Source organism: Micromys minutus (assembly GCF_963924665.1).
Source record: "Micromys minutus genome assembly, chromosome: 14".
In the NCBI taxonomy this organism is placed as follows: Eukaryota; Metazoa; Chordata; class Mammalia; order Rodentia; family Muridae; genus Micromys; species Micromys minutus.
The window spans coordinates 3,097,077-3,169,165 of NC_137983.1; the positions used below are offsets into that span (position 1 = coordinate 3,097,077).

A 72,089-nucleotide genomic window follows, 5' to 3' on the forward strand; every position below is an offset into this window, starting at 1 on the left:
TCTATTCCTGCACAAAACATCATGACCAAGAAGCAAGATAGAAAGGAAAGAGTTTATTCAGCTTATGTTGCAGTAAATTTAAAAAAAAAAAAGTGGTAACCTTTTATCCTGCGCTAGTGCCAGCACCATTAAGGCCACATGGCACTTCGGGGTATCTGTATCTCAGCAGCTCCACAATACCCCCAAGTACTCTCAGATGCAGACAGACCAAGAGCTGCTCTCTCCCATCTGTCTCCCTGCCAACCGGGAACTTAGCTCATATTCTCCACAGCCCAGTAAAATCATGACTCAACAATCAATAACCTATCAAACAGATTTATAAGTTAAATTCTCAACACACAATACATCCACACAATAAGCTTGCAACCAGTTGACAAAGATATAAACCACCCACCTAGATAAGACAAATTGACCTATAGGAACCCTTGAAAACATTCATATCTACCTATCACCAATTAAGACCATCTGGGTCTAAATCCTCTTTCACTGGCTCCATGTTGATTCTCTTCTTGCTCCTCCTCCTTTCTCCTTTTAGACTTTTCCCACCTACCCTTCCTTCTCATCCAATGATAGACTCGACCCACCTTGTTGTATAATGATGTCATCCTACAAGCTTCCACATTGCTATTATCAACAAAGGAAGTCAGGACTGGAACTCACACAGGGCAGGAGCCTGGAGGTAGAAGCTGATGCAGAGGCCATGGAGGGATGCTGCACATTACTGACTTGCTTCCCCTTGCTTGCTCAGATTGCCTTCTTATAGAACTCAGGACTTTACAACTTGATCTTATGGAGGCATTTCCTCAAGAAAGGCTCCTTTCTCTGTGGTAACTCCAGCTTGTGTCAAGCTTACACACAAAACCAGCCAGTACAAATAGTGACAAAGGCTATCAGCAATAATTTAAACACACTAGACTATATGCCTTAAACACATTCAAAACCATCATTTCCTAGGCCAGCTAAGGACATCACATTTGCAGAGGATTTGATCATCATTCCATGTCTTTGAAAATACATAAATACATATATTTAAAGTTTTGGTCAGTTCATAGTTAGCCCACAAAAAAACTCTTAAAAAGTGTTCTTTATATTAGCGTAGGTAAGTAAATCTTTTTAGCAGAGTTTCTTTGAAACAAAGAACATCAGGAGAAGTAAATTCTGTTTTCGGTATCCAATAATGTTCTTTGTGACTAAGAAGACAGAAGACAGACCCAGAAGGCTTAGTTCCTCAGAGACTTGGGTAAAATCAGTGGAGTCTATTTTGCTGGGCTACATTTGGTTTACCTCTCTTTACCCTTTTCTCTTTTTGCCCTGGGTATTAAATCTATACTAACTGTGGGCACTGGCACCTCAGAATATCTTTGCTGGCAGTTGAGACCTTTCTGTCCATATTCCTGAGAACTGAGTTCAGAAATAGTCTAATGTTGATCCATGTTTGAAGTCAATTCTTCTGGAAAGTCAGGGACTTTGGGGGTTTGGTGCCATGGTGTTCTCACTTATTCTCCATGAGAAGGTCATTCAGCCTCCTTGTCTTCCTTTGGTTGAGTCTGTTCAAAGCAAATTCCATGTTTTCTCAAGGAGTCTAGCCCAGGAAGCCTATAGAAGTTCTCTCACTTGCTGAGATCTTGCAAACTTCTGACTTCTATGGACACGTGTCACTCCACAGTAGAGTTCTCATAGGCAAGGGGGCCACACATAATACTAATGGGGACACTGATGTATCTAAAGCTTCAGGATGGACCTTGTGGTTCACAGGCACATTCCAGTAAACTGAAGAGGTGCCATGCACATGCCAGAAATTTGTCTGAAGTAGATTGCTGAGCTGCTCTGTCTGTGTTTTGTTGTTGAAGTAATACCTGAGATTGGGCAGATCATAAGGACAGGCTCCTGGTTCTGATGAGGACGGTGCTGTGCTGAAACAGAAGTCAGAAGGGGACAGCGTGCTTGCAGGCAACAGGAGATATGGCCTTACTTCGAGACGAGTCACATGAGGGAACAAACCCACTCCCATGAGAAAGGCTTCACATCTCACCACCACTAAGACATTCCTATGAGTTCCAGAAGGGACAAACCACATTCTAAAAAGTAGCACCGAGTGCTAATTTGTTCCTTCCCTCTGCATAACTAGGTGATAAACAGCAACCAATGTATCTGATGGTTCACCTTGTCAACTTAACAGGATTTATTACCATGGAAACCGCTCTCTAGGCATATTGGGGAGAGATTTTTCTACATTAAGCTAATTGAGGTATAAAGACCTGTTGTAAATGTGGGCAGCACCGTGCCATGGTCTGGACGCGATGTGACCTCCTGTGTCTACCACCAAGTCTTCCTTGATGGACCGTGTACTGTGGAATGCAAGCCGAAGCCAAGCCTTCCTTCCAAAGTTGCTTTTCTTGGGTATTTTATCACAACAAAGAGACAAGTAACAAGGGGTGTCATAACCTGATCCTAGGAGCCACCACTGTGTTTATGATCTAAGCATAAAAAATGAAAATACCCTTTAGGGCAGGCACCACAGACTTGCATCTGTGATGTGTTCCCTAGGGCACGGTCCAGAAACTGGCTAGGTTTTTAAAGGAAGTGGATATTCATACCAGGTATTTCTCATCTCTAAGAAATTAGAGAGCATAGGGGACAACCCTCTTGTAACCTAGGATTTTAAGCCAGCATGGAATGTAGATTAACAAAACACACAATTAACACAAGTTAAAACTTTGCTTCTAAGGATATGTATGTAGCACATCTCAAATCCTCTCTCTCTGACAGCCATGGTCAGTGAATGATTGGGGGCCTGTGTCCAGCTCCCTGATTTGTTGTTTCATTTCGTTTTGTATTGTTTTGTTTTGAGGCAGTATTTCTCTGTGTAACCCTGGGTGTCCTGGACTTGTTTCTTAGATCAGGCTGGTCCCAGATTCCTGCCTCCGTCTCCCAAGTGCTGGAAGGAAAGGAATGCACCACGGTGTCTGGCCTTCTTTACCTTGCTCTAAAAGCTGTTGTTTCCATCTTGTAACAAACACAGATGGGTTGGGATTAGGATGAACATTCTAAAGCAGAGATCCAACCAATACTGCTTATCACTCCATCTGTGAGGCATTCAGGCAGGTGCTGGGGCAGATAACAAGTGTGTTCTACAGGGGAAGTAGCCAGAGACAGCCTAGGTCTCTAGAATTTAGCATGTTTATTTGTATTTAATTCTCTTAATGTAAGATGTGGGTCCTATAGCTCCAAAACTCAGATGGATGTTGGGGAATTTGTTTTTAGGATGCAATTTTAAAGCTTCCTGCTATTTTGGTTTATTATCTGTTATTCTAGTGGCTTGTAAATAGTTTCTGTCTGTTTAGGCAAACGTTTTGTTTATTTATTTTAGAATCTGCAGAATGCTGCGGCTTATTTCCCAAGAAAGATGGTTATGTGCTGAAGTGTTAAATATAATTTACAGTGCAAAGCAACCATGGGCAAAGGTCTTCTAGGAAGGACTTTGTAGACCTGAGGTGGTAATCGCCTGAGCTGTTATCCTACCCCGAACTGGGCGAAGGCCTAAGGGTTTGAAAGAAAGACACAACTCAATTATTCACGTTACCAGAAGTGTTTTACTCCGAACTCCAAGAATTTCCAGTATGACTGACTCCTGTCTTCCAGTATATACACTTCGAGGTAATTACAAAGGAGGTATGCAAATTCCCCAACTGCTGGGTGGAGGAGTCTCCCTCTAAGGTGAAGTCTGTAACCTGAGGTAACTGAAAACTGGAAGAAGAACAGGTGTGGTCTGGCTTGTGACTGGGCCGATTAGCATTACAAAGGAGGGCGTGTTGCTCTCCCAAAGTCAAGGCTTGCAAGTGGGCAGTTCAGCTAACCCGCAGCAGAAGGGAGTTGGTTATAATTTTCCCAACAAGGTGGGGACCTGGTTGTATTAGTAATGGTCTAGCAGTTCCTCTCCCACAGTGATTCTGCCCTGAGTCTTGATTGACATCTCTTAACTTATGCCGCCAAGTGACACGAAGTGAAATGGTGGAGACTTAGGTCAGAATTCTACTTGTTTTGCAAATGATACGAGAATTTTTCTTTCTCCAAACTAGGAAACAGTTAAATGGATTTCTTTTTAATTTTTAATATTTTTGACATTTCAAACCTGTTAATAATATATTTTAATCATATTCATGACCCATTTTTCCCCAAACCCTTTCTAGAACCATTCTCAATCCCAACTTCAGGTCCTCCTTTCTTTTTTTAAGCTACCCGGAGAGTTCAGTTTGTGTTTGCATATTCATGCCGGTGCGGGACTATCCACTAGAGCCTTGTCCACCTAAGAAAGCCTACATCCTTAAAGAAAAGTTGTTATTCCTCTTCCGGTAGCCACCAACTTTCAATCAACCTCGGTTAAAGGATGAGGCCTTGTGAACCTTCTCTCTCTAGGATTATTTTTTAGCCTTTGTGTTATTCACAAGGTTGGGCAATATTGGCAGCTCTCTTGAAATCTGACACATTAGCAATACTTCCTCTCACATTCTTAACCGTAGGTAATCCACAGAACAATAAATCAACCTTTGATTTATAGTACCTGCTGATATCTTTAGTGTAAATATTCCTACCAACATAATTGGAAAGTAATGTTCCACCCAAGGAAGGCTCAACATCCAAGACCGCACCCACAGAGACACAGAGATGGAGACGGAGAGGGATGCTATAGGCAAAAGGTATAATTCCAGTTATACTGGGGATGCCTTGTAATCCGGACAGTGACCCGAGTTCCCAAGGCGCACACCTTTTATACATTTTTGTGAAGTAGGATTAACACAGCATGAGTCGGTTACTGAGGTAGGACTAACACAGTCAGCTACTTCCCATTTGTGGTCAGTGTTGACCTTTCACACAATTGGAGACCCTTTGAGAGTGATACTGCTATCTGGCCATTTTGGAGGTATGGCAGAAAATGGGGTCCACAGGCATGTCCTCATCTGGCTCTGCTTTTTCCTTTCTCACAGTAATTACAGGCTTGACTCACCAGATTCTCCTTGTCCCTTAGGGCTCCACAGTACCAACCTGATGTCATTCATTAGACATGGAGTTGCCAAAAGATGTGGCAAATTATGCTTTTATGAAGTGTTTATAAACAACAGACACAGCCTTTCAGCCACTGATAATCACGAGACCTAATAGGCAAGAATTGAAATGTCTAGTCTATTTAATTACTTTTATTTAAAACATGATCTAATTAATTTCATATTCATATGGTTTGTTTGTTTGTTTGTTTTAGTTCTTCTGAGACAGGATTTCTCTGTGTCTCTGGCTTTCCTGGAGCTCATTCTGTAGAACAAGCTGGCTTTGAACTGAGAGACCCGCCTGCCTCTGGCTCCAGAGTGCTGGGAGAAAAGGCGTGTGCCACCATGCCCAGTTTATATATTAAGATTATATATTTTTTGGATCAATGGAATAGAATAGAAGATCCAGAAATGAGCCCTCATGTATATGGTCACCTGATTTTTGACAAAGGAGCCGTAAACATTCAATGGAAAAAGGACAGCCTATTCAACAAATGGTGCTGGTCCAACTGGCACTCAGCATGCAAAAGAATGAAAATAGACCCTTTCTTATCTCCTTGTACAAAGCTCAAGTGTAAGTGAATCAAAGATCTCCACATTAAACCAGATACACTGAAACTATTAGATGAGAAAGTAGGGAAAACCTTAGAACACATAGGCACAGGAGAAAATTTTCTGAACAAAACACCAATGGCTCAAGCTCTAAGGTCAAAGATTAACAAATGGGACTTAATGAGATTGCAAAGTTTCTGTAAGGCTAAGGACATTGTCAAGAAAACGAAACGGCAGCTAACAGAATGGGAAAAGATCTTTACCAACTCCACATCAGATAGAGGCCTAATATCTAAGGTATACAAAGAACTCAAAAAGCTAGACACCAGAGAATCAAATAACCCTATTAAAAAATGGGGTACAGAGCTAAACAAAACGTTCTCAGTTGAGGAATATCGAATGGCTGAGAAATATCTGAGGAAGTGCTCGACATCCTTAGCCATCAGGGAAATGCAAATCAAAACAACCCTGAGATTCCACCTCACACCAGTAAGATTGGCCAAGATCCAAAACTCAGATGACAACAGATGCTGGCGAGGTTGCATAGAAAGAGGAACACTTCTCCACTGTTGGTGGGGTTGCAAACTAATACAACCACTCTGGAAATCAGTCTGGCGATACTTCAGAAAAATTGGACATAATACTACCTGAAGACCCAGCTATTCCACTTCTGGGCATATACCCCAGAGACACCTTAGTACACAACAAAGATATATGCACCACAATGTTCATAGCGGCTCTATTTATAATAGCCAGAAGCTGGAAAGAACCCAGATGTCCTTCAGAAGATGAATGGATACAAAAATTGTGGTACATTTACACAATGGAATACTACTCAGCCACCAGAAACAATGACTTGACCAAATTCTTAAGAAAATGGCTGCATCTAGAGAATATCATTTTGAGTGAGATAACCCAGTCACAAAAGAACATACATAATATGCAGTCACTGATAGTGGGATGCTAACCCCAGAGGCTCGCACTGCCCCAGAAACAACTCACAGACTGTATAAAGTCCAAGAAATAAAGAAAACAAACCAAAACAAAACAAAAAAATCTTTACACAACAAGAAAACTTTGACTATTTCCATGTTACATTTTGTTTTACATGTACTTTTTGCTCATTGTTACTATTAAGTTTTCAATGCATACTATCAAACCTTTAAAAAAATCAAGTACTGACTAAAAAATATAGGGAAAAACCTTAGAACACATAGGCACAGGTGAAAATTTCCTGAACAGAACACCAATGGTTCGTGCTCTAAGGTCAAAGATTGACAAATGGGACTTAATGAGATTGCAAAGGTTCTGTAAGGTTAAGGACACTGTTAAGAAAACAAAATGGCAACTAACAGAGTGGGAAAAGATCTTTACCAACACCACATCTAATAGAGGTGTAATATCCAAAGTATACAAAGAACTCAAGAAGCTAGACACCAGAGAACCAAACAACCCTATTAAAAATGGGGTACAGTGCTCAACAAAAAGTTCTCAATTGAGGAATATCGTATGGCTGAGAAGCATCTAAGAAAGTGCTCGACATCATTAGCTATCAGGGAAATGCAAAACAAAACAACCCTGAGATTCCACCTCACACCAGTCAGATTGGACAAGATCAAAAATTCAGATGACAGCAGATTCTGGCAAGGATGTGGAGAAAGAGGAACAGTTCTCCACTGTTGGTGGGGCTGTAAACTGGTACAACAACTCTGGAAATCAGTCTGGTGATTCCTCAGAAAATTGGACATAATACTACCTGAAGACCCAGTTATTCTACTTCTGGGCTTATACTCCAGAGAAGCTCCAACATAAAACAAATACACATGTACCACAATGTTCATAGCAGCTCTATTTATAATAGCCAGAAGCTGGAAAGAACCCAGATGTCCTTCAGTAGATGAATGGATACAAAAATTGTGGTACATTTACACAATGGTACTCAGCTATCAGAAACAATGAATTTATGAAATTCTTAAGAAAATGGATGCATCTAGACAATATCATCCTGAGTGAGATAATTCAGTCACAAAAGAACAGACAGGATATGCAGTCACTGATAATTGGATACTAACCCCAGAAAGCTCTGAACATCCCAGAAACAACCCACAGACTATATGAAGTTCAAAAAAGAAAAAAGAAAAGAAAAAAACCATTATGCTTAATCCTTAAACACCAAGAAAACTTTGACTAATTCCAGGTTACATCCTGTTTTACATGTACTTTATGCTCATTGTAACTAGTAATATCTTAATGCACACTATTAAACCTTACAAAAAGCACAAGCACTGACAAAAATGCATTCGTATATTTTATGCAAAAATGCTTAAAATTTGTACATTTATCTTTGTTTTTTAAAATAAAGTTGTTCAAAAAAAAATAACATCAAGCTACTCAGCCTAACATATATGTCGAAAATCTAGGTCAGACCCCTACAGGTTCCCCAATCTCTCCAGTTCCCATGAGCCTTGGTGAGTTGATGGTGTGGTTATATTCTTGTGATGTGTCCCTGACCCTTCTGGTTCCTCCAATCCTTTCTCCTCCTCCTCTTACTCCCCCCACTTTGTCCTTCTCCACAGCACATCTCTGACTTCTGCCAAATGTTTGGCTGTGGCTCTCTGCATCTGTTCCCATCAGTTCTGGATAACGTCCCTCTGATCTCTCTGATGATGGCTCTGCTAGGCTCCGGTTGCAGCAGGTTCTGCAGGCAGGACAAGCTGTAGGTGGAAGGTCTTGTGGCTGGGGTGGTGTCCCAGTCTCTTCTTTCTTACTTCTGTTTTCCACTGTTTAATTATTTTTTTTAACCCCAGTTCAACTCACCCACCTTTTAAAAATAGACTTTCTGAGGGGTGGCACAACCTCTCAGTTCCTGTTTTTTTCCTTCCTTTTTAATACACATAGGAGAAAATGCTTCCTAATGTTGATAATATTCATTGTTGTTCTTGAGAAATTCACTCTAATGAGTTAACCAATGCATTTTAAGAACAGCCTCCAAGTCTTGTTTCTAAGAATGAGAACACAGGTCAGTTTCAGTTGCTCTCGCCCTGTGTAGAACATAGTGAAATAAATAGTTTATTTCTATGTATTAAAGAGTTCAAAAGTACTTATCATGATAGTTTATGATAATCATTATTTTATTTATTATTTTATTTATTTGTTCATTGAACAGAGATAGTAGTGAAAATGTAAATACATTTATTTTATACTCTTTGAGACTCCTTAAAATGTTTTACTTGTGTGTGTGTACATATAGGGCACTACTTGTGGGAGTCAGAGGACAACATATGGAAGCCAATTGTCTCTTGCTACCATGAGGGTCCCAGGATGGGGCTCAGTTTGTCTGGATCGGCAGCAGCTACCTTTATTCCCTGAGCCATCTTGCTTACTCAAGTCTCCTTCATAAAAAAGAGTAAGTGGGTGAAAAAGTCACTGCTATCAAATAAACTTGCTGCTCATCTGAGAGGGTCAGACAGGCAAACTTGAATCTCTTGAAACACAATCGTGGCAACCACACCAGCATGAAATAGCAGCAATTTTATTGTTCTAGTTTTCTGGGACCCTTTAACATTTTTAAGTCTTTCATTAGTAATTTACACGAGATCCCAGGTCAATAATTTCGTATAGTTTCAGCATGTGCAGCAATTTTGTATGAATTAACCAAAAACAGCACTCTGAGCAGATACATTGTCGAAAGGCATTATCTTCTGAGTATATGAAGCACAGGAAGATCTGTGTTAGGCCAGCTCTTCTGTCTGTCTCTGTGACTGTGCAAAGCTGCAAGAGGTACCATGACCCTAAGACAATACAGAATGGAGGGTACCTGGTTAACATCTGTCAACTTGAATGGATCCTCTCTTTACTTCCTTCACCACTCAGGGTGTCAGTATTGTTCATCACAGCCCACCACCAATCGGTTGCCTATGTCCAGAAGTGTCAAGGATTATTGACTGAGCATTTAAGCCAGCGAATCTTATAAATACTGGTTAGAGATGAAGTGGCCTAGTGGATAAAGGCCTCATGCAGCTGAGAGCATCATGTAAAAGCCAGCAGGCTGGGCAGAGGCAAGAGTTCCTTCCTCAATAAATAGAGAACTATTGGAGAAGACATCTGACGTTGACTATGGACCAACACATGCTCACACACACACACACACACACACACACACACACACACACACAAACTCAAACACACTTTCACCCTTGCACATACAAAGATACATATATACATACACATTCATATGCATGTATATGCAAAAGAATAAAAACCTTTCTGTTAACCATTTTCTGTCATTGTGATAAAGTATTCTAGAAAATCAGCTTCAAAGGGGACAGACTTTGTTTTGGCTTCTGGTTTGAGAGGTTTCAGTCTGCACTCGTGATTCTGCTGTTTCTAGGCCCGAGGTAAGGTCCAGTGTCATGGCGGGAGCATGGGATGAAACAGAGCTACTCACCTAATGGCGTTGGAAAGGCAAAGCAAAAACTTGTGTTTATAACAAAAATTTCTTTTCTAAACATATTGTCATGAGTCTATAAGTCAATTAACTTATTTATGAGGCTAGAGTACCTCTCAAAGCCCTCACTCTGAGTATAGCTGCTCTGTGAACCAAATCTTTAATATCTGAGCTTTGGGAAAGAGTTAAGATCCAAACCATAACAACTTTGCTGGAAAAATAGTGGCCCGCTGTGCTCTGTACCATGGCTACCAAATCTCTCTCTGCTTCTCAAAGTTTACTCGATCCAAGCCCAATATATGCTTCCCTAGGGGATGGGATGCAAGACCTAGCAGAAACAAACATACTTCTGGATCTTTTGCTCTAGAAGAAAACTTGGTTAATAGATTTTTGATAGGTAATCATCCTGAATCCCAGATATATTAAAATAGGCTTAAAGCTGACCAAGGATCTAATGAGGTACAAAAGTGAGCAGAGAGGCTTCATGGACAAACTGAAGTGAGTTCCCTGGCAGTGGCAGAGCTATTGGAATAGAAAGACTATCCTGACTTAGGGAGGACAGAAGAGAACTTGAAATGAGGAATTAGGGACTAGCATGTTGTAGGACATGTGTGGAAGATCCCGTGTAAAAGTAAGCTGGAACGTAAGATCACAGGAGACCAGGGGAAGAGATTCCAAGGCTGGGACATTTTTATGTCATCAGCATATATTCTAACTCTCTGTTGTGTAATGCATCCCATCAAGGTCTAGTTTAAAATAAAAAATTAAAGACCGGGTTTCAAGTACATATCCTCAAACTTGCCCTGTAACTGAGGATAACCTTGAACTTCTGGTCAACCTTGCTCTATCTCCCAGGCACTAGGACACATACATATGTTCCTGGTGTATGCAGCACTAGGGATCAAATCCAGGACCCCAAACTTTCTAGGCAAGAACTCTGACCAACTGAGCCACATCTTCAGCCAGATGAGGTGATTTATTATCTTTGCAACTACTGGAGGTTTTCTGGACTTAGCTAGGCAGTTTTCATTCAGAGTCCCTCCTGTAGAAGATCCAGGTGCCAGCTGGCATTGTAGCCTTCTGAATGCCCACCTGGCTAGAGGTCCAAGTTGGCTCAGACTAACAGATGGTGTCAGCTATTGCCTAGTAACTCTGCTATGGCAAAGCCTTTGCAACGCAAAGTTCAAGTGTTTCTGATTGCAATGAGTTAGTATACTAAGACAGCCACATGACATTTGCAGAGTGGCAGTGAAGACAAGCAGACACAGTCACTGCATTTCTAACAGCCCACAGGTCCAGTGCTGCTCAGATAGACATGCAGCTTACGGGTCCCCTGAAGTGTGGGTTAGGAATAACTTAGTGGTTATAACTTGAAACTCCAAAAGTATCTAATGAACAAAATAAAGTCCTTTTCCAGAATATTAGTGACTTAGTAGTTTCTAAAGGTCTAAAGAATTCAGTCTAGATTTTATAAGACCACGTTCAAATTAGTTTAAGGCAAGAAGGAATCAAAATATGCAGTAGGGCTGGTGGTGCAGTTCTGTGGTAAAATATGTACTTAGCATGTGCAAGGGAAAGTCAGCACATGCTAACACTTACTTGCAATCTCAATTCAAAGGACAGAGAGACAGGAGGAACATGAGTTTGAGAATAGACAGACTGGTCTATCCCAAAACCAAAATTTAAAAAAAAAATTTTTTAAATAAAAAAAGGAACATTGTGGAAAGGCAGATATTTTTTTAGCACCACGTACAAGACCTCACGTTTGATCAGCCTCACCAAGGGGGGCAATATAAGAGAAGAAAAAAAAAAAGTAGACAGCCAACAACACTTTTCAGGAGTGTGGGAGAAGGTGTGGTTATGGAATCAAACAGTCAAGCCTTGTGGGTCCTGGGAAGATGGCTGGACAAGAAGTTAGCGCAGGGTTCAGGCTTCTCCATCAGGCCTGGCAAAGGGGCACAAACTGGTTCATCTGGAAGCACACTGGCCATCCTGTGGAGTTCTGTGCAAAATGTACATCTCAAAAGAAACTCATCTGAAGCACAGGGAGTGTGAAGGTAGTCACTTTCTGCTGCTTCCTTTTCTTGCCACATCCTCCAGGCTTCTCGGGAAGAGTTCAACTGTCCCCTCAAGTGTTCCTACTGCTGAGTCATCTAGGCCAAGTGACATAGCTTATTTATCACTCACAGTGGAATGACTAGAGAGGCCTTTAGTAAGCTTGGCTACGACTTGGGACACAATGCCTTTTCTGTCCCTTCAGCTAGACCTATGTACATCTCAGGAAGATCCACCTTTTTTTAGCCCTTATGTGGAAGGACACTGGACTACAGGTCCTCAATGCTATAAAAACAAAACAAACAAACAAACAAAAAACCAAACCAAACCAAACCAAACAAACAAACAAAAAAAACCACCCAACAACTTGCAGTAACGCTACTGGAAGGGCAAGAGGAAGTGGGCCAACTATTAGTCACAGAATTCACAAACCACAAGAATTTCATAAGAGTTTGTGAGTGGAACCAATTTTCTGGATGTCAATGTTATTGAGAAGAAAGAAAATGAATTTAGTTTGTAACTCAATTGGCCATTCTTATCTGGTTAAAGAATGTCTTCAGAAACAATACATTCCTGTGGGAAAGTCTAGTATGAGTAGAAAAAACCAGCAACATGCGGACAATCTGTTGTGTAGCAATTCCCTTGGAAATGGGACATTCCATCCTGGAGGAGGGCTAGGACTAGATACGACTCAGGAAGTTCTAAAGAAAGGTTTCTTCAGATTCAGGAAGTATAACCTCACAAGTGTCAAGAACACCCTAAAACTTAGCAGAGTTGCATTGCTCCCCAATGTTAATAATATATGTAGTAAGGACTGAGGAGGGTGACTCCCCCAGTGGGTGGGCTGCCAGCAAGTGATCAGAGAGTACCAGGGCTGCAGCTTTGATGAATTGCTGCTTGTTTTAAAGTGCTTTTTCAGTGATGAGGTTCCTGTAGGCCCTCACTCAAACCTGGCAAGTAACCACCCTGAACTTAGTAATCTCACTAATTTGGTCTGTTGTCAGGTCCTGTCTGGAGTGAGCACACATTTGTCTACAACCCCTGCCCCCCAACAGTAGTCTATAACCACAACATGGTAGCTTTGGGTATGGTCTACTCTGACCCCTTGAGAGTATCCTACTTTACTCTAATAAATTCTAGTTTCTACAAGAAAGGAAAGGAAAGTATTGAAAATTAAACCCACCATGCAGATGATTCAATGTAAGAATACCTAACCTTCAAAGCATAACCTTCACTGATTCTTTCAAAATACAGCCTTGGGAATGTTTGACTTTCAAGGAATAAATTAGCAAGATAAAGCAAACTATGTATCTTTAATTTATGGCTGCATAAAAAGCTCAGCCCCCAAATGTGACAGGTGAAAACATTTATTCACAATCTCTGTGTGCTAAAAATCTGTGGGAATGGGTTAGGTTCTCACCTAAGGTTGTAACCAGGCTGTTGGTCACTAGCTTCTGCCCTTGGAGTTTGACAAATGTGAGGGAGCTAGCTCAAATTACTCAGATGCCCAGAGTTCCAGTTTTGGGCTCCGAATGGTCTGAGCTCCAGTTAGTGCCAAATGGTCCTCCCTAGAGTTTTACTCATGTGAATTCCTCCAGGTGAGTGCTCCAAGACAGAGTCAACATAAAAGATGGACCACAGTGAAAGTAAACCTCAGTAACCTTAGTTTTAGGAAGATGCTATAACTTATTCAGCATGCTTTTGGCCATATAGATCTATGAGGGAGAGACTACATGTACTCGGGTATTACTGCCAAGGGTCAGCATCATTGGAGCAACTCTGGAAACTGATTCCTGCCCTGTCTCCGCTGTATTGTGTATCTGCATACATGCGTAGTCTCCAGATGCAGTGTTCCATCTAGAGTAGTGTGAGATGGGAGATGTGATGAACCTATTGGTACCCAGAGTCTAGCACTAACTTACTGGGATGTCTGGACTGGATGCTGTCACAGAGCAGAGGAATTGAGATTACACTGATTCATTTAATTTTTTTAGATGCTCAGGCACACATCTAATGGGAAACTTACATTATTTCTATGTCTTAGTCAGCCTAAGAATAAATCTAATTTCCCTAGACTTTAAAAGGGCCAAATGATACAAAATGATGCCTTAGTATGATAAAATGTTCTCAATTTTATTGAAAGCAGATCCCATTTCTTCACACTGGTGAGTTTCTTTTCTTCGCTCAAAAGCCTATGGCATTGCGCCGTTTCATCAGCGTGAGACGGCTCAGTGAGACAATCAGTGATGGAGACGGGTACGACGTTAGCACCACAAATCTACACTGCGGAAAGCCACAACAGCCTCTCCAGTGTTTACAAGCTTTCTTACACATCCAGACATTATTTACAGCTAATAAATAAGATTTAAAGCCAAAGTGTCATTGAGATATGCATGCATGTATGGATATGCTGCAGTGACTAGCAATAATGGGGTTGCCGGTGACAAATTGTACATCAGTTGATTGTTAGCATTGACACCATGCCTGCCGAAACCAGTCACTTTTGTCCTATATTACACAGGCACAACCAACTTTCTCCTCGCAAGGGCTAGCATTCCAGCACGTCTGGCGCGGCTCCTCTGACATATGCCAATATTTCCCTTGGCTCTTTCCTTTCTGAATGACACTGAATGACAACTACACTTGTGGGGACTTTGCTTGTGGGTAGGTGTTCAGATACCCACACACTTCACAGTTTCTGTTCCCAGCAACAGCCTCTGAGATAGAACTTTTTTTAAAATCATTTTATATTAGTGAGTAGTAAAAGCAATCTGAAAATATGAGATCATTCATAAATAATTCTTCATTATTGATCTTTTTTTTAAAAGTAAAACAAAACATCAGCAACAAGCCTGGAACTTTCTATGGCTTTGCAGACTTTCTATGCTTTAATGACTCATCTTTTTCTACGCAACGGTTCACAAGCATCAAGAAGCACATCTACTAGGAATTTCAACTTTTACGTGATTAAAAAAAATGGTCCTGCTCTAAAACTTGTACTTTAGACAGTGGAGACTTTGAACCTGATCACATCTAAACCAGAAATTAATGTGATGTGTCAGAAGTTGACAGGTATGGCGGAGATGAGTCTACGAAATACTAATGACCGGACATTGAATGTATCCAAATGGATGAGAATGACTAAGAAAATCTAATAATAAAATGATGGTTATCAGGCTACCAGCACTCAGGAAGCTAAGGCAAGATGGTTGAGAGTTCAAGGCAAGCCTCAAGTACATAGTTTAGTTCTTGGTCAGGCCTGGTTACAGAGTGGGACAAGTGTGAATTTTTCTCAAGAAAGCAAAAATGAGAAGTAAAACCAACCAGGGCATGATTTCCCTTCAGCTCCATTTATGTGTCAAGCTCATTTCCAACATCTATCCAGAGAACAATGTTAAAATACATGACGAGATTTTAAAAGATCAAGGGATTAAGCCATAAAACTTCAAGTCTATTAAGAATTACTCGGTCTAGGTTTTGTGTCTCTGTTGACTTGTACTTTGTTGTAATGGGACTAAGGGTCAGGAGTTCATGAGCCATGTCCTTCATTGCTCTTACCAAGTCACATGTCCCTTCTTGCTTTTTTGGGGGTGGGGGTGGGGGATGGGGACTATATCCTAATAGTAAAACAACTAGTTACAAAGGCCTGGTGTTTTGAGTGCTAAAGAAATGAATCTGACTCATGCCACAAAAAGCATTGTCTACGTTAGACTTCAAGAAAACTTTGAAAACGTATCAGTTTAAAACCTCAGAGTTCTAATGAAGACAAGAGGCCCTTGCTTATTTTAGACCATGACCAAATGGGTCACATGAAGGAGTCTTATACTTATACTGTTGGGAACAAATGATTCCTCCTTAAGGGATACAGGACGCCATGCTTCCTTCTCCTTTTCGCTGTCTTCTGATGTTGGAAGACATGCTATTGAACATGAGATTCCTCACCTTTCGTTAGCCACCTTTTAATATTTGAGACCGTCTTCTATTTAACTAACAAGAGAGAGCCGGGATTGATACTCAGAAAAAACCCACTTTCAAACACCCAAACAGGGTATTTTTTTAAAAATAAAATTTACTTCATTTTCTTCAGTCTTCAAAGAACTCAGATGCTTTCTTCTCTTGTTGGTTTGTCCAGTGTCTGAGAAAAAAACAGAAGAAAGGATATTTACTCATCTGCTTTGTCTTTTACAAGTCTGATCCCTTCCCCAGCACTGTCATGAGGAAACAGTGTCCAGGTGACATTCAGAACAGAGCTTATGAGGTTCAGATAATAGATCTGGAAAAGTAGTAGCCTCCTAGGGCAGTAGACACACTTGGTGCACATACAGATAAGCCCTCATCCGAGCATTATCTTCAAGAAGACTGGGTCATGTGATGGCAAAAGTCACAAAGCTTTCCTATGGCTCTAAACATAATGAAAAGCCTGCTTCATTCCTTCCTTGTGAGCCTTCTGAAGAGTTAACAGGGGACATTAGACTGAGAGTCTGGGAGTGGAAAACCCCCAAAGAGCATCGTTTGATTCATAATCTTGAGTTTCAAGTGCATTTCAAGAAATGGCTTCCTTTCTATCTGTTCTTTAGAAATCCCATGAACAGACCGTAGACAGACTTCAGATAATTTCTTAGAAACAGGGTTACCAAGTACTTCATAAATAACAGAAGGTATTTCCTCAATTTGGGGGTTTATACTTATTAATGGGGTTCTTATTTTTATAGTCACATATCTACTTAAAGTTGCAGATGGGTGTGGGGGAAGGCAGGTGTGTATAAGTTGTGTATAAGTGTGCTTGTGTGCATATCTAAATTTTATACTGGGGTGCCCTGTTTCAACGAGGAGGTCAGTGTGAAGCTGTCTTGAATCTATGATTCAAAGAGGCAAAGTGCTTTTATGGCTTAGTGGAATTTCTCGCCTTAGTTAAGTGTTGTTTGCCAGTTTAATGCTGGTTAGCTACCTTCTACGGCAAGTTCCTCTTGGGCATTCACAGTGATGCTTGGGATCCATGTGGCATCTTATTTTTATCCGTTGCCATAATCCTATGTTTGTGTTGTGAAAACATACACATGCCATGTATGTATAGTGACAAAGGTTCTAAATAAAATTGCTAATGACACGTCAAATGTTACTGATAAGGCCTTATTGGTATTACTTTGCTTTCGTCCAGTTTTTCTCATCTCCCCATAGTAAGCACATATACCTTATATCTAAGTAGTCATTTTAAATGAGGTGATCATAATGGGTCAGTAATATTCTTTTTCTGAAGAGGCTACTTTTATTTGGTATTTCTGTTTGTACTCTAGAAAACAGGATAAAGCAAGAGCAAATGCTTTTTCTCCTGCCCGGTGACTCTGTGACCAGCCTCTGTCGTTGCTTCTGTTTCCTTGCCTTTGTGGTACTATCTCATATCTTCCTTTAATGTGTGTAACCTATTAGCACTTGGGGTCTGGCAGGGACTGAGGGGGAGGGATAAAAACAGCACATCCTGAGAGCTTGGGAAAGGAGATGGAAGGTCACATGCTTGGTCTCCACTTAGCACTGACGTGCTGGAAAGATTCTGCTACCAGCTGCCACTGGGGATTAGCCCCAGAGGTCATGCAGGACGAGCCAGCCGTTGTTTTGAGATAGAAGAACAGTTGCCTCTACTCTTAGTCCATGTTCTCCCCATATTTGGGCTTTCGACACAGTTTAGGTCTCTCCCGTGGGAGATCCATGTCCTGGAATCTGTGGCTATTAGAGAAAGAAGGTGACGATGTGGCTACAGCTGACATGAGATGCTTTCATGCCTGGATATGAACCCTGGGCTGAACCCCGGCCACAGTGGTCCCGATGGCATCTATGCAGCTAACAGACTTGCAGTAGTGGGAAAGGCAGACGTGAGGACAAGAAGTAAAAGCGAACTTGTCTGTTTGGGATGAAGGTCAGCACAGTGCAGAAGGAAAAGCAGCATTAAAAAAGGAAAAAAGGCCAAGCGAGCATAAGATAACAAAGAAGCGCTAAGAGAGAGATGCCCTAAAGGTGGCGACCAGAAAAGCTGCAGGGTAAAGAGATAGGCAGATGGCTCTTCATAGAGATGCTTAGAGAGCTGCGGTTCTCACCAGCCAGACTTCTTCAGAGACTTGTCATGGCATTTCACAAACACTGCGTAGTCCTTTCCCTTCTGCAGATGAGACACTTTCTCCCTAGCACAGAAGATGACCCTGTGGAAGAAAGTAGATGTGATCATGCCACATGGAACAATCAGAACAGCTGTTCAAAATGGGTCATATTAGCTAACTGTGGTGTGTGGTGATATTTTCAGTAGTTAAGATCACGTCTTACTCAGGTCTGACCAGTAGAGTCACAGAACCATCTCTTAGTATTGCTGTAGGAGAATTAGGGAGTCAGCTTTTAACTGCTTTGGGAACAAAGGCTATGTAGAATTTTTCTATCTATAGCATTTCTGAAAAGTTTTTGTATAAAAGTAAATTAATAATAATAACAACAATAATAATAACAACAATAATAATTTTTTCAATTCTGCTTTAAAGAGTTATTTCTATGAATGGTATGGTCACAAAATCTCTGGACTAGTATGTGGACATTTCAATTCTATGCAAATTATTTGTTCTATATTTCATAATGATTTTGTGCTTTCAGGAAATAGTCCTAGATGAACACACAGACTGCCTACTTTTGATCTCGGCTTTCCTTTCAAATAATTGGACCAGTTCAGGGCTCACATGTTCCTCACTTGAAACACAGAAATATTAGAGGCTGAGCATCTCCAACCCCAAAATCTAAGTTTCCAAACTCTCAGTCTTTTTGAACACCAAAATGATGGCACATGTGGGAACTTTCCCACCATGACCTCAGGGAATGGATGTTAGTCAAAATGCAGTCACTGCAAAGGTTCAGATTGCCTTCAGACTGTGTGTATAACAGACTGGGAAGTACACATCTCCTGCACAGCTCATCATATATGTGCAACTGTTCTAAGATCGAAAAAAAGAAAAAAAGTGAGTCCAAACATTTCCATTCCCAAGTGTGCAGGTGTGATTGGTACACAACAAGCCCCTCTGTGTGGCCATGAAAGAATATTCCCGAATCACTTCTGGAATAATTAACTAGGTCCCACAGGATTGAAAAGGAGACTTCCTAACATGCATGTTGAAGGCTCCCGAAAGGTTTCCCCAGGCACCGAGAGCCTGTGTAGGACAGGCGGGAGAACATTCAGACCCATTACTTTTTCTGAGTCTCTCCGGCTTTCACTCGGATCTTCTCGATGACAAAGCCAGGGCTGCTCCACCAGTCGGACCAGTTGAAGTAGGAGTCGCTCTTCCACCTCAGCTTCATCATCAGCAGCTCCCCGATGTCCACCTCCGTGTAGATCAAGAAGGAGTAGGTTTTATTCGTGGCGACCTCGGGCCTGAGTGAAAATGCCGTAAAGTTGGTTACTTCTGAAAATCAGCCTTTTCTCCTCCCGAAATGTAAATAGCTTTATTGTTTAGATATTTTAAAAATGTGAAACATGTCCAAGATGAATGTCAGCAGCATTTGGCTGCTCGAGACCCTGCGTCCCCTTTTCCTCCTCACACTACAAACCTGTACAGTTCTAAGGGAAAAGGTCATTAGGCGGTTTTCGGTTCCTGTGTTCATTTTTAATTTATACATGTGTTCCCCCAACTACCCAGTGTATATTCAGTTCTCTTCTCCACCTTTACCTCTTTTCAAGAACTCTAATTTTTAGAATCTGTATTGACTTTATTGACATGATGAATCATAACTCACATGGCCTTCGCCTCACCGTTAATTAACACTGTTTGTGGGATATATTCCATGATAATAATTATGCCACACTTGAATTTTTAAAAACATTCTATTGAGTCTTTCTTCAGGATATACTGTAAAAGAGACCTAGTCCTTGTACCCGTAGCTATGGAAAAGTATTTCCTTGCCGTCTTCCTTGCATGGGAAGTTTTTGCAATCAACGATGCAACCAGTAGGTGTGTGTTCTGATCAGTCACTTTCTAGTCACTGTGCATTTGAAAACGTGTTCATCTAACAGTTATTAAAAGGCATCACTAGTTTTCTCTAGTCAAAACTGAGTAAGACTTTGCCATGTGCATTTTAATTATCCTGTTTTCTCTATCTGTCTATCTATCTATCTATCTATCTATCTATCTATCTATCTATCTATCTATCATCTATCTATACTGACTTCCTGTTACAATTGTTCTTTGTTGTTGTTGTGTTTTTTTTTTTTTTTTTTTTTTTTTTTGGTGATACTGGGACCACATCCAAGTGATAGGTAATATCCATATCCCAGCCATATCCCTACTTCATAATGTTAACTCTTTTTTTGGGAACTTATCTACTTTATCATTGCTTCTTAAAAAAACAAAACAAAAGACCCGTATAGAGTAAACAAATATAAGAGCGATTAGAAAGCAGTGTTTCCTCATACAAAATGGTGGAAGAGCTCCATTTTTGAATTCTAATTTCTTTTCCTTCTTTTGGTATTTTGAAACAGAGTCTGTCACTCTACATAGACCATGCTGGCCTCGAACTCACAGAGATCTACCATGTCCAGATAAATTCTAATTTCTTTAAACTAGAATTTCTTTTCATGGGGAGGTCAGGAGTGTGTGTGAAGTTCTGTTTCCCAGATCAAGGGCTCTGGCAAAGAGCAAGGCTGTGACGGAGCCACAGTTTGGAAACAGGCCCAGGGATACTCACAGGGTGAAGGGAATGTTCTCACTCTCAGCCACTGTGCCGTACAGCGAAATCTCGAAGGCCTGGTTTATTTGCCTGTCATTCTCAGGTCCAGAAAAGTGAATCTTGACTTGGTAATGGAATACTGTAGGGGAGGACATTGGAACACAGCATTGATGGAGGCATCATTATTAGTCTCCATGGAAACATTATAGTCCCAAATGATTAAGCGATTCAGACTCACAGAACATGTGTTCTGAGCACCCAGACAAGAAGTGCACATGCTGCACCCTCTGAAGTGGCTTGGAAACAGTTTCTTGACGTGCTTTTCAGTGTGGCCATAGTGCACGGGAGCCCAACTTGTATCTGAATTGCCAACCTGGAAGGGATTACCAAACACACCCAGATGCTCTCCGTGACCTCCACTTACCTTGGCCACCTTATATTTCTACATCTATGCCAAACACATTTGGCATTTGCTACTGTGTTTCTGTTACTGTGTATGGCATTGTCCCCATTTCATGGGCACATTGTACCACCCCCACCCCATCTCATTCTGTTTCTTCACCATCCACACAGTGAGGCCTGTGGCACATGCAATACAGTGAATTCCTGTGAACCACCAGAAAAGCCCTGAGGTCTTTCTTACAGAGCCAGGTGCCAAATTGTCCTGACTTAGGAAATTTATCAGGAAGCAGGAACTTGAACTTCTGTACCTCCTTCCTGTTGTACCCACTTTCCTGCCAAAACCCTGCATCCAAACAGTTACTGTGACCAAGATGGGGATCATTCTGATGGTTATCTTCTGTAACCCAAGATTCCTATGTATATTTTTTATTACACTGATACCTATTAAGTGGGATTTCTCTCATGCTGAGACCCAACATCCTTAACTCTAATGGCAAAACGTGTGTAAAAAACTAGATTTTGATGTTATTTTGGATATTTATTTTCCTAAAAAAATTTTAGTACATTGCATTGTGATTTTTTGTGATAATCTATATTAAGTTTAGCTATTTGTCTTATTGTTGTGTGTGCGTATGTGTGTGCGTGTGTGTCCAGCTGGCCTCAAGCTCACTATGTCATTGAATATGTCCTTGAATTCCTGATCATCCTGCTTGTACCTCCCAAGGGCTGGGTACTACAGGCATGAACAACTATGCCAGCTTCATAGCTCATTTTACAATAGGAGTAAGTAGCTAGGTAAGCAAAACCAGAAAAACAAAACAACCAAAGCCCATGATTATTCAAACGTAAAGATAAATCATCTTGTGTCTAAGATAGTGCTGTAGGTTACCACAGGAAAGGCTGGTGCTAGAGATTGTCTGTGTGTCTCTAGTAAACCCAGACAGAAGCCTGTGTGACCCTGTGTAAGCTTCTCCCTGTTTTTAGAGTATGGCCTCTTCTGTCCCACACACCTGGTTCTAGAGTTAGAGAAAGTGAGAGTTCTCTCACAGCCTTTAAGATTTCTTTGACTATCATGTGCTCCAATATCTGGGCCATCTACTATTTTATCCCGGGAAGCTATATGATAAGTTCCCTTCCTTCAGGCTTCAACCGGGACTCTGCCAAAGGCAACCTGTCCAGAGTCGGTCTCTGACACCAGATGTATCTTACGATACAACGTTCTTTCCCCATGTGTGTCTTCTGTTCTTGCTCTAAGCTAGAGTCCAAGCCTTAGGGTCAAGTTTGAAATAAGGTCATGGCCAGATGGACATATAACTTGGCATTCTCGCTTCCTTAATGTGCTGGCTAGTTCTGTGTCAACTTGACACAAGCTACAGTCATCTGAGGGGAGGAAACATGTGTCCATATGATCAGGCTTCAGGCAAGTATGCAGAGTATTTTCTTAATTAGTGACTGATGGGGGAGGGCCCAGCCCATTGTGGGTGGTGTCACCTCTGGGCTGGTGGTCCTGGGTTCTACCATAAAGCAGGCTGAGTAAGCCATAAAGTGTAAGCAATTAAGCAGGACTCCTCCATGGCCTCAGTATCACCTCCTGCCTCCAGGTTCCTGTCCTGCTTGAGTTCCTGACCTGACTTCCTGTGATAATAAACAGTGATGTGAAAGTGTAAGCAGAATAAACTCTTTACTCCCCAAGTTTCTTTGGTCATACAATTTCACCTCAGCAATAGGAACCCCAACTAAGACTCCTGCAATATCTGAATATCGGTGGTTCTTGACTTCAGGTAAAGCAAATTTTTGAAGTGGCAAATGTTCTATGAAGTTCCAGAAAGTAATTTAGCCTTTGTGGACTATGTGGTCTTTGTGTCAGTTGCCTGAGCCTGCCTTTGAGGCAGTGTTAGATAATATGGAAATGAACGTGTCTGACCATGTTCTAATAAAATTTTATTTACAAAACAAGTGGTAGACTGAATTGGGCCTAAGGGCTAGAGTTTATAATCTGAGTGATGGTTTCAAATTAGCTTTATCACCGTACTAATGGCTTGTCACAGCTACAGAGAAAGCTGGATGCAAATTCAAGGCTGAGCACTGGGGTCCTGCTGGTGTGGGAATCAAGAGCTAGAAGAAGTGGACTCGTGAAACCCTTCTGTATTAACAGAGGCACAAGTGAAGTTTCAGGACTTAGTAACATCACTCCATTAACTATTCTAATAGACAGACGTGGCCCATGATTACAGAGATGGCGCGAACCGATTTCCTCTCCTTCCCACAGCTTCCGGTTTACCTTTGTAGGGCATCTGAGAGCGAGTCTTCAGGTACATCTTGCTGCTTCTCTTGGCTCTGACCTTGTTGATCTCATAGCCCACGTTGTTACAGCGATTCTTCCTGCAGCTCAGGCAGAGCCCTTTCTCAAAGGCCTCCTTGGAGTTGCACCTGTACGCCTTGCTGGGGTTCTCTTCATTCAGCAGGGAGTCAATGAAGAGATGAATGGAGCGCTCATGTGAACACTTCACTAGCTGGTCCACATCTGGGCAAAGACACATGAGAAATTGCAGTGACATGAGAAATTGCCTTGCACGAGCTTAGACAACACCTGAGGGAGAAGTTGATCCCCTCTAGCTTAACACAAACTTCCCTTTGCTGAAAATGTCTACCACTTCTAGGTGCTCCTAAAAGCACAGTTCTAGAAACCACACCATAAAAAGAATAATTGTTAAATTAGGACTTGAGAGGCCAGAGGACGAACTTGGTCCTTGCCTTCCTCCTTGTCAGACATAAGGTCTCTTCTTTGTATCCAGGTCAGCTGGCCTGCAAGATTCTAGGGACTTTCCTATCTGCCTCCCACCTCACTGTAGACTGTTTGGATTACAAACATCTGGCTTTTATGTGGGTTTTGTGATCTAAATTTAGCTCCTTACATGTGCACAGCAAGCAATGCTTTACCCACTGAGCCATCTTCTCTCCCCACAAGTGTGTATACTGAAACCACATGGTGTAAAGATGGTGAACCAGAAACAAGGTCGTTGAGACATAAGCCTCCAAATCCACATTTAAGTGACTTGTGGTTTACTCACCTCCAAGTCCTCTCTCTGCGATCACACGAATGGCTTCTCCAATGTTGCATCCTGGCTGGAAAGTGCCTCCATTGGGATAAATGTCAACATGCCCTACTGGTTTCTGGATCCCAATACTTCGACCAGGTGACCCCCTGGTAAATGTGTGTAAGACATCTACGAAATCTGCGTCATCAGGAGAAAGGCGACTGGGGGCTTCTGCATACTCAAAGTTAGGTCCAGCTGGATCCAGGCCTTGGAGGGAAAAGGAGACCATGGATTTTTCAAGTCTGCAGTAAGTTCAATCCTCAAATCTGCATCTGTTCTTGTGGGTGTAACTGGAAGTCTTTTAAATTCCCATCAGCTGATTGTCTTCGCAGTTGGATCTTTCTGTGACTAAAAGTCAAAAATGTAGGCATAGCTCTTCTAAAATGGAATCTCCCTCACTCTCTTGCTGTCTCTCTTCCCTCTCATCCAAGGCTAGCCTCAAACTCTTGATTCCCCTACCTAAAATTCCTCATTGCAGTGATTACAGATGTACGCCAGTGTAGCTCACATATCTGAGTTTCCCCCACCCTCCACCTTTCTCCAGATGCTCCTGTTACTAGGTTGGCTTTAAACACACACCATAGCTGTCGATGGCTTTGAACCTGCTGCCTTCACATTTCCAGCATTAGTATTCCAGGCATGCACCATCAGGTCTAACCTGCAGCTCTTAAATCTACAATTAGAGATGTAAACCAACAATTTCACACCTAATGGCCTAACACCCTCTTCCAGGTTGTTTCTGAGATTAAAGGTCTGGGACCTTTAATCACTGATGAATTCTTTTTTCCCTCTCTACACCAAACCATTTATAGCTACTTTGTAGATGACTGTCTTATTCCAAAGCTCTCTAGAATCAGTCCTTCTGGTGCTGTGTGAGAGGGAGACATCTGTGGAAGAGAGGAAGGTGAGAACTCTTTCTCAGAGGAACGTGTGGGTCCTGTGCTTAATGCTCCTGTGTGCTCCCGTGTGCTCCCGTGTGCTCCCGTGTGCTCCTATGTGCTCCTGTGTGCTCCTGTGTCCTCCTGTGTGCTCCTGTGTGCTCCTATATGCTCCCGTGTGCTCCCGTGTGCTCCCGTGTGCTCCTCTGTGCTCCTCTGTGCTCCTGTGTTCTCCTGTGTGCTCCTGTGTGCTCCCGTGTGTTCCCGTGTGCTCCTATGTGCTCCTGTGTGCTCCTATGTGCTCCTGTGTGCTCCTGTGTGCTCCTATGTGCTCCTGTGTGCTCTTGTGTGCTCCTGTGTGCTCCTGTGTGCTCCTGTGTGCTCCTGTGTGCTCCTGTGTGCTCCCGTGTGCTCCCGTGTGCTCCTGTGTGCTCCTGTCAACTCTTGTGTGTTCCTGTGTCCTCCTGTGTGCTCCTGTGTGCTCCTGTGTGCTCCTGTGTGCTCCTGTGTGCTCCCGTGTGTTCCCGTGTGCTCCTATGTGCTCCTGTGTGCTCCTATGTGCTCCTGTGTGCTCCTGTGTGCTCCTATGTGCTCCTGTGTGCTCTTGTGTGCTCCTGTGTGCTCCTGTGTGCTCCCGTGTGTTCCCGTGTGCTCCTATGTGCTCCTGTGTGCTCTTGTGTGCTCCTGTGTGCTCCTGTGTGCTCCTGTCTGTTCCTGTGCCTCAGCAGTAGATGGGAAGCTGGAGCTCAGACAGAGATGATGAATACTGGGCACGAGTCCCCAACACCATGCACATGGGTATCTGGTGGAAGCAGCTTGGATTCTCTTTCAGAATGATGGTCACATTGCTTCTTGTGATAAACGAATAAAACAAACTAACAAATGCCTCTTACCAGTAATTCGATTGACCTTCTTGTTGGTCAGACTTCCTGCCACGCCAGCAGCATGGGCTCCAAGGCTGTATCCTAAGAGGTGGACATTGTCCAGGGGGTAGTTAAATTCCTCCTGGGGGAGAAAAGAAAAGTCTTTGTGTAGCTCTTGGTCAAATATCAAAACTAAAAGTAGTAAAACTGAAAGTAAATGTTGGTTTTAAAAATTGGCACTACTGTACATGAATTATTGAAACTAGGAATTTTTTCCAAACATCTAAAATGTATTACCTATATATAAATATATACATACATAGAGAGTCTATAAATATATACTACATGGTAGATGTATATATACATATATATACACTATTTAAACAAACAAACAAAACAAACCTTCGACATCAACTTCCAGAGTGTGGTCCCCAAGAGAAGGAAGTGGGTAATAAGTTGTAGGCAAGTCCAATTCTATCTCTGTCCTATATGTCCTATATGTTCCCCCAACTGTCTTTCTGCCTCAAGTCATCTCTGTTCCACACCAGGAGTGTGACTACATGGGCGGGAACTGCGGTACGAGCCAAGCACTGCTAACTGCCTTGTTAGCGGCTGGGATTCTAAGGAGAGTCAACGCAGGATACAGATACAGATTCCAGCTGAAGGGAAAAGGTGCTGAACATGCTGTCTTTCCTCTGTCCTAAAAAGCAGGGCTTTTGTTTATGCTACCAACTTAGTTCTTAGTCCCAGCAGATCTGTTCACTGAAATATCAAAGGACACGGCAGGGCGGGCAGGGTGTATAAGCTTGTCGTTCTTACCTGTGGTGGTTTGGATATGCTTAGACCAGAAAGTGGCACTGTTAGGAGGTGTGGCCTGGTTGGAGTAGGTGTGGCCTTGTTGGAGGAAGTGTGTCACTGTGGGGGTGGGCAAAGAGAGCTTCCTCCTAGCTGCCTGAGGATGCCAGCCTCCTTTGGACTGCATTAGGATCAAGATGTAGAACTCCTGACTCTAGTTTCCCGTCTGCCTCCATGCTGCCATGCTTTCTGCCATAGTAATGACTGAATCTCTGTAAACTGTAAGCCAGCCCCAATGAAATGTTGTCTGCTATCAGACTTGCCTTGGTCATGGTGTCTCTTCACAGCAATAAAACCCAAGCTAAGACGTTGCCACAATGTAAAAATGCTCTTGTGAAAATTTAAACGGCTTCAGAAAACACCTTAGATCTCAGAGAACAGGCAATAAGATAAAACACAAATCAGCCACGTGTCTAGCTCTAAGCAGGAGTTTTGTCCTCCACACAGGTGGCTCCTTCTTCCAGTCTTACCTCCATCCAGTTGATGAACCTGGCCACATCGTTTCCCACCAGCTTGGTGTAGCCAGCAGACACTGGATAGTGTTGCTGGGCCCGATACAGCCAGTCAACTACGATGACATTGGAGTCAGGTTCTCTCTTGTACAGGGCGGCCACAAGTTTGGGCACCCAACTCTCATACATTCCTGTCACCTAAAAAGGACAATACAGGATTTCTTTTGATTATAATTTATTACAAACATGGCAAGCATCTACGTAAAATGAAAAAGACACCATGCATGGAAACCCATTGGCTCAGGCTGAAAATTCAAGCCTCAAGGCTCTGATTCTTTCCTAGCCCTTCCCCCTTCCAGGGCAAAGGTGAGCATACCAGGGAGAGTGCTGGCCCCAAGAACAGCAGACTAGACATTATCTTGATTTAAAAACTTAGGTTTTATCAATTAGTAAGATTTCAACAGTTTACACTATTTAAAAAAAAGATCAGGGACAATATATTAAACATTTATAGCCAAATTACACACTTTTTAGAAAGGAAATGCTGTTTAATTACTTTTAATTAAACTAGGAAATGTTTCCCAGCAGAATCAATTTAAAGACCAGGCCTGCTGGACATGTCTCTAATTTTGGCAACTTTGAAGAGCGATGCAAGAGTTGTTACAGAATGATTGCAAGATCGGCCTTAGGGATCTTAGGGAGACTGTCTCACAAAAGTGGGAAGAGGGCCGGGGCAGTGGACGGTGGCGAAGTGCTTGGCTTACATGTGCCCAGGCTGAGCACTAGAAACTGCATAATAGGAAAAAGAGATTTTTAAGAGGTGCGGATGCACTGCTTATAGAGAACGGTCTGCACAAGCAAACCATTTGCTAAGGTTGGTAGGCTCAGGTCGCATTGTAGCCACAGTAAAGGCTACCAACTGCAAAAACCAACAGAGCAAAGGGACCCTTGGATAACCCCAATCTACTGACTCCATCCGGAGTTTTACACTTAAACGATGAGTTCTTTTAGACTCCTGTTGTTGTTGTTGCTTATGCATTTATTAGACTTAAATACCCAAACATGAGCTTCGCTTCACTCCCTGCACTAGGCAAACTATACAACTTTTCACCTAGTTTCTGCGCCCTGTGTGGGGACAAGGCCAGCCTGAGATACAGATTATAGTTATACCTTTCCTGTTAATCAGTTCTGTAAACTAACGTCAGCCTTCCTGGGACGCCTGTAACCGAGAGCTGGCTCCGGATAGCTCAAAGCTCCCACACACATTTCCACTTGTGACCAGTCTGGTTCCGATCTCCTTGTGGGTCAACTCCGAACTATTATAAGCATGGGGAGAAGGCAAAGAAGAAACGCTACAAAGCAGATGTCAGCCCACCGAAGCCCCAGTTAAGCCTCCTTGCACAGGTCTCAGCCAGGATACTTCAAATTGGGGTTGAGAGCGTGTCCTTGAAGAAACAAACGGAACACATGCAGACTGTCCATTCTGGACTGGCTGCACTGACTCCCTTAGCAGCCCCAGTTCGAGATCAGAAGACTGTGTCATTTCTTCAGAACATAATGTTAATGGCACTGACTCCTCCCACCCCCCAGTGAAAAGCAGCAAGTGCAAAGCTCTAGTGGGAGTGGGCAGTTCTCCTGACGTGAAAGAAGAGTGTCCTGACTTCCCCGAGTCTGTGCCCTTGAGTGGCCTGGAAGCTTATCTCTGATAAGCTGTTTGTTCTAGGTTCTGTTGTACCTTTCTCTATATCAGTGTTTCCAAGTTAGGCAGTCTGGAAAAGGGCAGGTGACCAACTTACCTACACTGCTGGGGACTTGAATGAACTCAGCAGCAACTCATCCAGCCCTTCCCTTTTCTGATTCAACATAAGATATACGTGAAAAAGGGAACCGAGGAAGCTGCAGACTGTCCTCTGCTCAGAAAAGGTCTTTTCTGGATTTCTATTCTTCCAAGCCTGTGTCAGACAAGCTAATGACCCGGACTCCACCCTGCCGCCTGTAGCGGGTGTTTTGACTGAGCTCAGCCAGCGTTTGCTTAGATAAGCCAGGATCAGCTGGCTTTATTACGGCTTCCAGACACAGTGAGCCGTGAGATAGGGAAACACAGCAACCTTGCCCGAGGTTAGCACTCAAAACACCAAGATTTGTGAGGCACCTGAAGAGCACAGGTGCGTTTTGTGAGGCACCTGAAGAGCACAGGTGCGTTTTGTGAGGCACCTGAAGAGCACAGGTGCATTTTGTGAGGCAGTAGTACCAGAGGCCGAATCTGGCACTGCTTAGATACTGCATTTGTCATGTTATCTTCATAAGAGAAGGGTCTCCCAGCCCCGCTGCAACTTTCTAAGGCACCAAATTCTTTCAGGGGTTGAGATGTGTGAGGGTTGAGACCTGCACCTGCTTCCCATGCATAAGTGAGCATAAACTTCTTGGGAAGTATTAAGGGCCATACTATGTGCATCCAAACCGTCTCCAAATATCTCCAACATAAAGACATTTAGCATAACTGACAGACATAACGGACAGTTTCTGTTAGGGACTTAGACTTTCTTCATATGCTATCTACTAAATGACATCTTAAAAACAGAAACATCTGTATAGGTCCTGCTGTTGATTTATTAATAGAGATCATAAACAATTACAATAACAAAATCATTCAGTGTGTGGGAAGAGATGTCTGCATTGGATGTATATCGCTTTTACCTAAATCTTCTTATTGGAATGCTATCTCGGTGTTTGGAGTCTAGCCTCAGGTGAGATTGCTGTGTTTCCCTATCTCACGCTCACCTGGAAGCCGTAATAAAGCCAGCTGATCCTGGCTTATCTGAGCAATCGCTGGCTGTGTTCAGTCAAAACACCTGCTACAGCATTCAAAAGTTGCATCTAAACAGGAACATGATGCATCTTTAACCGTCTATTTTATATAAATCATCTCGATATATAGTGCAGCCTGCTCACAAGAAACAGAACTGTAAAAGCAAACCAAAACAGTCACATTACAGGGCCATGGAAAGCAACTATTTGGCATATTCAGGAGGGGCTATTTATGAATATTGTAAATATGCAGCTTTAACCACAGCTTTTACTCTTGTTCCTCTTCTTTTTATGTGTGTGCATGTGTGTGGGTGGGTACCTGTGGGACAACCTGAGGTTCCTCAGGAGCTGTCCACCTGGCTTTTTGAGATGGGATCAATCTCGATCAGAAATTGGCCAAATAGCTAGGTTGACTCACTAGTGAGCTCAACAGATCTCTGTCTGTGCCTCCCTGGGATTATAAGGTTATGTCCCTGCGCCCTGGTTTTTATTTATTTTTTAAATGCTGGAATAGAACTCAGGTCCTGTGCTTTCAAGACACTTGAACTACCTTCAGCCTTCTTCCATGACAGTTCTCTGGTAAGCTCCCGTAAGGCTGTACCTGGGGCAACCTGGAAGCAGGAGGGCCTTAGTGAAATCTAGATGAAGTCCTTTGTTTTACACTAGGTTAGTAAGCTGAGGCCTAGGGGTGACAAATGGTCTGATCACATCACAGGGTTGGACAGCAGCCAAAGAGGCACCTGACCAGCTTTTCTGCTCTGGCCTCCTCTTACTGTCACAGGTGACCTTCAGGAAAGAGCCTTTGCTGAACTAATACATGGAGGCATGAATGAATGAATGAACGAGCAAATCTTTTCCTGGTTCTGTGTATCAGGATCATGCCAGGTTTCTGCTGGCTTCCCAAAAAACAGTAACATGTCCTTATCTAGTGTTGGGTGGACCACCCTTTTTCTGCCTCCAGGAATGATCCAAAGGTAGCAGATAGATGTTGTGTTGAAACAAAGGTGGGCACCGGCCAGGGGAAGGACTCATGAACTTCTGAACCAAGATGGCCTCTATTCAAGCTTAGAGGAAGCGGTCAGAGAGAGAACAAATACAGACAGTGAGTTTCCAATAGCTGGGGCCTGGTTGACCCCACTCTTAGTTCCAGAAGCACTCTTACCGTCCATCCATGGATCACTACAAAGGTCTTGCTGCTGTGGTTGAAGTGACAGTTAGACACAGAGTCTGCAACTCCAGGAATGAGATGACAAGTGTCCTCAGCTGTGTCTTCAGGGGTCCTTAGGGCAAATTTACTTTCAATGTCTGAAAAGTCTCTTCCCCCTACAGGAAAGGAAATGGGAGGGATTTATTCAGGAGGGTTTTACTCAGGACTTACGGGTTGTAGGTTCACAAGCAGCTAATGCCAACCACACCCTTGATTTTTCTAAAGGAAATGGGTCTGTGCAGGTGTGAGGACCTGTGTCCAGAACAGCAGAACCCACAGAAATGCCAGATGGGCATGGCAACCTGCCTGAAATGGTATCCTCACAAGGCAGAGGTGGGAGCTTCTGAGCAAGTTGTAGTAGCAGTCATATTGGTGAGCTCTGGGTTTCATCCTAAGACTCTGCCTCAAAGAATAAGGTGAAAGGGCGATCAAGAAAGACAGCCTTCAACTTCAGACCTCCAACACACGTACCCAGGTCTACTTGCACACACGCAAACACCACGCACTACCGTATGCACGTGCACATAAGAGTATTTTTGAAAGAGGAAAGAGAAGAATGTGGGCTGCGGGAGAATGCCTGACAACGCACTGGTGACAGTGTAGGCAGAGATGGCCTTAACTATGACTTCAGCCATCTGACTGCCAGCCCTTGCTCTCAGTCCCCGTCCAGTTAGGGAGTATGTGGGTGTGCATTTAACTCACACACGTGAACTGCTATGTGGAAATTCCTTAATTTCATCATGGCGCAAGTGACTTGGCCAAGATGGGAAAGGCAGGGCAGACTAGTACCCAGGAATTCTGGTTCAAGTTCAAAGTGCACATAAATCTCATGTTGTGTGGCTCCTGCTACGTTTTGAGTTATTCTGCTTTTTAAAAATATATAATTGTTATATGTTTATCTAGGGTTTTCCTAAGAGAACACAATCAGACTCACTTGAAGGAAGGACTTTTCCACCTATTATCAGAATTTTAAAGAAGGAACACTGGGAAACATTCAGTGTCCTAACTGCAGCCTGTGCTGTCTCAAGCCATTTTGAGACAGTGGAGGGTTCGGTGACACCATGGTGTGTGTGAGCCACAGTCAGTACACTCTCTAGGTGGCTCTCCTCTTCCTTTTGTCCTTAGAATACTTCACACAAAGTTAGACCTTTAATATTTCAGCAAACCTTGGCTAGGCGGTGGTGGTGCACGCCTTTGATCCCAGCACTTGGAAGGCAGAGGCAGGCAGGTCTCTGTGGGTTTGAGGCCAGCCTGATCTACATAGTGAGGTTTACAACAACCAGGTCTACACAGAGAAACCATGTTTCAACAAACCAAAATAAATAAACAACAGTAAATATGACCGCAGGAGCTTGTTTTTCTTCTACACACTAAGTCTTCAACTGGATTAGGAGAGAAGGTAAACATAGATTTTGAAACTATTGACATATCTAAATGCCGATAAATTGTTATGATAACTTATAGAAATAAAACATTGGTAAGTTGTTAATACACTCAGATCTTTTTCAAGAAACAGACCACAGAAGAGCTAGGTCAGGGACAATTACTTAACTCCTGGTCAAGTTACAGACAAAGTCTATTTACTATATGAATATAGGGAGAATTGAAAGGTCTCTCTTTTCAAATTTCCAACTTAGATAATTAAGGCACCGCTCATGTCTCAATAGAAATACATTCCTTCTCTTAATAACTACAAATCGAAACCTCTAACTTCAAACTGCCATTCCGAAAGTCAAGTCAAGAAGGATGATAAGAAGGATTTGCTAAAAGCGAAAGCGCAGGCATTATAACTGAGCTCCTCCTGCAGTTATCTGAAGACTGGCAAGCCTTTTCCTTTTTAAAGATTATGTTTAATGCTGCGGTTGGTGTCTGAGTGATCCATTAGAAGCAGATTCAATCATGCATGTGCACACACACACACACACACACACACACACACACATGCACACTCTATAACACGTGTGGAGGTTGGACTAGGCTCTCCCCTTCCACTCTATGGGATCCGGGGATAAAACTCGGGTCGTCTGGCTTTCATACAGCCTTAATCTGCTAAACCATCCGCCAGCCTGACTGTCAGTCTGTTTCAGTCAGAGGAAGCGAGCGATCCAGCAGACAAGCTCCCATTTTTTTGCATTGCTGCGTCAGAAGATTACCTTGAACAGCTCCAGAAATGCCACTCTCTTGTGACCTCCTTTACTCTAGAATTTGGCAAGTTAGTGGCCCTGCTGACTTTGAAATGGCTGTGGGTATTCTCTGAAATTATTAAGGCTGACTTTGTAGGTTTCCATGAAAAAAAATCCAGTTTAACCTGGAGAACCATATCCAGGGTTCAGGTTAGATGCCACACAACCAGCTGTCTACGAACCCACTTGGTGGATGAGAAAAGAGACAGGAATTCATCTACCATCACATAGATCTGCACATGGAAGTCTCATTTTAGTTTTAATTTAAGTGTGCGTGTGCGTCTGTATGTGTGTGTGTGTGCGTGTGTGAAGTTTTCATATTAAAATGGTTCTGTTTAATGAGCTAGGCAATAGTCTCAATTTTATGTTAGCTATGAAATCACAGATCTTTCTGCTGCTTACTCTGTGCAGGAGGAATTTTTCATGTCGCTAGTTAGTGTCCGCTGCCTGTTAAGAATGTCTAAGTGTCCTAAAGATTTCCCAACTGCTGTGGTCCCTGAAGCAGTGACTGATAAGAGCGTGTAGAGACAGGTAAGATGACCCAGGCAAGCTTCCATAAGATTTCGTCATCAAGGTGCACTCTTGGTCGACTCAGAGTGTCAGGTGAGCGTGACTAATCTGAGGTGACTGTTGCTAAGGAAACAAAGAAATGTATCAGTGACTCTGCATTCATCCAACCATTCTGCCTTTTGCTATTTTCCTAGGAAAATTAAGTCCACATTGGAAAAAGAGAGAGGACAAGAGGGAGGAAAGAAAAAAGAGGAGAGGACTGAGGAAATGAGGGAGATGGGGAAGAATGGAGGAGAGGGACAGAGTATTCCCTTCAAAGGCTTCCATTCTGAATTTGACCCAAAACAGCAATAATACCCTGACAACTGTGACCACCCAGACAGGTCCTACTTACACATGGGGTGATGTGTAGGTAAATCAGGAGGTGATATTTCCCTTTACTGTGTAATCATTATTCCTACGGATCCAAAAAGACAGCTCAAATGCAGCGCATAACAAAGAAAGCAATCTACCCTGCTAACGATAACAGTCATAGAAATGAAATTGGGCTTAGCGAGATCACCGTGGGGAGGGTGGGGTAGGACAGAGGGCACTGTACTGCTGTCAGAAAAAGCAGCTGAAGTAACAGGTGACAAGATGATAAGATGAAGGCCATCAGTGAAGGAGCACCAAGTGTCAGTTACCGTCACAATTCGCTTTTCTCAGATGAGCCACACACACATCGCAATGCAGCCTTGGTAGTGATAATGCACAACCAGGCTGTGGCCAGAGGAAGAGGGGACAGGACCCCGTGAAATCTGACAGAGTATCAGCCGAGTATCACAGTCTCCTCTACAACACAGCAGTAAAGGGAAGCTGTGCTAAAATACCCTGTCAAACACTCTGAACACCCCCCTCCTGCGACTCTTCCCCCACTTGTCCCCCCACAGCTTTCAGTGCTGCCATTAATCAATCACTCCCTTGTCAAGCTCGGTTCCAACGTCAACGCCCTGTTATTGAACTCTGATATTAACCTGCAGGTGAGTGGTGAGCAGGAACAGGACCCCATGCAGCCGGACCCTCTCTAAGCTCTCTCTGCTTTCCTGCCTGGGGCCAGGAGAGGCTGCAGGAGCTCCAGGAAGAAGCCCTGGGCAGCGCCTCTCAAACTCAAACTCACACACTGTTCTTGGAAAAAAAAAAACTGTGAACAAGGAAACTGGGAGCCCAGAGGGGAACTGGCTTCACTCCAAGCCTTGCCTTTCTCACCCAGTCTTACCTCTAGGTGAATTCATTTGTGGGACAAAGGGCTCAGCCTGCTGTGGTAGAAACCCACTCTGAAGTGCGGGTAGAGAGAACGGAAAGATGACATCTGCTTAGGAATAATATTCCCCAATACAGTTTATTGATAGGAAAACCGGGTGTTGGCTAAAATCCAAACTTACTATGTTTTTACTTAGGTGTCCCTTTAAATCAAAGTATGAGGGGCGGCGGTGGGTGGGGGGAGAGCTGGGTACTTTGAGTCGTGCCAACTTTCCTAACGCTAGAGCTCATGCAGCTAAACCCAGAAGGGTGACACTAAGTAGCTGAGAAGCTGGTTCCAGAACTTCTAAAGGAACCTTTAGCAAAACCTGAAAGCGTGGATGACCTTTTCTACGGAGGTTTACGGTAAAAGTCGTCTTACACTGTGGTGTACTTTCTGAAATATGAACTGAAAGTTTGCTCCTATTTTCTTAACCAGAGTTGCAAACCATGGAGAAAGACAACCTGCCACTGGAGAGTCAGAATCTCCGGTGTCCTCAGAACACCAGAGATTCTTATCTTTCGTGTGGGTCTGCCACGATGGATTCTCTCTCCTTTCATGACAAGGCATTTACAACTATACGCACAAATAAAAGCGAGATTTCAGCTGCAGTCTTAGATTCCACTAAGGCTGCGGACGTACCACCTTAGAGCACCTCCAGGGGACACCACCCTCATGGCGAGTCCACCAGCAGCAACACAAGGAAGCTCCAGCCTCCTTTTATGACTGGGTTCAGTCACTTTTTGAGTCTGTGTTCTGTTAGGCTCAATCAAGGTTCAAGTTACAAGGCTTCTCAATTGTGGGCAGGTCTCGACTTCAAGGCCATAAAGCGACTTGCTACCGACCCTAGTCGTCTTCTCTAGGCAGAGAGAGCAGGCGGAGCCGTGGAGTTGACCAATTTTGAGACCGCAGTGGTGAAAGCGATCTCCCTTCTGCTCTAGAAAAGCCCATGTGCTCTCAGCTAGCTGAGCGCCTCGCTTAGGGCGCTCTCCCAGGACAGCAAGGATAGGATACAGTGCTGAACTGGCAACCTCCAAGCCACAGGCTGGTGGCTGAGCCTCGTTTTCTGGAAGGTAGGCTCTTCGCTGGGCTTTCTTGAATAGTGAGCTAAGCCGAGCCCAAGGGGCGCTAGCAGGACGCGGGTTCCCAGGACTCTGTGCCATGCGTTCCCCGGCACCACCGCGCATTCCCATTCTCACAGTGCCCTATGCAGTTGGAGTGCGCGTTATGCGTCCTCCCACCCGCAACCCCGATGGGGGCACACACGGTTCACTCTTCCGGCCTCCGGAGGGGTCTGACCCGCAGTTCCAGCAAAGTTAGGGTCACCTTGGCCCGCGTGCCTTGCATTCAGCACCCCCATTCCCTATGGGGAGGTTACTACCGGTCACTACAGCTTCTCTCCACCTCTGCATACCACCCCAGTCCCACGCGTCACATCCCCTGCCCCCGCCGTTCCCTACGATGGCCCGCAGCGGAGGAGAGCAGGGGATGGAGCGGGAACTCCGGAGAAAGGAAAAAAAAAAAAAAAAAAAAAAAGCGGGAACCGGAGTCGCCGCAGCGTGATGGGAGGCAGTGTCTCTTCTTTCTTCTCCTGGATTTCACTCCAGCCACCCTTCCCGGGAACCTCTTTGGCTACTGCGCCTGGGAGTCCCAGTGCACGTCCTTTCCAACTTTCTCCCTCCCATCTTCAGATGGAGAAAAAACGGTCCGGTCCGGGTCTGCAGGTGGAGGGGAGTTGGCGCGAAAAACTTACCGTTTGCTGCGGCCACCCCTCCGCGGAAGGCGGTCAAACTCTGGAGCCAAATTCCCAGGGCCACCAGGAGCAGGGCTTTGCTCTCCATCTCCGCGCGCGCCCTTCTGCTGGAACTGCGCGGCGCAGGCAGTCAGGCGAGCGCGGATGCAATGGGTTGATCCGGAGGCGCCGGAGGACTGGAGCGCGGTGGAGCGCTGCAGGGCAAGTCAACCTTTCAAGGGGAGGGCAGAACAGCTACAAGGGGCAGAATTCCTTGGAGGAGGAGGAATGGAGTCTGACACTGTTTCCAGTGCACAGCTGTTTAAGTGACTCGAAATATGCAAATAAGCCTCATCACCTATTGGCTATAAAATCATAAGTTGGGGGGAGGACTCTAAATTCACTTCCAAATATTTGAGCACACTGTAACGAGGCTCAACGGTGCCAGCAAGAAGAAGGGAAAAGGGCAAGAGGGAAAGCTTTTTGTCGTTAGGACTCCAGTTTGCCTACCCAGAGGAACACGATCCCCAGGGACCCCCGTAGAGTTAGGGAGGAGGGGTTTAGGCTGATTTATGCTAAGTAGTCTATGGTCAGTTTTCTGAGGGGAAGAAGTTTTGCTCTTTTTATTGTTGGCAATATGGATCTCCTTCTGTGGTAGAAGACCCACTTGCTTTAACTAGTTTCTAATTTTTGCCTTATGTAAATTGTACTTGATCCTCTGATTCAGAAAGAATAACTCAAGAATAACATCTATTTTCAAAGGCAGAAAGTCCTGGTCAAATATTGTAAGCTATCGTGGATTTTCAGTGGGGGAAGCCATGCCAAGCGACAATTCCAAACCTACAAAGACAGTACATAGATCAGTGATGTTCCAGGGAGAGAGGATATGGGGCGCTGGAAGTGTGGGGGCAGGGTGAGGAGCGTGCTAGAAATATTCCAAGTCCTGTTACGCTTCTCATTGTACAACTATGTAGATGCATTAATATCAGATTGTACTCTGCAAGGGTGAGTACTGAGCTCTCGCAAAGTGGATTAGCACATGTCTGTAGAAAAGCAAGAAAAATAAAATCACGTTATATACTGTGTTCATTCATCTGCAAGTAAGTTTTTAAATGAAGGTGTTGATTAGCTAGAGAAAACAACACACATTAAATTCCCCATCTTAATGCCGAGAAACCACCTTAAAAATCAGTTCTCCTTATTGACATTAATATTTTTAACATGGTCCCCTCTACACACACACACACACACACACACACACACACACACACACACACACACACACTTGTGGGTTAAGGGGATCAAAGACTATATCGTCTACAATAGCCCCACTTTTTGCATTTCTCACAACTATCAAATAAAAGCCACACATGCTGTTCTGTAGATGGATTCTGGTCCGGTGCCTCACCATCTCATCTTGCACTGAAATCTTTAAACAGTGCATCATCCACACTCATTACTGGCTCCGAAGCATGTGACGAGTCTTGAAAGCTGGCAAGAGCGAAACCCCACTGAACAACTTTAGAAATGGCAGAGATACTCCAGGGCACATCACTAGAACATGGCCAGCCTCCAAGAGAAGTACATGGGAAGCTCTAATTTTAAAACGCGTGACAGAGGCATAAAAGACATGAGAACAGAAGTGCAGAAATACTCAGTATTTTGTCTAGAATAGTCACACGGCCTTGTTTCAAGCACAAAAGTCATTTGATCAGACTTCAAACCGACCTGCACTGCTACCTGTAACTTTCAGAGAACTTCAAGATTTTAAGAGATTAATAAAGGGGCAAAGGGACATCTGACACAATGCCTTTTAAAAGTGACTCCCCGGTTAACCAATCATAGAAAGCACTCATGAGCTGGGAGATATATACGTATGGTTTGTTGTTGCCGCTGTTATACATGAACCTGATTTATAGGTATTGTCACTTTGCATGACCAACAAGGCACAGAGATTTCCAAGAAGAACTAACACAGAATTCAGCCTAGTAGGAAGAGCAGACGGGCTGGCTGCTCTCCAGGGGACAAGTGGTGGGCAGGTGGGTGTGGCGGCCACACTAGGTCATGATTGGTTGTGCTGGCCTTGGTCAGGTGCCCCAGTTCTCCCTGCAGACACTCACATGAGCTCCAGGTCAGGATTCTGTGTGCTTTGACAAGTCTGATGCTCAAACTTCCACGAGCTTATTTGACCATGGGTAGCTTGAGGCTTGGCTTTTTCTAAAGTTGACTTTTTCTTTGTAACAGACTAAAAAAGATGTTACATTTGAACAAGCTGAGCATTTTTTAATGTTAACAAAATAGTACCCTTAGGGTAGGGATCTTTGACATCTGCTATGGTTAAAAGCATATATAAAAAAGTACAAAGTATAGCTTAATATATATAGCTTACAAAACAATGAAGTTCCAGATGTTAAGTGATAGGTTATTCTCCACCACTGAAATGAACCAGTTCAAGCCAGATTATAGTATATTAAAGGCATATTTTGGGGGAAGCTGCTCTAAGGTAAGTTCACTGGCCCCAAGGACTGAGGCCAGGGAGTTGCCATGGGAAGAGGTGGAGGAGGGGCAGGGAGAAAGAGAAAAGGGGCTTGCACCAGAGAGAGAGGGAGAAAGGAGGGGAGAGGAAGGGAAAGAGAGAGAAAGGGGGCTGGGGAAGAGGGAGAAAGGGAGAGAGAGGAGAAAGGGAGAGAGAGTGTGTAAGAAAGACAGGGAGAGGGAGAGAGTCGGAGGGAAGGAGAGGGAGAGATAAAAGTCTATAGGGAAGAGCCTCTGGGGAAGGGCAGCCCAGCCCCTGGACTGGAATGTTCAGGGGTGGGGGAAGGGTGTACCAGGTAGGGGCTGAGGGATGCTGGGAGAACCTGGAGGCCAGGTCTGTTTTGATCTGTAAAATGTGCACCTCAGTCCCTGAGTGTGTGGGAGGGAATCCAAAACCAAACAGTAAGGAAACACTGTCCTTCTGACTGTCTCAGCTGTCATGGTTTTGATTGACCGCTTGCTATTTGCACATTGGGCAGTTTTCATCCTCTCGTGATCTAATGATTTTATCTGTGACAGAACTGAATAGTACTCCGTGCTGCAGATGGGAGAAAATGAAAATCCCCAAAGATTCAACAGTATCCCGAAGTCACAAAGTCTACCTCTTGTATTTTGGTGGTTTCAGGAGAAAAAGGTAATGTGCTAATTTTTAATATTTTAATTGCAAGCTAAAAAGCAAAGCAGACTTTTCTGTACATGCATATTTGGGGTCAGATGTTATTCTCTGTTTTCCTTGCTAAAACAAAAATATGTTGAAACGTCTAAATAAAGTTGAAAGACTGTTGTTCTAGGACGGAGCTGATAACTAGAGAACACACTGAATACAAGAACAGCATGCCTAATGCAAATCTAAAACTACAAACTCACAAATGTAAAAGTATGTTAGGGCTGGAAAGATGACTTTGTGATGGCCAAGAGCACTGACTGCTCTTCTGGAGAACCTGTGCTTGATTCTCAAAACCCACATAGTGGCCTGCACCATCTCCAACTGGAATTTCAGGGGAACTGATGCCCCCTTCTGGCCTCCCACAGAACCCAAAATATGATGTACTCGCCTGTAACACCTGAAACACATTTAAAAAAAAAGTTTTTAGGTCCATTTAAAGTAAGTCTAAGTAAAAAAAAAAAAAAAAAAAAAAAAAAAAAAAAAAAAAATCCAGATAAAGGGCTTTTCTCTTATTACCTACCCATGTCCCAGGGTTCAGGTGCAGTAGTGAGGGACAAAGGGACAAAGTGGAGAATGGTGGCTAAGAGTATGCTGGTGACAATGGAGCTCTTTTCTGGGTGGCCATAGGTAGAAGTTTTGGCCTCTGGCTCCCACCTTATCCAGCTGCTACACAGTTGAAGAATCCCCAAAAAATGTAACTCAGACAGAAGACAGTTTCTTCTGGCAAAGCTGAGCTTTGACTGATAGATGTCAGGGATACAAATGAACAGGGCATGTAGCCAGTTTTCTCCACCCTTCCCCTCCCCCACCATGGTTGTGCCAAGTGCGGTGGAGTGAGGGATTGCTTCAGACTGTGCAGTAATGATGTAAAACGACCTGGAAACATCCCAGGGACTTTGTTTTTCCCAAGTTATCCATAGTCACACAGTCCCTGCTTCCTAAAGCAACAACCAGCCAACAATGAAAGCAACTGGTGGGCAAGGAAGGGTATCTGCCCAATTCTGTCTGAGTAAGGTTAAGAGGAAGAGAAGTCACGTTTTAAAAAGAACAAACTTTCCCAAAGCCATTGTGTTTGCAGTGGTACTGCTAACCAAGGCTGTGTGGTAGGGAAAGGAAGCAGACCGTTGCGGAGAGGGGCGCAGCCTTTCCTATGAGACAGCCCATAAGAACTAGAAAGGATGTCCTGTCAGCAACACTGTTCCGATACCATCTTCATTTATAACTAGATTTCTTCCCCTTTCTAAAATAAACAACAAACAAACAAAACAAAAAACAAAAACTTAAGACTACGCAGTTAATAACGTGAATACAGGAAGCCTCAAAAGTGTTCCCCTGGGATGTCACAGTTAGAGACATCAGACCCTACCTCAAAGTCCAAGCTTGGCGCCCCCTGCTGACTTTACGGTTATACTACCAGATCTGGAAAATGAGCTTTTTTGGTCTTGATTATTCTAGAAGTTTAATTTAGCAGAAATGGATTTCATTACGGAGTTTTAGTACAATTATGCTACTGTACTCCCCGCTGCTCAACCCCATCTTCCGTGCACCCTTGCCTCTGATTGGTCTCAATAGCCCCTCAAACTGTGCCCTCCCGCTTTTATGTCTCATGCATTCTATTACTGTCTCTTTTTCTTCCTCCCTTCTAATGAACCCCCTTCTAGATTAATGATACATGCGCACATGTGTAAGCGCACACACACACATTTAAGGCTAGGTTCTGCATATGAAGCAAAACATGACATTTGTCTTTTTGAATCTGGCTTATTTTGCTTAACATAGTGATTTCCAGTTCTGTCCATTTTCCTGCAAGTGTCATGAGTTTGTTGTTTATTATGAATGAGATTCTGATACACACACTCACATATATACACTATAGATGTACATGTAGGTGTGACATATACATTGCATTTGAAATTTTTACAAAACACAGTATGTAGAATGACCACTAAAGACTTCTTAGGAACAGAGGATTTCACTGGCGTAGCTCAAAGTGCAAAGTTTTTATCTATGGGAAGGGCAAAGGGAACACATTAAATGGCACCCTGTTTTCTTTTCTTTTCTTTTTTTAAACATTTTGCCCTATGACTGAAGTGTGGGCATTATCATATCACAGATGCAATTACTTGAAGTCACTTAAGCCTCTCACTAAATCCTCTAATAAATAGGTAAAAGTCACCCCCAATCCCTGAAAACACAAGCATCCCCTAGTTTAGATCTAGGGTGTCTGATAGATTGTGCGACTGTCACCACGCAGTGTCCGTCAGGTCGCTGTGACAGTGAGGACTCAGGACTCTGTGGTGTGGCTCCAGCCTCCTCTGTGGTGAGCAGGGCCGTGTGTGTCTGTGGAGGAAAGTCTACTTCAGGTAAACTTCAGATATCCAAAAGCAGTGCTGGTCAGACGTCCTGCTGGGAGATATCTCACGGAACGTGTGCATTTAGGAGACTAGAGGGTGCTCTTAACGTCCTTGAAATAAGCCCGGGAGCTGACTTGGTGGGTCCTGTGCTTACTGCACAGGCCTTAGGGCATGTAAAACCCGAAACTCCTGTGCTTCAGAGAAGGAGAAGAGACAAAGAGGACCTGGGAGCTTGCTGGCCAGCCATTCTAGATAAACCTGAATTCCAGATTCAGTGAAGAACTAAATCAAAAAATAATAAGGAGGCGAGAAAAGAGAAAAATAGATCGTTGATCTGCATGTGCCGTTTGTTCCGTCGGCATGGGCAAGGGAATCTGAACACACATGTATATACACATGTGCACACGCCTTAATCTTTATATAATATTTAGTGTCAAGTGAAAGTAATAACCTGAAACACATGACCATAATAATTCAGTATTTGGTTTAACAAACTTGTTTCTCTCAACACCTGTAACTTTTTACAGCATGTGGGTGATATTTTTCACTGGATAAAAGGAGTCTAACTTTCCTACTGTACAACAGAAGGAGGAGTCAAATAATTATGGAGCTGGGTATGGTGGGCACACTGGCAATCCCAGCTACTCAGGGGTTCGAGATCAGTCTGGGAAACTTAGCAAGACCATTTTAAGACAAATTGATGGTTAAATGGCATTTAGTATATTCACAGAGAGCCATGTGATGGCTAGTTTTATGTTAACTTGACATGAGCCAGCATCATCGGTGAGGTTGGAGAAAATAACTAGAAGATCAGACAACACTCAGTCACATAGGGCAGTTTTTAAAATTAGTGATTGATGTGTGAAGGTCCAAGCCCATTGTGGGTGGTTCCATCCCTGGGCAGGTGGTCCTGGTTTCTAGAGCAAGCCATGGGGAACAAGCCAGGAAACAGCACTTATCCATGCCATGAATCCACTCTTGCCTCCAGACTCCTGCCCTGTTTTGAGTTCATACACTGACTTCCATCGGAGATAAACAGCAATGCAGAAGTGTGAGCTAAATAAACTCTTTCATCCCCGACTTCCTTTTGATCATGGTGTTTCATTACAGAAATAGTAACTCTAATTAAGACAATATACAATTGTTACCACCTATTACCCTTCCACCCAGAAGTCTTAGCCAACTCTGCCTATAGATTTGCCTGTATTAGACAGTTGATACACATAGGAGCACAGGATTATATCAATGTGAGTTTTGTAGCTGACTTCTTTTACTTAGCTAAATATTTTTAAGGTTCACCCACATTGAAACATACATCAATCCTTCATTCCTAAGGCAGTCTCTTCTTCTTCTTCTTCTTCTTCTTCTTCTTCTTCTTCTTCTTCTTCTTCTTCTTCTTCTTCTTCTTCTTCTTCTTCCTCCTCCTCCTCCCCCTCCTCCTCTTCCTCATCCTCCTCTTCTTCTTCTTCCTCCTCCTCCTCTTCCTTCTCCTCCTCCTCTTTTTCTTCTTCCTCTTTCTCCTCTTCTTCCTCCTCCTCCTTTCCTTTTCTTATTCCTCAACTTCTTCCTCTTCCTTTTCCTTTTCCTCTTCTTTTTCTTTCTCCTCCTCTTCTTCTCCCCCCTCCTCTTCTTCTTCTTCTTCTTTAAGATTTATTGATTTTATGTATGTATGAGTACACTGTAGCTGTCTTCAGACACACCAGAAAAGAACATCAGATCTCATTACAGATGGTTGTGAGCCACCATGTGGTTGCTGGGAACTGAACTCAAGACTTCTAAAAGAGCAGTCAGTGCTCTTAACCATGGAGATTCATGTTAAGTTGATACGTGATTGGACAATGGAGAGGTAGGTGGAGAAAAGGTAGGAAAATGGAAGAGGAACAGAAAAGGAGAAAAAGAGAAATCAAGATGGAGTCAGGGAGAGCAGACTTAGATCCTGGTGGCTGTAATCAGACATAGGTAGATATAAATATTTAAAGAGATTCTATAGGTCTTTATCTCATATGGAAAGGCAGTTTGTATCTTTGTCTATTGGATGTAATCTTATTGTGTAGAGGGTTTGTGAATTGAGATTCTATTATATAAACCAGCTTGAAAAGTTACCAGGCTTTGAAGTGATGTTTGTGACGGGCGGTGGAGGAAAGAAGACGCCGGGGCGGTAATTCCACCCAAGACGGAGGCAGCAGGGTAGGCGGAGTGAACTGCCTGAAAAGGGAATCGTGAGAGTGTGGACCAAGTGACAGAGTCCGTGTTCATGGCTTCATACTAAAAGCAGCACCCGAAAAGTGAGACCACAGGGGCTGATAAAGAGATAAGCCAGATTCTATTTAATATTTATTGCAACGTGGAACTCTCTCTCCCAGTCTGTTCTTATAACACCCCATTATTGTAAAAAAAAAAAAAAAAACCCAAAAAACAAAAACATACTACCTTTTGTTGACTTGTTTATAAGTTAAGGGCATCTGCGTTGTTTGGACTGTATAAATAACACTGCTTCTCATGTGCAGTGTGAGGAATACAGATGTAGTTCCCTTGTCACGAGGGCAGAGTCACGAGGACATAGGTAAGCAAGTTTAAGTTTAAGTATGTTTTCCCATAGAATTTACTGAAGCTCCTTCTGGGGGTGTGTTGTCCTCCGTGAGTGATTTCATAACACTGCAGCCTTCTGAGACACAGGCTCATCCAGGCTCCATGTACTTATTACCACAAGGTAGAACTGGGAAGAAGGGAGCTGACTTCTTTCTCTCAGCAGATGATTGGATAAAGCTAAGCATTTAAAAGATGAACATAGGAATATGGTGCAAGGTAGTTGTGGTTTTCCTATGCTTGGCTCTTGGGAAGTGGCACTATTAGGAGGTGTGGCCTTGTTGAAAGAGGTGTGGCATTGTTGGAGAAAGGAGGTCACTGTGGGGGCAGGCTTTGAGGGCTCCTAGTGCTCAAGCTCCACCCAGTGCAGAGGAGACCTTCCTGCTCAGTGCCCGAGGAAGCCAGTCTCCTGATGCCTTTGAATCAAGATGTAAACGTACACCAATCCTCTTACATACATACATACATACATCAATATCTCCTCACAGCAATGAAACCCTAACTAAAACATTAGTTAATTCGTCCTTACAATAATTTTATGCTGTAATTTCCTGGGCAGGACAGTTAAAATATAAGGCCAGAATAAAAAATAAACAAATAAAGATAAGCCAACTTCACTGCAGCTTTAAAGAATCTGAGGTAGAATGAAAATGGTGATGTGATCTGGCATTCATGTGTTCACTGCTGGTGTCTGTGCACACAGATAGAAACTATCAAGTCCGTGTTGTTTAGCATGTGTTTTTTAAGGTCTAATATGTTTTTATTGGCATATGTTCACTGTACATGTAATAGGTTTTATCATGACATTTTCATACATGTACAGCATTTGATATACTCAAACAGATACCACTTGCCATTCTTTGAATTGGTGTCTTAGTGCAGCATCGTTAGTGACTATCTTTTTAAGTGTTTAATGGATTTTTTGTTACCTTGGCAAAGCCAAGGCATTGTTTTGTCAAAGCTTATTTCTATATTCCACAGGACCAACTCCCCAAACTGTCCACTCATGTGGTGAAATATTTTAATGACAATTTCATGCACTGCCTCTGGTCAGGCTCTCTAACTGTGACGACACCAGCTTCATGCTCTGAGTTTAACTTTGCCTGCTGTTAATTCTCAGCCACCCAGGTGGCTATTCAGAATAATTCCCGAACACCCTGCTTTCTGATTCTGCATGCCCACTACCACATTTTCTTTCAGAACACATAAATGCCCATGTCCAAACTTATACACAGCTGTCCCAAGCCTGCCATACACATTGTCCCCTAGACCGATCCTTTGGACCACTCCATGCTGCAGAAGTTCATCTCAGTTGCCTGATTACTCAAGAGCAACGCAAGAGGGGCAGAATCTGCCAGGACCTTCAGCACACATGATTAAGGGTTTTCTCTAGAGGCCCTGAACCCAATTTGTTGGCTTAGCTGGGCAGGAGAAAACAGTCGGCCTTGTGAACCCTTGTGAACCCAGTCCTGCTAGAATGAGAAAGTCTTTTCCATTTTGGACTTGGGCTCCAGAAGCTTCTGTGAAAAATGAAAAAGCTCAACAGAAAAGACATTTGTTAGAAGTCCACAGGAAATCCTGTCCAAAATGAAGGAAGACTATGGAAGTTGGTGTTTGGGGCCTTGGCTCCATAGATGATACACCGGTATCTGCAGATATTCTAGGATAGAATGTTCCTTCAGCACGCTATGCCCTTATATGTAACGTCCTGGAGCTGGCTAGTGCTGGCTAGTGAAAGTTGGCTGTTAAGTCCACGGTCATTTTGCAAGCCAGGTTGACAGTATTAGTAGCCGCTGAGGGAGTATTTATACGATGCAAATCAACATGCATTGCAAACAAAGACTTTTGGCCCCTGCAGGGAATTGACTAAATATTTACTATTAAAACCACTTACTGTTACTTAGAAAAACATACATAGAAACTTGTAGTTCTCGATCATAATGATTTGTGTACCTAGGTGACATTTGGGTCCAGACACAATTGTCAAAATTGATGAAACAGGTATATTATGGTCTGAGTGCTTAATGTCCCCGGAGGCACAGGTGTTTGAACACTGGATCCCGAGTCAATGGTGCTGTTGTGAAAGCGCATAGAATCTTTAGGAAGGGGAAACTTCACTGGCAGATGTGTGCCAACGTCTTAGTGTTTCTTCTGCTGTGAAGAGGCACCATGGCCGCTCTAACTCTTGTAGAGGAAACATCGTCACTATCGTGGGAAGCGCGGCAGCATGCAGGGCAACATGGTAGTGGAGAAGTAGCTGAGACCTTACACCCAAATCAGAAGGGATCGGGAAGAGAGAGACACACACTGGGCCTGGCTTGAGCATCTGAAACCCAAAGCCTACCTACCCTCAGTGACACACATCCTCCAACAAGAACACACCTATTCCAAGGAGGCCACAGCTCCTACCAGTGGCACCTCTGAGCCTGTTGGGGGCCATTTTCCTTCACGACAGCACCGCGGGGCAGGCCTTAGCAGTCTTATACCGACTCCACTTCCTAGCGGCTCTCCACTTCCTCGTTGCAGCAGTGTGACCGACTGCCTAGCATTCTTGCCATAATGGACTTGTCCCCCCCAAACTACCAGTCAAAATAAATTGTTTCTCCCTAAAGTTGCTTCTTCTCAGTCATCTGGCCGCAGCATAGAGAAGAGAAGTGACTCCGTGGTGCTACTGAGGTGTCCTGGGTGTGGAGGACAGGCCACACTGCAGTGGGTATAATCAGCAGAGAATAGCAATTCTCCAGCCGGCCCTATCACGGTGCTGAGTCTGAGAAAGTTCGGGTGAAGATGAACCAAATGAGGTGCTTCATGACTCTACCTGTTCAGATTAAAGTAAATCCCTGGGGGAACTAGATAAGGTATCTTTTCTGTCTCTCCACTGAAAAAGTCTCAAAGGACACTTTGCAGCCGTTGCTAAAGTTCATACCATTGAAATTCCACGGGCAGGTCCTTCATACTTCAACTTTTGGCGACTCGTTAGCGTTGAGATCTGCAGCCCCGCGCAGCACTCTGTGCCACGGTTTGTATCGGGAAGCCCCTGACTCTGCTGCGGTGACCCACTGTTATCAGTCACCAGCTCTCAGTCACCTCATCTGCTCGCACAGATGCCTACGGACTTCAGAAGAGGGTGTGGTATCGCCCGGAGCTTCAGTCACAGGCACTTGTGAGCCACCCCACGTGAGTACAAGGAACTGAATCTGGGTCCTCTGTACAGTTACACGGTATGTAACTGCAGAGCCATCTCTCTACCTGCGACATACCACTCTTAGGCAACCGTTCATCGGCTCTCTGTTGTTGCATGTAATTTTATAAAACCATCCATGCTACAGTGGGCTACGCTGCGCTCTAGTAACGCGGTTTCCCCTCTCCCGTCAGGGGCTGCAAGCCTCTGTCTTCCCTGTGTTTTGGTTCGCCTGCCTCTGCACCGCTGTATCTTCCCAGTCACATATGTGGTTTTGTTTATTCGTAACATTATGTACAAATGGAATCTTACATATATGTTCTTTCGTGATCAGTTAGCGCATTTCAAGAGTCCATCTGCTGAATTCTTCTTCCTTCTTTATTGTTAAATAATACTCCATTATAAGGATATACTACCTTTCATCTAGTCATTTATCGGTTGATGAACAGGTAGATCCTCACCTGTTGCAGTAAATATAGGAAATGGATAGGCTTATTTCTTTAACGGCCCCGGCAGTCTCACTCCATGGGCGGCGTTTTTTGTTTGGAGCTGTGTGCACGGAGTCTGTCACTCGGTCCTTTAGCGGCCCCCTGTACACGATTCTCTTCCCAGGCAGTTCACTCCATCTGCCCTGCTGCCTCCGTCCTGGGTGGAATTACCTCCCGGCGTCTTCTTTCCTCCACTGCCCATCACAAACATCACTTCAAAGCCTGGTAACTTTTCAAACGGGTTTATATAGTAGATTCTCAATTCACAATCCCTCTACAAAGCAAGATTAGATCCAATAGACAAAGATACAAACCGCCTTTCCATAACAAATAAAATGACCTATAAAAACCCTTAAAATATTTACATCTACCTATGTCCGAGTACAGCCACCAGGATTGAAGTCTGCTTTGGCCGGCTCCATCTTGATTTTCTCTTTTCTAAATCCCTGTTCCTCTTCCGTTTTCCTACCTTTTCTCTGCCTACCTCTTCACTGTCCAATCATGCATCCACTTAACATAAATCTACACCCACCCGCAAACAGTACTTTTTTAGCTCCTGTGAATTAATACTACCAATGATCCAGCAGGCACATTTTTATTATTATTATTATTGATTGGTGGGTTTTTCCTTAGTGAAAAAGGCAAGCCTAAACTGAATCACTTGAGAAATTCCAGACTCTTTTCCAAAACAACTATTGGATTTCACCACATCCTTACCAACACTTTTGATTACCTGTCATTTTTATTATAAGTTTTCTAAGCAGTGAAAAGCAAAATCTCACTGTAGTTTTAGATTGCATTTCCTTGAAAACTGACATTACATTGCATGAGCATTATGTTAACTTTCTGGGGTCATCAAGATGGATCAGTGAGAAAGAGGACACTCTGCTCACATCTAACAGCCCAAGTTCAATCCGTAAACCCTACAGTGGCGGGAGAGAAACTCTCTTATATTTTTGGTTGTGAGCCTTTTTAACAGCTGGGTCATCTCTCTAGTCTGAGGACCAACTCTCAAAAGTTTCTTTGCCTCCACACACAAGCCTTGGCATACATGCTTCCTCCTAACACATGTACATGCACAGACATACATGAATACATACAAAATAAGTAAAATAAAAACATATACTCCTTGATTATTGAGATACTTTGATGCCTCAATTGAAATTCATCTGATCTGATCTGGGGCTGGAGAGATGTTCTTCCGGAGGTCCTGAGTTCAATTCTCAGCAACCACATGGTGGCTCACAACCATCTGTACTGGGATCTGATGCCCTCTGCTAGCCTTCGGATGTACATGCAACAGAGAACTCATCTAAAATAAATCTTAAAATAAAGTCCATGATATCATGAGTCTCCGTCTCTGTTTTCATTTCTCCATTTTCCCTTCTTTCATTTCTGAATGCTACTTACTTGTTTTATACTTAAGCATCTGCTTTGATTGCATATGTAACTTAGGAAAGTAGAAAGATAACAAAGATATCCCCCCACTCGGACGTGACATGGACAGAGGCTGTCTCTTTCCTTTGGTCTTTTGACTATCCATGCACATCTAGAACACATACCTTCACACCCAGGACCTTAAAGCCTGACAGCTTGTGGGAACCATCTCACCTCACTACAGTTCTCACTACAGTTCTCACTACAGTTCTCTGCCACGTTTCCAAAGGATGTATTTTATTTTTATGCATAGTTTCTTTCTTTTACATTTATTTATTTATTTATTTATTTATTTTATCTGTGCATATGTGCATGTGTGTGTGCAATATGTGTAAATGTAATGTGGATTCATGAATGCCATATGAAAGTTTTTTTCCTTCCACTACATGGCTTCTAGGGATTGATTGTGTCGTAGACTTGGTGGTGAGTGCCTGTACACACTGAGCTGTTGTCCTTTCTTTCTTCCTTCCTTCCTTCCTTCCTTCCTTCCTTCCTTCCTTCCTTCCTTCCTTCTTCTGCCTCCTGCTTTTATGACTTCTTCACTTGGGTTTAGTTGTGTTGCTTGCTTAAGTATGGGTGGAAAGCCATTTAAAGGAGCATGGACAACCATTGTTTTTTTCTGTACCCCAGAAGAAAATGCATTCCACAACTGCTACCTGCTAACAGTCTCAGGAAGTATGGGTCCGTGGTCACCTCCTGCACCCCAGTGGAGTGTGGGTGGCCCGGTCTTGTTCAGATCTTGTGCAGGTATGCATAGTTGCTGTGTGTGCGTGACCCAGAAGGTCTAGTTGACTTCAGGAGGGAGGGTTTTGTAGCACTGTTCAGATCCTCTGACTCCTGTACTCTTGCTATTTCACAGTACTCCCTGGTCTGGGCCTCAGAGGTGGTGATCCCCAGGGGGTTTTGTGTTAGAGACTTGCTCTTCCTTGATGTGGTGCAAACTTTGAGACTATGGTGAAAGGTGGTCAGATCAGTATCAGGGCTGTCCCCAGAAGAGATTAGTGCACCTAACCTCATGATAGCATGTCTTCTTCAACACTTCCTTCCTTGTGATGTTTTCCGCTGTAAGGGTTTGAATAAAGGACTTAGAGATAAAGATATCAGATCTTGACCTTTGTTTTCTGATACTATGGAGTAAATAAAACCCCTTTTCTCTTTTGTTGTAGCTGTAGAAAATGAACTCAACCAGAAAACTTACATCAATCTTGAGTTCTTTGCTCTAGCAATTTTTTAAATGTGGGTGCAGCTTTATAATTAGGTAATGAGCAGACACAGGAAGAATTTGAGGGTTGTATGTTAGAAATCTTAAATAGCTGCACACGGAGTCTTCCAGAAGCTTCTAACAGGGGCTCAAAACACAAGACTAGGAATTAAAATTGAAGGGAAAAATCACTAAATAAACTGATTTTATTATAAATTTGTTTATAAACAAATAATTATTTTAAAGAAAGAAACACAGACTAAATCTAAATTTTGTATACGATCATGAAAGATAAAGCTGGCGTGCTGAATCACTGGTAGAAGGAGCATCTAGCCATCGAAGCTCTCAGATGGCTGCTTGGTTACTTGTAACTGTGCTCAGTAGGCTTTGCGGACAGTGTCATCAAGCAGAAGGAAACTTAAAGAGAATACAGCAAAAATATTTAAAATATTCAAAGCCTATCCAGAAAAGGGCCAAAGCAAATGCAGAAAGAAATGAGTCTGGTCAGCAATCGTTTGCAGAAGAGATTACGCCAGAGAAAGAAAGCCAAGTCCTGATTACAAGAAAAATGGCAATGAAAGATGCCCTGATGACACCTTCGGAATTTGTGAGGCTCCCTCGCCCATAACAGCGTTTCACGGGCTGTCTTGCAAACTGTCCATGGGCTCCCTGCCTGGGTCCACTGGGATCCTGCTCTCTCTTGCCCAGCAAGGCACTCCAAGGCTGCTCTGGGGTGGCCAGTGTTATTTTGGCATCTATGAATGCTGATTCTGCAGGCAGACGACATGCAAGAGTTACAGGGTCATAGTGGTTGACACTGAGATTTCAAAAGAGAGCCTCCTGTGCCTGGAAGAAGTCTGCTTCAGGGGCAGAGTGATTCTTCACAAGGATGCCAACTGAAGCCACCACAATGTCAGGGTTACTTGTGAGTATCCAGGAAGGTAGAGCCTCCAGCTGTATATAATGTCAGTCTGTGAAAGCCACAGGCATTGGTGTACTAGTGAGAAATCTGTCACACAGACACAGTCAGCAGTCCTGGTGTGGGTTTTCCTGAGGCTGACAGGTCACTCTTACCTTGGTGTGTTTGCTGTTGTGTTGCTGTCTGGATTTATAGTGATTACAGTTCTCCCTCTTAAAACAGTAATGCTTGCCCTACCCTTGTCCCGCCTTTGCATTATAGAACCAAATTAAATACATTAAATAAGTAAAATACATAAATAACTTTTTAAAAAGAGGAAAAGAAAAAAAAAAAACAAAGACAAAAGTCTCACACCATAACCCAGGCTATCCTAAAACTTGCCACTGTGTAGCCCAGGTTGGCCTCAAACCCACAACAACCCTCTTGCTCAGCTTCCCAAGTGCTGGAATTACTGTGTGAGCCACACACACTGCTTCAGTTTTTTGGTTTTGATTCAACAGTCTCATGGGTAAAAGGAGTTTGCCTTGGGTTCCAATTGAGGCTTTGGCTCTTCATCTGGTTAAAGCTTTGGGGCTGGGAGTGAATGTTTCTTGTGTGTGACATGAAGATGGACATGGGGCTAGTGGAAGGTGCTTTGAAAACTGGGGATGCTGTCTTAGAAGAGATGGACATGTTGTCTCCCAGCCCTGGAAAGTAAGTTGCTCTAAAAAGACTAGCCTAACAACAGGCCCCCACCCTCCACCCTCTGTCTGTGGAGTTTCTATTTCATTCAAACCTACTATCTAGTCTGTCGTTTGACTGCCAGGGTTTTGTTTTTGTTTTGTCCCTTTTTAATCACTCTTTGAATGGGCATGCCATGGTTCAGTCCTTTCATCCTTCTAAGAAGACATCTTATCACAGAAATGACATGGGCTTTTAGTTTAGTTTCTTAAAAATCTGACATCACTGAATGTGCTTCCTGTGTTAGCAGGCTCTGTTGTTTTTGCTGCTACTGATGTGTATTACTGTTGCCTATTGATCATGCCATCTACAAAGAAAGATAAATGAATTTCTTCCTGTTTACTAGACAGTATTTTTCTTATCTTATTGCTATGGCTAGTCTTTCTAGTACGGTGTTGAACAGAAATAGTGAGAGTGAATGCTTTTACCTTGTACTGAGAGCCAAACTGCCCAGATTCTCTGATGTAGTTACAATATTAGCTGTGGATTCTGTATACACAGCCTGTGTTCTGGCAAGGAGAGTTCCTCCTATAGTTATTTTGTTTGGAGATCTTTTACTTTGAGTGATGTTGCATTTGCATCTACTGAGATGAGCATTCATTGTGCTAAGGTATCATGTTTATGGATTTGTAAATGTTGAACCATCCTAACACCCTAATAACCAGTCCAGATTAGCCATGGTTTATGATAGTTTTAATGTGCAGCTGGGTTCTGGTTTCAGTATTTTCTTGATTTCTGTATTTGTATTCACTAGTGATACTGACCACTGTATTTCTTGAGGTGTCATCCAAAAATCACTACCACACAACGAGTGCATGTATCTTTACTGATCACATCCTGGTCTGTTTCTGGTTTATTTGTTAACAAGGAAATACTTTTCCTCATGCTGACTTCTCTCTTTCTTCTCCCTCCCAAACAAATACACAGAACTCAGTCCACTAGAGGTTGGAGTGGCCCAACCAGAGCATCATTTTCCATCCTTTTCTCATTATCTTAATTATTTTTCTTATTGTGTCCTTTACAAACCTTTCTTCTAAAGCCACCTCCACCTGAGAGTGGTATTACTCTCAAGAATGCATGGTCCTCTACTGTCTCTTCTCAGCTGTCCCCTTCACTTCAGCCTCACCCCAACCCTTCCCTTAGACAACATCACTTCCACTTCGTGTCAGAGATACACGCTTAATTTTTTGTGTCTGTCTGCAGTGTAGGAACCACAGGAGAGAGAACCTAACAGTACTTGGCCTTCTTAGCCAAGCTTAGTTTACTAACCATAGCCATCACTCTTTCTTTGTCCTCTGTAATGGTTACAGACATGTTCACACAGGGCAAACACCAAGGAAGCCTCTGGCTGTATGTATTCAATGTGTGATTTTCAAACACAGTTATAGACCATCAACTAGAAAGTAACATTATACTTAAACATTGAGTTACATCTGCTTAGAACAATGAAAGGAGCTGGGATTTTTTTTAAGTTACTACAGTTGATTTTCCAGCTACTTGTCTAACTCAGTGAAGACAGGAGTGAATGTCATCCCCCAGTGAATGAGAAGGCGGAGTGACATAAGTGCCACTGGGCTCTTAGATGTGAGAGAGTAACTGGCATTCTAAGAGTGAAGGTGCTGTTGTATGTACCAGCTTCTGTGCCTTTGTGGCTCTGTCCCTCTTCCTTCCCTCTGTACTTCCAGCCTTGCTGATTGGCCATAGTGTTCTAGGAATGGTCCATGCTGCAGCTGTCAGTGTGTGGTCAGTGACCTGTGCTCTGCTTGCCTGAGACCAGAAGGCAGTTGTAAACCCCAGCAGGCGTGTGTGGGGACTGGGTCACATGGGCCAGAAGTGTTGGCTGGCCAACAGGACAGAGAAAGGGAAGGAAGCAGTGAGGTGCTCACTTCTCCTGCCCAATAATGGATGGGACTAATTTCAGATGCTCCTGAAAGCAGTGATTTTATATTTTCACGAGACATCCTTCAAGCACAAGCAAACGGCTATACCGAGGTTGCTCTTGGCACCCCCCATTCTTATTTCCCAGTCACTAGCATCCAAGTGATAACACTGAAGTTTTGTCGTACACATGGTTTTGGGGGCAAAGTCTTCAGGGAACGCATTGGCCCATCTCTGTAGGAATAAAAATTACTTTGATATTTATTCAACTAAAGAATTTCATTTTTACATTTCTCACTTCCAAAATGCTATCTATTGCAGAAGAAAGTTTTTAAAAAGTCACACTCAAATAATTTTTCTGACATATTTGTACTGTGAAACCTATTAAAAAGTAGTGTTTGTGAAGAGGTATTAAATCTTATTTTTCCTTACAAGGGCAGTTCTCTGCCTTTTTATATAAAATAAAAAAGGAAAAGAATATAATGTCAACACAGTTATATCTCCAAACTTTGTTCTTTCAGTGGCTTTTTTGAACATTGAAGAGGAAACGCCATGTTGGATGATAGCCAAGACAAACAAGCTTCTGCCAGTTTAGGCATAGATTTAATTAAAACATCCCATTTTCTATTTGTAGTGTGTGTGTGTGTGTGTATGTGTGTGTGTGTGTGTGTGTGTGTGTGTGTGTGTGAGAGAGAGAGAGAGAGAGAGAGAGAGAGAGAGAGAGAGAGAGAGAGAGAGAGAGAGAATATCATTAGAACATAGTATCGACAAATTCCCAGGACTGGATTTAAGCCAAGTTTTTAATAGATAAAGTCAATACTATGAGGCTGGTTGTGAAATGCAGATTCAAGGTATCAAGGATCTTTTACGTCAGTGAAGTACCCCGAGGTGAGTGAGGTCTGCTCATTAGTTCAGGTCTACAAGGCCCCCACCTCTGAGAATAGTGAGTTAGATCTATGTCTTCCTGAAAATATTATACTGAATTATTGTTGTTATTTTCTTTCTTTTCAATAGGCAAATTCCTGCAATTTTTTACATACTTAATTATTACAATTTTAAATTAATTTTGCTATTTTTACATCTATTTTATTAGTAGAATTTTCTTTTATTAATTCTGGTAGAAACATCTCCTTTTGTTTAGACTGTAGAATGAGCACTCACTTCTGGACTGAGGGACAGACACTGGATGACTATCTAGCCAATTAGTATATCGATTTCTTGACTGGGGTATCCTCAGGAATGGACGCATGACCTAGGTAAAGCCAGTGATTATTACATATGCACGGCTGAGGAGCAAAAGCTCACCTGAACAAACCCAGAAGAGAAGACTTCCAGCTCAGCAGTTCGTCAGAGCTGCAGTCCCGCATCCCTGGATCTGGCTGTTAATCTATCAGTTTTGTAATCGGGTCTACTCCAGTTTGTTCTATTGTTGGAAATAACGGAGCTGGGCGCTCTGTCTTGCATTCCAGATTCTTGAGAATTTCTGGGGGTGAGGCATGCAGAGAACAAAATCCCAACCACAGGCTGTGTTAAGACCATGTGATGCGAACAGGCCACTGTTATGGTGGTCACTTTTCCATCTCTGTGATAAGACACCTGATAAAACCAACTAAGGGAGGAAGGATTTACGTGGCTGTGGATCCAGAGATCTCAGACCATAGTCATTTGGCTCTAATGTTTTTGGACCAGTGTTGACACACATAATCATGCATGGTCTGTGTTTGTACATCTTTGTGTGTTAGTGTACGCTGTGTACCTTTATGTATTATATTTATGTTTCTACTTGTGTATGTCAGTGCTTGTGTCTTTGCAGGTACTTGTGTGAGTTTGTGAGTATGTTTGTGTGTGTTTGTCTGAGCATCTTTGTCTTTATATTCCCATGTGTATTGTGTGTACCCATTCGTGAAACTTTAATTTTTTTTCAGAGCCTACTTTTAATGATGGTTCTTAGATGCTTTAGCCTCTCTTCTAGCCCACTACCCACCAGAGGTAGTGGAAAAGAAAGGATACGGGGGAAGTGGACCTGTTTAGGAATGGTTCTTTGGGGCCAATTGTTTGCATTGTCAGGAAATCAGCAGTTTCTTCCACAGGTCAGTAGCAGGAGCTCAATCCACTCACAAACTCTTCACAAATATCCCAGCAGTCCTGTTCAGTTGTGCTGGGATGGCAGCAGTGGTGGACTGGGCTAGCAGGAACAGCCAGGCCTCAGCTGAGTGAGCAGGAGGGATTTGGGTCACCAGGAGAGGTGCTTGGCTGTGCCTCTCTCTCTTGCATTGAAGATCAGCCCAGCCTCCTTCACTGTCCGTTGGATCCCATTAATACTCCCTTCAAACATCACATGTCCTCCATGGGTCTTGCCTCAGCACATGTCTCACCTCAGCACATGAGACTGTCTTAGTTGACATCGTTTTTCCAATCACCTGAGTCCCCAGAGCAGCAAGAAGCCACAGAATACCACCAGAAATTTTTGATGCATTTCTCTCTATGGAGCCCCAACAAAATGAGCTCAACTATGCAATATAAGGCGAACCAATACATGCATGTCATTAATGAAGAATCCTTCATCACGTGTCTTTTCATGTGCTGGCTGCTTTAGCAGAACATCCTTTTACCAGTGTCTGCTTCACCAAAATATTCCTTCATGCGTTTGCCTCAGCAAAGCATCATCCATCCTTTAAGTTCCCACTTCACATTTGTATCACCTCTCTTTGTATATATTTGTGTTTGTATGTATATGTTTGTGAATGTTTGTGTGCATGTGTGTGTGTATATATATGTGTGTGTGAATATATAAGTGTGTGTGTGTGTGTGTGTGTGTGTGTAATTGTGTGTGTGTTGCTAAGTAGGCAGGATATGTGCAGATGATTCCTTATATCTTTCAGTCCCAGGTTATAAGGCCATGAGCTCCTATCCTGACATGGCAGAGCCAGGTATCTGCAGGAGAGCACTGGTGTCCGGCCAGTCTTGCATCACTTTTAAAAAGTCTGTTGATTGATAAACTCATGTACTCTGTTATGGTAAAAATTAAAAATGGATTTTTTTGGTGTTGGTCCCCACCTGGAGCCACAGACTACGATGCCCAGAACCACTCACCCCCAATGCCTCTCCACCAGCTGGGAACCTAGCTCATCTTCCCCACAGCCCAGTAAAATCATGACTCAATAATTAATAATTTATCAATCAGATTTATATGTTAAATTCTCAATCCACAATCCATCCACACAATAAGCTTACAACCAGTTGACAATGATATAAACCACCCACCTGGATCAAGATCCTTCTTCTCCAGCTCCATCTTCATTCTTAACACTTCTCTTTCTCCTCTCTCCTTCCTAGCCCTCCCCCTTCTCATCCAATGATAGGCTTAATCTGCCTTACTGCATGATGACATCATCCTACAGTACTGGCTGGTTTTGTGTGTCAATCTCACACAAGCTGGAATCATCACAGAGAAAAAAGCTTCAGTTGAGGAAATGTCCCCAGGAGATCCAGGTGTAAGGAATTTTCCTCAATTAATTAATCAGTGGGGAAGGATCCAGCCTATCTCTGGATTGGATAAAAAGGCAGGATGAGCAAGCCATGGGAAGCAGGCCAGTATGCAGCCTGTCTTCTACATCAGCTTCAGCCTCCAGGTGTCAGGTCTGCTGGAGTTTCTGTCCTGACTTCCTCCAGTGATGGATTGTGCTCTGCAAGTGTAAAGCCAAATAAACCCTTTCTTCCCCTATTTTTTTTTTTGTCATGGTGTTTTGTTGCAGCAATAAAACTCTGACTAACACAACCTCCTAGGGATCCTCTTTAATAGTTAGGGAAAACTTTGTTTGCACTTTGGCAGAACATTTTCAAGCTTTACTTGATAATATTATCTTTTTAAAATGCACTGCTGTATGCACCCCTAAGTGCTTTCAGTCATAAAAGTCCTTTAGTGGAAGAGTTGGGGGATGGTGAGCCCAGGGTGATTCTCTTCTTCAATCTTTCCATGTAAGCTGTCAAAACAGCCTTACCCTGATTCAGCCTCTTCAGATACTCTTGTGCTGTGCAGCACTGGCTCTGTGTGTAAATGCTATGCACTGAGGATACACAAGTATGACGTGTACAAGAAAATGCCTCATACCAATCAGATGTCCATTTGTTACTGTGTTTGTTAACAACCCTTTATCTCTTAGTGTTATAAACTTCACTTAAAACTGATTAAAGTCTCATTCTTGTCAAAAAAAAAAAAAAAATATCTGAATGAAAGGTAAAAATGTAGTCACCAATTCAGTTTACTTTTATATGTTAAAACATATGCAACTGTTCTATGCAATTTCTGGGTTGCCATTTCTGTGACTGGTCGGATTAAAAGCCTTTTAAAGCATCCAGGACAGACAGATCAGAGAGGGGAGACATGTGAAAGTAACTGAGACTCAGTATGTTGAAAACACTATATGAGAGCCTGTTAACTTGTATGTTAATTCAAAAAATTAAATAAAAAGGAGCATGTCACCGATTGCTGATGTCTGCTCTGGATCTTTAGATGAAAAAGAAAAAAAATCATAGTTTGCCCTTAAAGATTCAGTCTGAAGTTGGCTGTAGCTCATGAGCCCTGAAATGTACCATGAATACTGTAAAGGAACAGGAGACAGTGATGGTCCCCAGTACTGCTGAGGAGGGAGGTTGCCTTTGTGGAACCTACAATTTGTCTAAGCAGTCTGAACCTCTAAGTTTTTTCCTCTGTAAATATAAGACAGTAATATCTCCCTTCCTACATCACAGGATTTTCTGAAATCCAGTGAAGTGTGTGTGTGTGTGTGTGTGTGTGTGTGTGTGTGTGTGTGTGTGTGTGTGTGTTGAACACATGTGTGCAGGTAGGTACACAGACCTATGGACATATTTGTGGAGGTAAGAGGAGGATGTCAGGTGCCTCTCATTGTCTTGAGACAGGGTCTCTCAGTGCATCTGGAGCTCAGACTGGCAACCAAAAAGCCCTGTAGATCCACCTGTTTCCGCCCTCTACAGCTCTAGAGTTACGGGTAGCTAGCCATCATACAATGTTTTATATGGTTCCTCAGATAAACTTGGTCCCCAAGCTTGCATAAGTGTCTTATCTACTGAGCCATCTCCCTAGCCTTTGGCATCAATTTGGAAAGGAATTGGTGATCTGGGTGTGCTTTATAAGTGCTGGAGTTAGGGATTGTTTGTCCGTTCTTAATGATGTTGCTTCTGACCCAGGCATGATAAAGTAATGTTATGAAATGCACTTTTGCCCCCAACCCAGTCAGTCCTAGAGGCTAGTGATTGAAAAGATGGAGAAATCGGTACTGCACATTTACCCAAATAGATTATGTTTCTGAAACTCTGCTGACGTCTGAACTGAAAGCATGTTTCACGCAAGAGCCTTGGCTTCATTTCTATGGTGACATGTGAGAGCTTTTCCCAATGCTCAGAATTTCACCCCTGAAAACTTAAGTATCCTAAGAAGCACAGAAGGAAATGACTCTGGAGCCCAGAGCCAGAAGGTCTTTTCCCTGTGTGGAGACTGACAATCAGGGGACACAATGTGTCCTGTGTGTCCAGTGCCAACAACCCCAGGGAGCTGGCCTTTAAATGGAGCCACTTCTGTGCTGCTGGCTTTCCTGGAGCCTGGCATTTTCAGGAGAGCTCTGGTGTTCAGCTGTTTGAGCCACTTTCTGAAGTCCACTGAGTGATAAGCCAGTTTGGTACTCCATCCTCTTCAGAGGTTCGTGGTATTTTCTTTCAAGGCTCTTGCTATGTAGCTCAGGCTAGTCTAGAACACAAGATCATTTTGCTTCCTAAGTGCTGGAATTACAGGCAGGTACACCCTGCACTTATTGCCCTGTGTACACCTTAATTGAGATGCTCTAAAGATTCCCATTTAGCTGGGACTGAAAATACAAAAACTTCAGGAGAATTGCCAACCAGCTGGTGGCCACTAGCCTTTGTCCTTTTTTTCTTTTTTGCCAGTTTGATGTCTGATGCCTGGTGGTCTGGATGATGGTGAGACTTGATGCCACTTGAACTGATTGTTAGACCAGGGTTCATCAGAGCCTTCACATCTGTGTCCAAAGAAGTCTTACCACTGCTTCCACCCTCTTTGCTTTCTCTTCTATACTAGCTAGTGGATATAAATGATCCAGACCTCAACTTACAGAAATGGAGTCAACCAAGAGAGCAGAGTTATCCAGAGATTAGAATTCTACAGGGGGCATTCATATGTTATAGGTTGATTTTTCTGTGGCTATAAAATTATTATCTGAAAAATATTTTACTATAACAACTCTTGCCTGTGAATATTTACTAGGAAAAAAAGGCTAAAGAGCATCACTTTTCTGTGGGTCATGGTCTTTTCTAGAGGTCACATATTAGTTATCCTTTATGCCAGACGTTTACATTACAATTCTCAACAGTAGCAAGATTACAGTCTTGACGTAGCAATGAAATGGTTTTATGGATGGGGTCACAGTGTTAGGAAGGTTGAGAAGCATTGCTCTAGAGAGATGGAAATATTAGTTTTCTTATACGATATGTTTCACTGTTTACATGCTATGAGGTGGAGAGAAACTATCTTCATTATACCAAATATTTACATATTTGAAGACTTTCCAATAGTTTTGAGCTGTAATCAGTTTTGAATCTAGACATGAAATGCTGTAGTTAACCCAATACTGGAACTCTGCTGCATAATGAAAATCTCTTAAATAATAGAGGTGTTTTGCATGTAGATACATATTGGGGTGCATGTGCACATGGGTTGCTTGTAGGGTTAGATTTTTTAAAAATCTACTTCTAATAAGAATATTTAAGTGTTTTGACTACACCCCAGCCCACCATCTTCCAGAGATAGTGTAAAGGAAAGATTAATAGGTAAAGAAGAATGTGAAACTGTTCAGAAATAGTTCTTTGGAGTGAATTCAATCTGCACTGTTAGGATATCAGCAGTTCAATTCACACAAATCAGCAGCAACAGCTCTATCCACTCGCAAACACCATTCACGAACCAGCAATGGCAGTTTATTCCAGAAGAAACTGTGAGGCTCTGCCAATCAGCTTGAGTCCATGGAAGCAGCAAGAATCTTCCAGAACGCCACCAGAATGTCTCTGATGGCATTTCTCTCTATGAACTCAAGACCAGCAAAGAGTGGCAAGGTGAACCAATACCACAAAGTGTGGTCAGTAAAGATCAGCATCAGCAAAGCCCAACGATGACCAACACAGAATGGCAAGATGAACCAATGCCATACAGCGCCATCCACTGTCTGCTGGGTTACATGTTTTCCAAACATCACATGTTCTCCCAAGTGTCCACTTAACAGACCATCACATACTTTTCCCCCCCAGACTGCTTCCAGAAAAACAGTACATGTTTATTCTCAGCAAAACAAACAAACAAACAAACAAAAAAACCCAACCCCCCATTTCTGCTTCAACAAAAACATCCTCTCATAAGACTGTTTCCAGAAAAAGATCACATGACACAACTGAGTCTCAAAGAAACCAGAAATTTCCATTTTAGTTGTTCCTTAGGCACACTCTCTCTCCCGGTGTTCATTTAGGGAGGGTTTCTCACTGACCTGGAACTCGGATAAAGTGGAGGTCCTCTTGTCCCACCTCCCCAGTGCTGAGATTAGAGCTGTGCTCACCATATCCTTTTACTTCTGCCTGACTGCAGTCCCATATATCACACATTCCTTAATTATTTTACCACCATTGCTCTCAAATTACATAATTGTCAATAAGGCTTGAAGAGGCATCTTAAGAAAATTTCCAAATAACTAGATGAATCAAGTGAACAGGTTCTGAGTGAACTTCAGGTTCAGGCCCTGCCCTGCCCACCCCACAACTTCAAGAACTTATCTTTATTTCCCAATTACTTCACGAGGTTCTGGCTTTCCAGGCTACAGTGATGAAGACAATGAGAGGAAATGGTCCCATCATTAAAGGATTCCAATGCCTGATGCCTAGTTCTTCATCTTTACTCATATTTCTGAAATCCAAAAGCATGGCACTGGAGTTTATTTCTCTTCTTGTGAGGACCTCATGCTGTTCCATGTGTAATAGAAAAATGGGAAAGAAACCAGACTTGTGTGAGACAGAAGCACATACTGGAGACAGAGGGAGCAAAGCAGCCAGGCTCTTTTTAGCCTGTTCTCCTCGTAACTAACTCAGTCTGACCCAACCTCACTCACTCCTGGAGACTCATCCAGTCTCTCACGAGGTAGAAATCCATTCATGAGATCAAATGTATTTTATTTTTTTTTTTGTAAGTGGCACCAATTTTTATATTTTATATTTCAAATGATTTTCACGAATTTTAAAATTATATCACTTTCCCTCTCCCTTTTTCTTCTCCACAGCTAGCCCTCCTCAAAGCCCTCTCATGTTCTATTCAAATAATAGCTTCTTTTTCTTTGTTCCTTACTGGTGTGTTGAAATTAGTGGATATATATCTATGTGTATGCATGCACACGCACATTTTCCACACAGTTCAAACGTATTGAAGGAGTGAAGTTTTAGAATGCTGATGATGTTTGAGTTGTGCTATTTTGATGTAATCATACCTTACAAGGCCAGAGGGGCTCATGACTATGGTCATGGCAGTGCCATCATCTTACAAATCTGGAGGCTGGGGCCTACGATGGCTGTGTTGTACTCAAGTGTGGCTCTTTCTACACCTGCCCTATTGCTATTTGTATCATATCATAGCAGGCCATGGAGGAACCAGAGGCTACCTGACAATGTGATCTAGTCACACAAGGGCCTTGCACTTCAGCCTGACTTGGAAGTCGGGCGCAGGTGATTCTGCTGTTGCCTCTAGTCTAGCTGCTCTTCTACTGGTTCATCACTGTGGCTAATACCACTTACCTTTTCTCCAACACTTCTGATTTTTTTGCCTTAGGTATTTTTTTACTGGTGGATATGGAAAGTCCTGATTGAGGAGAACCTTAGAATTTGACACTTCAAGGTTAAAGAACAGTATGGTTGTTGCTTCAGCAAGCCACGTTTCCAGGGAGCATTTCAATTCCTGTGTTTTTATTTCATCCCAACCTTGTTTTATGGGTGGAGAGTAGCTAGTCTTGCTTTATCCCTTGGGCCAGAGAAAGCATGTCTCCAGAGTTCATGTGACCAAATGCAAAAGCACCCAGGCTGTGCTTTATGTAACAATTCCCCTTGCACAACAGTTCACTATTGTAAATCAAATGCTCAAACACTGTAAAGCCCAAAGTCAAGTTAAGGGCTACTGCTATCAGGAAGGTGGACGAGAGCCCCTTACAGGAGTTTTTGGAAAGCTACCTTCTTTTCCTTCCTTTAGCCATTTGAACCAAGCTCACCTTCCCCATCTCCATTAAGTGAGGTGAAGGGATTTTTCTGTCCTCTATTCTCCCAGACAAAGTCCTGGTGAAAGCATCTCAGCCCTCCACTGTCTTCAGGTCTATGGTGCTTGGGTTAGGCCTGCATACAGAAGGACACCAGGAAACCTTGAATAACTGTGGTACCTATATTATTGTTATTGACAATATTTTATATAAGAGCTCTTGATTGGAAGTGCAGCCCTCTGATAATAAAGGTCTTGTCTATCCTCTGACTTCCAGACACCTGTAACTGGCATCCACTTGGACTTGAGAGTCTGTTATTCCTTCTGGAACTGAAAAAAAGGAAGATGGCTGTCAGCTGACTTCACAATACACACAGTCATGTGACCTGTAGGAATTTTTGTGTTAACTTTTGTGCATTGTGACCACTGTTATTGGTGGGGTGTTGAGACCAGTGCTGCAGCCCATGACTCCCCTATCTTTCTCCAGGTTTGCTGAGTCTCAAGACAATGTATAAACATGCTTTTTCAACTATAGAACACTATGGGGAAAAAGTGATTGGTAATAATGATTAATAACAATACATCGTGAAGCTGGTCTGCCCTTAAACTCCCATGGCTATCCCTGCTCACAGTGCTATCTCCACATAGTGCTATATACTCACCAAAAGAATCCTCTTTCCTTAGGTCACATTGTAGATTTACATTCTTTGCCAGTAAGCTCCAGCAAGTACTAGCTTTTCGTTTCAGGACTTCCTCGGTTTAGATAATCACCGTATGTAACTGCCACTTTGAGTTTTGGAGAGGAATAGTCTTAGGCAATTTGTCCCTTTTATTTAACCTTTTCTACGACAATTGGGAAACTATAAGAAATGGCCCTCCACTGTTTCTCAGTCTTCACAGTGACACAAGTTCTATGGGGCAAGATTGTTCTATTTTAAAAGTCCTTATCTTACTCAATTCACATGGGTTGCTGTTCGCCTTATTGGCTAAGCACTGGAAGGCTGGAGACTACATTTTCACAATGGCTTGACATTTCAAACTCCATGCAAATGTTGAAAACAAAGAAACTTACAGACAGCCCTAATGTTAGAACAAAATGTAATGTAAAATTTTAACTTACCAACTCCAGAGCTGTTATTGGGTTCACCCTCAAATCTGCTCCCGTGTCTTGTGTGTGTCTGGTGCTGCAAGTAAGAAGGAAGAGAGATATTCAGAGACTGTTTAAGATCATGCCCTCGGGTGCAAGGTGAGCTCCTGAGCCCTGTCTAACTTCCTCTAAGCAATGCTGTCTGCCCGGCAGTAACCTGGAAAGCTTCAGCAGGAAAGAGCAACACCGACTCTAGGAGATCTCTGTCCCTAAGCAGACCTAATGTAGTCTCCCTTTCTGCAGCTGACCTCTGGGCCATTTCTGGACTTCTGTTTGGTTAGACTCTGAAATACTTCTCAGAGATACATGTGTCCAGGCCTGACTGGGACATCTGAAATAAATAAGGCAAAAATTATACTTTTGCCTTTTGTAATCTTTTACAGTTTTGATGAATTTCTTTCTTATACTCTCCACAGAGTAAGAAAAAGAGAAAGTAACAACAATAACACCCCCCCCCCCCGGGACCATTTGGGAGCTGTTTGGTTTTGCATTTTGGTTCTGGGGATCAAACAAGGCTTTCTATATGCTAGGCAAACACTTTATCATTGAATAATGTGCCAGCCCTTTGGGGTGTTTGTGTTTTTGCTACATAGTCCAGGCTTGCAAAGTACTCTAGGTTCTTCTGCCCAGTCTGGGATTACAGGCAAGCACCCAACACCCAGATAATTTAGGTTATTGTGACTTGTAATAGCTTTCAGTAACAATGAAACAAATGATCTAAAAACTTTATTTGATTGTATTGATTCTTAAAACATCTTTTACATATAAAATTCATTACTTGTGGCTTCTTTATCGATTCCTCAACATCTCTTAAGCCACTTAGAAGTCTTTATCCATGAAAGTGAGCAAAGAAGGCTGATAGGAGCAGAAGGACAGGTGCTCCCTCTCTGTTGGCAGTGTAGGAGTAGAAGGACAGATGTTCCCTCTCTGTTGGCAGAGTAGGACCAGAAGGACAGGTGCTCCCTCTCTTTTGACAGTGTAGGTCCAGAAGGACAGGTGTTCCCTCTCTGTTGGTAGTGTAGGACCAGAAGGACAGGTGCTCCCTCTATGTTGACAGTGTAGGAGCAGAAGGACAGGTGCTGTGCTCCCTCTCTGTTGGCAGTATAGGGGCAGAAGGGCAGGTGCTCCCTCTCTGTTGGCAGTGTAGGGGCAGAAGGACAGGTGCTCCCTCTCTGTTGGCAGTGTAGGAGCAGAAGGACAGGTGCTCCCTCTATGTTGACAGTGTAGGAGCAGAAGGACAGGTGCTCCCTCTCTGTTGGCAGTGTAGGAGCAGAAGGACAGGTGCTTCCTCTCTGTTGGCAGTGTTTGCAAACATCTTGTCAGTCATTCCACGTCTTCCAGCAAACCCTCAAGCATGTCTTCTTTAGAACCTTCACAAATGCCATTAAAAGTGATTTGGAATGATTCGCTGTCTGTGTAAGCCCCCCTCTCTCCATGGGCACCTGGTTCACCAGTGGGCAGCAAAGATTATGAAACATTTCCTGATGCTAAATTTTAAACCTGGTTTCCTAGTGTTATTTAATGAGGAAAAGAATCACTATCCCTGAATTAGGTACTGCAGAAGCTTCTAGATGTATAGAGACCATATAGTTACAGAGGGCACTGAGATGCTAGAGATGGTTAAAAATGTTTCAGATTCATCAGAGGGTAGCAGGTCTGGAGTAGTCTGAGTTTCTAAGAACGTTCAAGGCCAGCTTGGTCTACAGGAAGAGTTCTAGGCTTGCCTGAGCTATGATAAGACTGTCTCAAAAACAAAACACACAGACACACACACACACACACACACACACACACAGGCACACGTAAGCAAGCACGCATACACAAAACCAAACCAGAGCCACTCCTAGCACTGTGCACTGGCCTCACCTGGGTTTAGTGGACTCTGAGGAAAGGCTGCGCTTGGCTCTGAGCCTGAGTCTGTATCTGTCATCCGATGGTATCCGGCAACTCTGGATTTTCAGACAATTTTGTTATCACCGTGGGACCCTAAGAAATTTCTGACACTGAGTTCTATTTTCTGGCCCTAAAATCAGGGCGATAAAGTCTCTCAGGCAAGCGTGGCATGGTAAGCCTGCTGTATTAAAGGACAATAGCAAGAGTATAAAACGTGAAGTAGATTTGCTCACTTCGGAGAGGTCACATTTAGAGCATGACTTCGCATTATTGTGAAGAATATTAATTGGGCTACTGAATTATAATAAGCTCATGATCTTGAGGCCTAGAAAATAAGTGTGAATATGAATGCACATATACAGAATAATTTCAAATTTCTGCTGGTATGTGTGTATGTGTATGTGTGCATGTGCATGATTGAAAGGAAAGGACTTTCTGCTTGTTAACTGCATCCTTCCTTGTAAATAACAGTTATGATCTACCCACACATAAAAAGTTGCTTTTCTTTCTCAATTCGTTATGACTTTGAAATCTGATATGAAACCTTATTTCATATCAAGAATACATACAGTCTGAGGGACTAAGGTACACCGTCCATCAAGTCTTATGCATGGTTCTTGCATAATGTGGATATTTTTCCATGTCAAAATTAAAACACTTACTTCCCTTTTACACCGTGAAGATCAGGTTGAGGCTAAGAGCCATACGAGAGAATATAAAATGTGAGGTTTATTCTCTGTTACTAACTATATTCAAACTGCCACCTTTAGACTTGGGGTTTGCATTGGCAAATGCATCTGTCGAGGCAAAGTCTTCTCAGTGGGAGAGCGCAAGCAGGTAGAGGGAAGGGCTTGCAGCTGGCACATAGGGTGATTGTTTTGACAGGTGCCTTGGCAACCTAGTAAACTAGGCTCTGATAACCATCTCACTTAGCCAATATTATTGCAGGAAAAAACCAGAAGGCCAAATTGAAAAAAAAAAGTCAGACATAAACAAAGGAAAAATTCAACTCAATATTTGTAGACAGAGTAGAGCAATACCAGATTGGGGGGTGGGGTGTTGTCATTGAATAACATCTCCAAGAGCTGATAAGAATAAGGCCCATTTTTCCTTGATCTCCCTTTCACTGGATTATCTTTTATCCTAGAATTATATATGGCTCCTGGTTTGGGGTAAAGACTCACTCTTAGATCTTCACAGTGGCACCATTTTACATGTAACATCAAAGAATGATCTGGGCTCATCAGTGTCAGTTATAAAACTATAACATGGAGTATTGTCTTTGTTGATTCTACTGGACACATTCTGGCCTGAGTCAGGGAGGACTAATCTCCATGGACAACAAGGAACTATGATTCTGTGCTCTGAATCTGGTGGCAAGGCTGTTGGTCAGGTGGGTCAGATGGGTGCTTCTAAACGTTTAGTCCATATAAATCCCTAGGGAACTTCAACAGAACACAGATTCTGATTCAGCAGATATGGAGTGGTGTGAGTTTCTAAGAATATATTTGGTGCATGCCTTTAACCCCAGCACTCTGGAAGCAGAAATAGGCAGATCTTTATGAGTTCAAGACCAACCTAGACTACATGGAAAATTCCAGGCCAGCCAGATTTTATAGGATGAGACCCTGTCTCAACACAAAACACATGCACACAGACACCAAAAAAAAAAAAAAAAAAAAAAAAAAAACCCAAAATAAAACAAAACAGCGACTCATCTCACCTCTGTGCACTGGTTTAGCCTGGTTATAGTGAGCCTGGAGGAACAAAGACACTTGGCCACATGACTGGGTCTGCACTCGATGTCATGCTTTCTCTCACTCAGCTCCCTTCTGGCATCTGAAAGCTCTGAATCTTCAAACAGTTTATTATCATGCTGGGACCCTAAGAAATTTCTGGAGCTGAGTTTATTTTCTGTTTATAAAATCAGGGCAATAAAGTCTCTCAGGCATCATGTAAATAATAAATGAGGCAAGTGTGGTGTGGTAAGCCTGCTGTATTCAAGGACAAAAGCAAGAATACAAAATACAAAGGAAAGAACTGTGAAGTCAGATCAATAACCAAAAAACTGCCAGCCTCAAATTGCTCACATGTTCTTAAGAAAGCTTAAGAAATTGCTGTACTTTAAGGCCCACTTCTCTTGTAAGTTGTAAGCCATGGAAATGGCAAGTGAGGAAATTCTTTCCAAACCTTTGATTGTGTTAGAAATCTCAACTAGATTATATATATATATAGTTTGATATTTGATTATATGTGTGTATCTGTACAGGTATGTGCACATGGATGCTAGCATTTATAGAGGAAGCTAGAGGCATATGATTCCCCTGGAGCTAGAACTACAGTCAGTTGTGAATTGCCCAAAAGGGATTCTGGGAACTGAACTTAGGTTCTCTGTAAGTATAGTCAGTGCTCTTAACTACGCTACTTCCTATCTAGCTCCTCAACTGAATCTTTTAAAGCATCCATTTGTTACATGTATGAGAGATTTTATTTTAAGTTATGTTGCTAGCACAGACAGCAGTCAAGTACTTGGGTAATTTTGATAATCTTACCGAAGTTGGAGGAAAGTACACTCTGGGCATACTGAATTAGTGGTACAAATGCTCTTATGCCCAGCCAAACCTACAGCTTCAGGCAAGACCCTTGAGCTTTAAGGAAGTTCACAAAAGGAGAGAGATGCAGGAGAAAATGGCAGGGAGCAAACAGAAATGAGGCTGCATAATACTCACTCCAGGAGTCTCTGTGAGTTAATTGACTGACACTGGTAGATTTGAAGTGAGTTATATGTCTAGGCAAAACCGAATATGTCACAAATGTTCCACAGTAGTTTAAGAGGCATCCTGAGTTCAGAGTTGAAATTGCCATGCTTAAGATGCTAAGATAAATATAGATTTTTTGTGGTCAATTTACTGAAAATGCATATTAAACTTTCTCAGTTCCATCTTTGATGAGGTGTCTGTCACTTCTTTATTTTCCCTTGTTGTGAATTTAGGCATTTTCTAAATTTCTTATTCAATTCCTACTCCAGAAGGTACAGAGAGAATATGCATGCATATACACAAGCCAGGAAAAGCAAGAATACGTCTAAAACCAACTGCAGAGAAATCCCAAAGTGTTGGTTGTGTTGGTATGCTCTCTCTTCTACAGCTCTCAAACCTGGACCTTATTCTTTTCTGGACATGGCGATTCTAATTCTTCCTTCCTTACTGGATAGACCTACCTGGTACAATGTGCCATGCTAGATCTTAGTGTTAGAAGCCCACCCCCCTCATCGGAACTCAGGACCTGCCCGAAGACTGGTGAGCACCCAGAAGAGCCTCAGAAGGGCTCTCCCACCTGAGCCCACAGGTGAGTCCCAACTTCCTGTGCACTGACTATTTGAGGAGAGACAGTCAGTAACTCCAGGACTCAGGTAGTGTGGTACTGACTGGAAATGGTTTTTGTTCCAGGCCACCGCCATCAGGACTCACTGTCTGCCCACAGAGAGCTGAGCACCCAGGAACAAACTCCCTTTTGAGCCCACTGGCCCATGGACCCACAGGAGAGACAAGTTCCGATCAGAGACACGATCACCTAGCATTACGGACAAGAAGATGACAAGAGTCAAGCACAAGAATGTAAGAAGTGAAAACAGTGACAACCTGACAACATCAGAACCCAGTTCTCCCACCACAGCAAGTAGTGAATATCCCACACACCGTAAAAACAAGGCATGGACTTGAAATCACACTTCATGGTGATGATGGATGTACTCGAGAAGTGCATAAATAATTCTCTTGAAAAATTGCAGTAGAACCAGGAGAACACATGTAGACAAGTGGAAGCCCTTAAAGAGGAAACATAAAAATCATTTAAAGAGCTACAGGAAAACACAACCAAACAGGTGAAGGAATTGAAATCAGAAATAGAAACCATAATGAAATTGCAATAGAAGACAACCCTGGAGATAGAAAACATAGGAAAGAGATCAGGAATCATAGATGCAAGCATCACAGAATAAAAGAGATGGAAAAAAGACTATCAGGGGCAGAAGATAACATAGAAAACATTGACACATCAGTCAGAGAAAAAAAAAACAAACATTAAAAAGCTCTTAAGCCAAAACATCCAGGATATTCAGGACACAATGAGAACACCAAACCTAAGGATAATAGGTATAGAAGAGACTGAAGACTCCCAACTAAAAGGCCCAGTAAAATCTTCAACAAAATCATAAAGAAAAATTTCCCTAATCTAATAAGAGGAATGACTATGAACATACAAGAAGCTAATAGATTGGACCAGAAAAGAAATTTCTCCCAACACATAATAGTCAAAACACTGAATGTTCAAAACAAAGAATGAATACTAAAAGCAGTAAGGGAGAAAGGACAAGTAACATATAAAGGCAGACCAATCAAAATTACACCAGACTTCTCAACAGAGACTATGAAATCTAGAAGATCCTGGACAGATGTCATACAGATCCTAAGAGAACACAAATGCCAGCCCAGGTTACTATATCCAGCAAAACTCTCAATTATCATAGATGGAGAAACCAAGATATTCCAGGACAACAACAAATTTACACAATATCTGTCCATAAGCCCAGCCCTTACAAAAAATAATATATGGAAAACTCCAACACAAAAAGGGAAATTAGACCCTAGGAAAAGCAAGAAAATAATCTTGCAAAAAAACCAAAAGAAGAAAACACAGTTCTACTTCTAATAACAAAAA

The 72,089-nt window shown here is 42.8% G+C and overlaps 1 protein-coding gene across 2 annotated transcripts; it reads right to left on the reverse strand.

The window, feature by feature from the left end:
* Nucleotides 1-14,208: 14,208 nt before the first annotated feature.
* Nucleotides 14,209-37,372, reverse strand: LPL (lipoprotein lipase; the record flags this gene model as incomplete). 2 transcript variants are annotated; one of them, XM_080928583.1, is made up of 10 exons in its annotated part: nucleotides 37,076-37,367; nucleotides 31,306-31,466; nucleotides 27,354-27,533; nucleotides 26,059-26,170; nucleotides 24,261-24,494; nucleotides 23,471-23,713; nucleotides 20,806-20,926; nucleotides 19,313-19,495; nucleotides 18,186-18,287; nucleotides 14,209-16,231 (listed from the first exon to the last, which is right to left on the reverse strand). In XM_080928583.1, coding segments are annotated over exons 1-10 (1,425 nt in total). In that variant the 5' UTR covers nucleotides 37,164-37,367. The 2 variants fall into 2 exon arrangements, with proteins under 2 accessions (XP_080784709.1, XP_080784708.1); XM_080928582.1 differs by lacking the exon at nucleotides 14,209-16,231 and having other exon boundaries at nucleotides 18,182-18,287; nucleotides 37,076-37,372.
* Nucleotides 37,373-72,089: the final 34,717 nt, after the last annotated feature.